The sequence below is a fragment of the Oryza glaberrima genome, chromosome 1 (genome assembly GCF_000147395.1).
Source record: "Oryza glaberrima chromosome 1, OglaRS2, whole genome shotgun sequence".
NCBI classification, from domain to species: Eukaryota; Viridiplantae; Streptophyta; class Magnoliopsida; order Poales; family Poaceae; genus Oryza; species Oryza glaberrima.
Genome location: NC_068326.1, coordinates 10054479 through 10123985, shown reverse-complemented (window position 1 = coordinate 10123985; position 69507 = coordinate 10054479). Strand labels below are relative to the sequence as shown.

Below are 69507 nucleotides of genomic sequence, written 5' to 3'. Positions count from 1 at the left end.
GGTACGAGAGGGATTCGTGTGTGCGTACCGCGGATAACCGTGGCCGTGGGTGGCCATATCGCCCCGGCCTCGCCTCCTTTGCTATTGATGAGCAATGCAGGAACAACTAATACTGCTTCATCTAGTGTATAATATATACTAGATTGTACCCCCGCGGCAATGCCGCAGACCCAATAAAAACGTAAATGACGAAGAAACATCAACAAATACAATACAACTTTTTTTTGGTAAAATAAGAATTGTGTAGATAACCTAAACATTACAAATGTATAGGAGTAAAATATAGCAAAATTAGATGTGCCTGGAGTCATGAACATTGGTAATAGCATCTTAGTTTACTGATGCATATGGCGTGTCAATAATATTGGCAGATGAATAGGATTTGCAACATCTCAATACACACATCACAAAATACATCATAGGCATAATAACATCACCATCATAGACCAAGCGTGTGCATACTGGTGGTAGCATTTACAATTTAATGATCTTGCATAGTGCGCTGCATAGAGAGGTACACGCAGCAACAAACATGGAAAAGTCTCTAGCATTGTAACTGAATGAAGGAAAGGAAACGATAATGATCAGCCTCCGGGTTTGGTTGTCATTTGCAACTTTGCATCGATAGTAGATTACCAAGATAACAACAAATAGATGGCACCGATAAATAACCTGATCAACCTGCATGACCATGTGAAAAAAGGGAATCAAGTAGAATTGTATGATATTACTGCGAAATAATCAAAGAAGAATGTGTTCGGTTGTGTTTGAAAAAAAAGGCAATATGATAAAATTAAAGTTGCAAGTCTTGGCAAAGTAAAACAACAAAAGTTGTTCTAAACTATACTGCGCTAGCTCAGCATACATACATAATTATCCATATTATGCTTCAGTGAACTGAAAGTGAAATGAGAGTAAATAGCACATACTATAGTGTGCTTTGAGAATCAAAACTGTTAATAGAACTACCCTTTTTTTCATGTGTGTGTATGTGGAGGTACAACCTTTTAACTGAATGTACTTTTTTTTTCATTTACATTTACAGTAGTAAGCAATTTAGAGGAAGGGGGAAAAATATATGCATCAATATTTCCTGCCATTCGATGCAGAGCTAGAGACCATATGACATAAGGGTACAGAAAGGATGAATCTATGTATATCCAAGGGGAGATCAACTAATATAAACTTGAAATGGAAATTACCTTTGCTTTTAGGTGAAGAAGTGCACAGCACAGTAGGAACATACAACCACACAGAAGAAGCATAACACAACATATATCTCTGAATTTGATGATTTTGGGCAGCATGCACTACAGTTTGGAATTAGTGAAATATGCATTTGTTTAAAAAATATAGTTGTTAGACCAATCAATGCAAGATAAACATAGGAAGATAGTGATGAGAATACCTGGTAAAATTAAGCACATTGATTCGCGATATCAGTGAATATTTCAGTATACACGACATTATGTGTCTTAGATTCATACCCAGGCATGTTATTCTCAATGAGGACTCGAAGACCTTGAGGTGATGTTACACGTGAGAAAGCAACATACGGTTGCCCATGTGAAAAAACAGGGCTTGGTAGATACACACCAACTTTACTTAGTGTTTGCCCTTGGCTTTTGTTGATCGTCATGGCATATGAAATACGGATTGGAAACTGCCTGTGCTTTATCATGAAAGGCCATTTTGAGTCAGTCGAAGTAGTGACTATTCTTGGAATATAAGCCTTTGATCCTTTACATTTTCCTGTAATTATTTGGGCCTCAATTATACGATGAGTCAGCTGTGTTACAATGAGGTGGGTTCCATTACATAAGCCCTTTGATGGATCTAGATTCCTAAGAAGCATGATGGGGACACCAATCTTTAGCTGTAAATGGTGATCCGGCAAACCACTCATGTGTACTGTATTGAGGAATTCTGCAGGATAAAGGGACTGCACATTGCAGTAGTTTGGTGTGGCATCATCAATGGTATCAAAGCTATAGTATGACATTTCTTCAGTGGTTGTGTGGCTAATAATTTGTGCATTTATAGCAGCAGCAATCTCATTCGTTGGTGCCAAAATTGCACGTTCACATAAGTAGGTTGGTAGCTGTGATAGATGCGGTATTGAATCATACACAAAAGAAATCAAACCTGCAAGGTTCCTTTCTTTAGCCGGTAGTAAGAGATATGATGGAATCTCCACCCAAGTGGCGTCTGGTCGATCAGTGGGTGCACTATCATGGACAACACCATCACCTAAAGATAGGAGCCATGTTGCAAACAGCTCAACCCTAAATTTGTCTTGCTGAGAAAAGGTTGGACAATTGAGCCTCATATTTTCAGTTAATTCAAGTACCACACAATTTTTCCATAAGCGGGAGCGAGTGATCGAGGCATTCAGGATCTGTTGCTTCCTTGCATTAGGAATAACTGGTAGAGTTTGCCTAAAGTCTCTACCCAAGACAACTGTTATACCACCAAATTGCATGTTCACTAAATCATGATTGATCGATGACATGATATCTCTAAGGGTGCGATCAAATGCTTCAAAGAAATGCCTATGGTTGACAGATGCCTCATCCCATATAATGAGAGATGTTTGTTGAATCAATTCAGCAAGATGGGTGTTCTTCTTAATAGCACACATAGAATCCTCCTGGATGTCTAGAGGTATCCTAAAGCGTGAATGTGGTGTACGACCTCCTGGAAGTAACAAAGCTACTATACCAGAAGATGCCACTGCCAAGACTATTTTCCCTTTGTTTCTAATGTTGGCCAACAGGGTATTCCATAGAAATGTCTTCCCTGTTCCACCATATCTATAAATAAAAAATGTTTGACCAGAATTATTCAAAACCGAGTATTCTATGGCACTGTAAACACGCATCTGATCAGGATTTAATTGATTGACTTGTTCATTCACCTCAGTTGTTCCATAAGCAAGTTTATCCATTATAAGCCTATTTCCCAATGGTGGAAAAGCAATACGGCTTAGTTGCGGTAACTGAAAATGATCCAAGGTGTATCCTACATCTCTTAGCAATCTATCCAATTCAGCCAGGGTGGATGATCTGATATGCTCTTGAAGGATAGTTTGATGTATACCAAGTGTATGTTGGGACACACGATACGCAAAGTCCTCACCCATCAGCTGAACATGATTGTCAAACAGTTTGGCTGGGTCTGATACTTGACAAAACAGAAGCATCATGACAAATAACTGCCGAAGTTGATATGGAAGCGCCCACTGTGCTGCATCAGTGATAGACCATTCACGATCATCACCAAGTAACCCCATTGCTTCGCATGCAGATTGAAAAGTTGGGTATTGGATGCCACCAACAGTGCGTACATCAGAAAAAAATTGAGCACCTTTGATAACATGCAATAATATACGCAAGTAGAATCGCTCACCCTGGTTAGGTCCAACATTGGCAATGCGACCAACCTTACCCTTATGGCTCTGAGAGCGTTGTTTCCAATATTTACCATCAGCATGCCATGTCCAAAACTCAGGAAATTCCACATACGTGTGCTGGCAAGCATGTGGGTATATCCTATTAACATCAAACCATGCAGTCAATTTGGTGATGGTTGTGACATCCCGGCTCAGGGATTAATAGGATTAATAGAATACTTGTACCAACAAGTTGCAACTTCTTTTCCGGAAGCCGATCTCGAAAGAACTCTGAGGTTAAGTGTGCTTGGCCTGGAGCAATTTTGGGATGGGTGACCGACCGATAAATTCTTCCTGGGTACGCACGAGTGAGGACAAAGTGTGCAGAAAAAAGTTGTGTTAGAAAAAAGTTGTGTTGGTCTGTGAGGGCAGTCTATGTCCTAGGAAAGAAAAGAGTAGGCTGCTCCACAGATGAAAGTGGGAGATGCACAGGTAAGCGCTCCACAAATGGATCAGTGTAGTAGATGTCAAATTGTAGTAGGCACCACGAAGCTTCACAGGGTGTTACACACCTACATTCAAGATGTTGTTGTATTTCATTGGCTCCATCCCAAATCGGCTCCATCCCAAATCCCAACCTTAGCATAGTCAGGACCTTTGGTTGAGTACTTGAATAGGTACTTGATACTTGACCATTCCATCACGATTAACAATCTCAACATTGATGTGTGCTTGATACTTAACCAAGAGATCAACATTATCCCGAATCTCAATCTTAGCATAGTCAGGACCTTTGGTTGAGTACTTGAATAGGTACTTCTCCATTCCATCACGATTAACAATCTCAACATTGATGTGTGCTTGATACTTAACCAAGAGATCAACATTATGGGCTACAACATAGCTGTTATTGACATCTACACCAACCTTTCTCTGTGGTAATGTTGTTATTTGGCCGAGCATATATAACACGCCCACTGGGCAGCACCATAGTTTTCTCTATAAATTCTTTAGGATAAAACTTACTGCATTTTCCATCGTTCATGCAAGGAGACGATCTGTTTGAACTGCCACAGGGACCATGTACCATAAACTTGGAGAAGCTTCATAACCAATACGATCAACAGATGGGTCCGGTAGCTGTGCAGATATGAAGGCATCAATCCAATCAACATCAAGAGGCCCATCCTTTTCAAGCCATACGATTATATGGACATGGGGTAATCCACGTTTTTGGAACTCAATTGTGTAGACAACTACAAAAATGAAAAAGGAGAAGCAAATAAGAATCATTGAAGGGCGAAATTGGCCAAATAAAAGAAATCTTAAAAAACGGCATGTTAGATGAGAAATTGTGGACAAAATTAAGGAGCGATGGAAATTACCTCCAGATATAGGACCGAAAAATTGGTATTTTGTTATATCATCCATAAATATTCTTAGCTTCATTTGGAAAACACGATCAACAATATCTAGTCGATCAGAGGAGTGCTGCCTTGGAATGAGGGCTAAAGCTTGTGTTATTTCTGGCCATGAAGCGTTGCATGTCAAAGTGATGAAAAGATGTGGGCATCCAAACCTACAACAGAGTGCAACACAATCTTGGTAGTTTTGATAATAATAACGTGGACTTCTAGTAAATGAAGCTGGCAAAATAATTTTCTGTCCTGCTGCAGATCCTTCTGTAATGCTAGCGCTAACAGCCTGAACCAAAGAGTTGTATGGGCTAGCTCTAAATTTCTTCTGAAATGACTCATCCCTGTAATGGCTCAAGCGGCCATCCTCGACGCAACAAAAACCATCAACAACATAGGCTTGAGTCAATTTCTTGCACCGTAAAGGAGTATTAAAGTCATCAACTTTGGTGACATTTTTCCTCTTAATACCCCTTGATCGTTGACATTGACGGTACCTGAGATCTTTGTGGAAGACATCTTCCCCATATGGGAACAATAGAGGGTATTGCATAGCCATAAACTTGCAATGAGATTCTTTTATCCTTTGTAGATGAGAAGCCTTGTCTTGTATTATTAAATCACGGCCTTCATTAGTGGTTCCTAAATCATTAACCAACACCAACCCAACAACCTCAGACGCAACAGGGGCACTATACACACCACCATGTTGATTGGGCACAACAAATAGCTTGACATAATACCTGTCTTCTGATTGGTCAGACAATCTATCCCGAGCAGTCCGGAACACTTGCACAATTGGGTTGTGATCATCAAACATCCTCATAAGAGACGAAATGACATTTTCATTTGGTTTAAAACCACCACTAATGCATGGAACTTCCATCCTATTCTGAACCTCATTTTCAGTATAAAAAATGTATAGCTGACAATATTATGGTCTAGCGCCATCTCTTGGAATTAGAGATCCAATCCGATGACATAGCTGCCCACTAATCTTGAAAACATAAGGTCCTCCTCCATCATTAATAGACCCTATGATGTTCACGCCCATAGATCTCATAGCAAACATAGAGTTGTAACGCCTAATATTATCAAAGAAGTGGGCAGATAATGCAGGGTTTTGTCCAGTCAACAAACTGAGCAATGGTTCTGGAGGTGGCTTGTATGGTGCTAAGTGAACACTTCCTCCCCTACAACATTTGTTGTACACAGGCGAAGCTACCCGTCCTTGACCACGCACACGCTCCTCATACCAAAAGAGAGCACCACAATACTGGCATGTCTGGTTAGGTCCTCCAAGATGTAAAGGTGAAAAAATAGTGCCTGAGAGAAAAAAAATGCATAAATAAAAAAGTAAGATGGATAAAAATATGTGACAGCTTAATGGACAATATGGTATGTTCTCATCACCATACATAAGCGCCATTGGCATGAATCAGCTGAGCCGTGGCAATTATCATTATGATGAAACCTCTTTGGCAAGCAGCAGAGTGATCATAGAGCAAACATCAAGACAGAACCGCGGAGTCGAAAAGCATGGTGTATGTAGGCGAATGCTGTTGAGTAAAGCCAACTGTGAGTTTGAGGCAAAATGAGGAGATATATCCCCTAGGCATATTGGAAACACACATATCATCTATGTTCCTGATGTGCTAAAAAAATTGATGGATATGACAATATAAAGATTGGCAAAATAATAAAACTTACATTGGTGGCGACCAGCAAATGGTTGCCTAGGATCTGGTAGCAAGAAAAAGATACCCACAAGAATTGAGGAAACAATTTGATGTCATTGGAGTGGATCACAGAAAACGGAAAAGAAATCAATTAGCCACTATCAGCACCTTGTTGAGAAGCCGAGGACAGATTTTGCTGCTGTAGCTGTGTATGGCATTGTTGGCGTACAACATTATCATTTGGGATTATGCGACACCGAACAGATCGAGATGAAGGGGAGTAAATAGCAGGACATAACTCTGTAACACCAACAAAAGTTGTACAAAATCAACAAAAAGAAGCTTCTATAAAAGCCTATCAATGTAGAATAATGTATCTTACTTTCGCCTCTCTTGTGAATCATGGCCGCCTTACGTTTTCTACGCGACTCGGCAGCAACACATGGTTGTGGCCGTGGCAAACCTGAGACCAATAGAATATAACATATGTATGCAAATCTAGGAGTAACTTAGAGTGTGTGAGCATAACGATAATGGTCACAGTCGCAGAGCAAGGGATGAGCATGTTAATTGAATTGAGGTCAATATGAACATATATATAGCCCATAAATACAGAGAGAAATTAGTGAAATAATCAAAGAAGGCACAATTTAATGCAAAGCTCACCACAAAAGGTCTCATCGGCAGCAAGAGTTGGGCCACCAGAAATGAGATTGATAATACCGGGAGAACTATCACTTGTCGTGTTGGGTGCATTATCAGAACCAAACATGAGCCTGCGCCTAACTGCTCGCCTTGATGGTAGGTGAAATGTTGAGACAAATTTATCTCTGCATACATTTGGAACAAAGGGTGTTGTCTGACTAAATTGTCCAGCACAAAAGGCACCTTTAATATAGACCAAAATTGCAAGATCAGGTTCTGGTAGAGGCAGAAAAATAACACCATAGAATCAAAAACAAAAGGTAATGAATTTATGATATGTTGATTGTTAGCAGACCTTTGGATTGCTGGTCTAACATAGGGACCTTTCGCTTGCGTCCTGGATCACAAAGAATAGATTGGACTGGACTCGGACATGATGCTGAGACTATGCACTCATCCAAAACCAACGGGTTCTTGCTACTATTCTCAGCCATTGATGTATGACCTGATTTGTAGATGGATGTGTCAAAGCATGAATAATTCATCAGTCTGCAAGGAAGGAATCAAGGAAAGACATGGAGAGCAGAAGCTAAAAGGCAGGATAGCAATTATAAAAGCGTATCGGTAGAACCGCTAAAATAAATCAGGATACATTACAATATTAGCATATGCAATCAGTAGATGACAATGATCCTCGTGAGACAACATTGGATGATCTGTATTTTATACCTTTATTGATAGTCTAATTTAAATAGCTCAACAAAGGTTATTCCAATTCCGCTTGCATCCTGGACTGTAGAGAATAGATTCGACTGGAAGCTTAGATGATGTTATGTCTATGCACTCCCCAGAAACCAACCGGTTGTTATCAATACTCTCAGCCATCATTGCCTGGACTGACCTATAAATGGGTGTAAACGAAATATGAATATCCGAAGAGATAGCAAGGAAGGGAAGTCATGAAGAGGAGCAGCCCACAAAACCTGAGTAATAGAAGCTAATAGGAACAATAATTACATGTGCAATCTATTGGTAGGACATTTCGGGTGGAAAAAAAGAGGACATAATCATTGGATGGAAATGATCCTCTGACACTACATTGGATGTTCTATATCCACACCATGTTCACTTATGTAAAACTCTCATTGTTAGTCTGATCTAAATAGTTTAAGAAAATAATCTATCAGGTCATTGACGTCTAAGTTCATTCCAATTGGTGAGTTTCTTGCATTGTCAATGTAGAATGGGAAATTATATCTTTAGTTTTCTTATTCACTAATTAGGAGGTGGGAATATTTGAATCCTCATTAAATAAAGCAACAAAAAAGCATTCCCAAATTCAAACCTCATTCCTAATGTTAGAGCAATGGTGAAAGCACATAAAAAAGGTTTGAGTTGCATTTCATATGAGATGCTGAAAAACAATAAGCACAAATAATTTTCTATCTCATAACTTTAGGTGCCGTCCAAATATCAATTTCTGATTTCTCATTAAATGAAGCAAAAAAAAAACATTCCCAAATTCAAACCTTATTCCTAGTGTCAAAGCAATGGTGAAAGCACGTAAAAAAGGTTTGAGCTACATTTTATATGAGATACAGAAAAACAACAGGCACAGATAATTTTCTATTTCATAAGCTTTGGTGCAGTCCAAATATCAATTTCTGACCTGTAATAATTCGATTCTCTTCCAAACTTTTACCTAATGTAGTCCTCGAGCTTAGTAGGCCTAAATTTCTGCTTGATGTCATGTAGAAAATGCAAGCACTAAACAAAATATGGTTTACTAAATGCAAACTTGGTGAACACCAGCATTAGCCCAAGCAAAAGAGAAGCAGGCAACCTAGACGATCTTGATGTCAGCCTATGAATGCTGGTAGCAGCAGGCCTTCACGGCAGCAGGCAGCAAGCAGCAAGAAAAGGGAATAGTAGAGTAAATAGTCTGCCAACAGTCAAAGAGGATCCAAGATTCAGACGATTACTTTCTATCGATTAGACGCTCCGGCCAGGGCTTGAGGTGCTTGGGGCCTGGTGGCTCATCGTATAATCGTCTAGCGAGCTGCAGGCGGCAACGCAACTGCCATATATATTAATCACTGATTAGTTGACCAAGGGATAACAGGAAGAAGACCTTCAAGTGGAAGCGAAAACCTTTGAGAGGCTTTGATGAGTGAGGGAGGAGTCTCGAGCGGTGATGGTGAACCAACCTCAGAACGACAGTGCCAGCGGTAGCGGTGGTGGTGGCGCCGGCGGCGAACTGAGCTTTAGAATCGGCGGCGACGGAGGAGACGGTGGCGAGCCGAGATTTACATCGACGGCGACCACGGCGGCGGCGACATGGATTTCCTATTGTCCTCTAGCGAGCAGATGATGGTGCGGGCGTATGGCAACCACCGGCGGCGTGGTTCTACAAGGACGGGAAAGAACGATGGGGAATTAGCAGGTAAAAGACCTAGCGCATCGGACGACCAGGAAGCGCATGAACAGTGCAACAGTAACATAATTGTGTGGCAAGAGAGCCAATGCAGCTGCCGTACTTCACCAAAAACTAAAATTTTTATAGATGCCCCCGTCCCTCTGGACAGGTCTAACTCCGTTGGTTGTGTAGGCACGTTGCTCAACCAGAGCATGAGGGCAGGCATGGCCTAGTGTGCCTGCTAGGATGGGCCAAATAAGTGGCCGAATAACTCACTTGTTACACTGAGAGTTGGCTTGGTTCCTACTCCCTCCATCCCATTGTCCCATAAAAAACAAATTTAGAACCGGATATAACACATCCTAATAGTATAAATATGAGCAGATCTATGTTTAGATTTGTAGTATTAGGATGTGTCACATTCGATAATAGGTTGATTTTTTATAGGACGGAGGGAGTACGAGCTAGTAGTACTTAGAGCCAGAGCAATTCAGAAACACATGGGGACATGTCTGTAACCTATATTGTCCCACGATAGGATACCGCGGGCTAGTTACTGTTTTTTACAATAATGTGGTTTACACGGTTACGTGACACCGTTATATACATGGTTTTGCTTTCAACAACTTCTTTTTCTAACTAAAAATTCGTAACATGTCACTATACTCATGCACTGTTTCTCACTAGTACAGAAACAATTTTTCTAGACGACCAAAAGAGATTTTTGTGTGCGGATCTTTGGCACATCTGCCCGAAGGTGTCTGAAAATCACTATTTTTGCGTGCGGGTGCTTATGTTGTCCTCACGCAAAAATAAAGTTTCGAAAAAAATAAAAGTTCAAAACTCACGAAACCATAACCCTAGAAGCCGTCGCTGCCGTCCTCGTCCTCGTCCTCGTCGTCATTGCTCAAAGCTGTTGCCGCCGTCCACATCGTCGCCGTTGTCCTCGTCGTGGTAGGGGCAGGGAGATTCGCACAAGAGAGGGAGGGGGCCCCGGGTTCGCCCCTCCCGTTGTTGCCACCGCTCATCCTCATTGCCGTCGCCGCCCGGGATGGGGAGTCGGATCCTCCACCGCCGCGCCTCCCCAGCACCGTTGTCACGTCTCCTGCCCACCACTGTCGGATCCGCCTCCCCTAGCACCGCCACCGTCTGATCCACCCCTCTCAAGGCTAGCCAACGGTGGATCCGCGAGGGAGGCGGAGAGGCCCACTCGGTCGTCGTCGCCGTCGTCGCGATCTCCTCCATTGCCGTCGCCACCGCTCCTCAACCATTGGAGCCATGAGAGAGAGAGAGGGCTGAGAAAGAGAGGAGAGCAGTGGGAGAGCCGGAGTTGAGGAGTGGGGGAGAGAAAGAATGGAGGAGAAAACATGATAAGGATAAGTGACCGGTTAGATTTTCTAAGGTGGAGGGAGGTCGTTGGACTTTTTTAGGTAGACTGTTAATGGCCTACATGCGAAAATATGTTTATTTTCATATGCGGGCATATCATGATGTCCGCATGCAAAAATCAGTTTTTGCATACAAGCCTCTTAAAAAGTCGTATCTGAAAAATACAAATTGATTTTTGCAGATGCGATCAATTACGGTCCATCTGCAAACTAAAGTGGGTCTCACCCAGAAAAATAGTTTCTATAGTAGTGTCTCTCCCAGTGACATATGATCCCACAGCCTAATTAAGTAACCTATGCCCCCATAACTAACCGATTACCATCACCACTCTTTCTTTGTCCTCTCATGAGACATTTCTTTCGACTTGCTTTGATTTGAAGGCTCTGCAAAACAAAAGTTCAAAGGAACAAAAAGGGAGAAAGGGACTGTAGTAGTACTGCTGGTAAAACAACCAAACGGGGTCCATATGCATATGCCAACCAACAGCCAACCCAACTTATAGCCAAACAGTAGTATTCCAACGAGAAATGGGCGATACTACTAATTATTACGTAGTAATTAGGTGAGAGCTAGCTGATGGAATGCAACGTGGAGCTGCAACGCATATGGAGTATGTACAAGTACAACTACTGATTTTGTTGGGAGTTAGCGTCGAATTAGAGTGTGTCAGCTAGCTAGGTATCCACCAAATTAACAACCAGATTGCGACTGATACGTCGCTGTTCAAGTGCTCATGGGCTTTGATCGATCGGGTCAGATTGCATTGTTCTTAACGAAAGACCGACCGGCCGGCTGATGATGAGGTATCTTACGTTTCAACACCAGGAATTCCAGCAGGACAAAAATAAAAGACTGGACGATGTAGGCCAGTTGCAGTTTAATATTGGTCAGTTTCAGCGGGTGTCGGGCACCAAGCAAACGAATTGATGTTATAGTCCGAATGCTCAATTGTTTATCCTTTATATATAAGCAACGGAAAATTGAATTGTAAAATTAAAACTGTTTAGAGTGTATATTTTTCACCATTGTTTTTAAATCACTAAGGAAGATACATATATATAAAATTTTTGGCCACAATTTTTTTTCTAATATGCGGTACGGCTTATAATCAGCATAATATATTAGTAATATATATATAGATAATTTACTTGCCTGGCATTGGCACCTAGCTAGTTTCGCCTCATTATATTATTCCTTCAAAACCAACGTGGAGGTCACCATTAATTTTGTTATCTCTACGTAATCATCCATAATCTTATGGACCCATACTGAAGTCATCAGGAGATCATGCTAATGCCTAATAGTATAATCGGCCATAGGAATAGTTAAGTAATGGTGATTTGAAATAGTTTACATCGATCCTTGCAACTTGACCATACAGCCACACCACCTCGACCCAGGCTAACCAAATCGTATAACAAAATACTACGGTGATGTTTGAAACTCACGTAAATAAAGATGAAAATGACGATTAAGGGTGTGTTTGAGAAGAAGGAGATTAAAGAGATTGGGAAGATACGTAAAACGAGATGAGCCATTAGCGCATGATTAATTGAGTATTAACTATTTTAAATTTTAAAATAGATTAATATGTTTTTTTAAAGCAACTTTCCTATAGAAAATTTTTGCAAAAAACGCACCGTTTAATAGTTTGGGAAACATGCGCACGGAAAACGATGTGCTTTCTCAACCTATATCACACAAACGAACGCAGCCTAAGTGTTTTACGCAAAACAAGATGGTATTAACGTACGATAATTGAGTTTTAATTATTATAAACTTAAAAAAAGATTTATCTAATATTTTAGAGTAACTTCCATATATAAAGTTTTCGCACGAAACACACGTTTAGCAGTTTGAAAAGCATGCCAAAAATATCAAAATTTTCATCAAACTTTTGTTGGAGATCTGAACGCAACCTACGTGTACCATTCATCGTTTGCCTGTTAATTTATAAACCGTATATAGCTAAATGGAGTATTATTTATATATTTATTTATTTTATTTGTCTTTGCTTTTAAACTGTTAAGAGTAATATTTTTTAGATAATATTAAGAGTAATAATATATAAATCACACCGTAAAAATCATCTTTTATATCTCATTTAGGACCTTTTTTATATTGGTGTTATTTTAAACCATATCATTGTTGGATGAAATTGACAAATATATAACCGCATTTAGTTTGTTATCAAACATTGATAATGCAAAAAAAAAGGTAACAATTACATTTATCCTATTATGCGAACAGTGCTATCAACTTACTAAAATTATGATATTACTCCCTCCATTCCAAAATAAGTGCAGAGACTAAGAGAGTACTAAATTTTGAAAGGGTTGATTTGGCACACCCATACAAGATAATCAATATTGGAATACTATGTAGGATCGTTTTTATTTGTAGCACTATAGGATCAGGATACTATCAGATTTTAGAAAATACATATTTGTATATAAAATATATAATATGTTGTATAAAGTAAAGCATATAATATTGATTTTGATAAATTTAAATAATTTTTATATAAACTTGAACATATTCATTTAGACTATTTTTATATAATAATTTTGTAGGATCCTAGAGATCATAGAATCACGATACGGATAATGACAACCTTGCAGCCATGCACCAAAACCGCGGAAATGCACACACCCATACAAACGGTTGGTGTCAATTGGACGCCTGTGAGTGACGACGATGCAGGTGCGTCGTTTGGCTGGACCCCACCCCGCCCCCTACCTACGAGCCACTGCCAGGTGGGGCCCGCTCAGAGACCGCAGCCAGACGAGCCTGCCCGGCCTCGGGATCTCCACCCGATTAAAAGCGCGCGACCTAACCGATCGCTCACGCTCCGCCCACTACGTGCTACTGACATGCGGGGCCCATATTTTCTTCCGTTCCGCTGGGCCCACGCTGCAGTGAGCTACGGGTCTGGACGCACTCGGGGTTTGTTGGTTTGGCTCCGCCTCCGCGGGCGCCTGACCTTAACCTGACACGCCCGCACGCACTCGGCACGTGCTGACGGCACGGCACCCTGTGGTAGCTCCGGTCCGACCAGGCCGATCTCCCCCCGTCAAAAGCTGTGTAGTGTGTGCGACCTATGTAAACCCAACGCATAGACCGTCCGGTATGGTACGCCTGACGATTTCATTTGATCATGTTGTTTTTTCCTCCCCTTCTCTCTTTGATCGATTGGTAATGTGGATGTCTGGTATGGGCGCACCTTATTGGTGAAATGTCCGTGATTTATTGATTTAATTATCAGAAAAAAATGAATGTATTAATATAGTTGTATAGTGATAGGTGTAATTTTGAAATTGACGCATCGCATTACTTTAAGCTAAAAAATTTATACTGATACGCCATCCCTTACGTCACCTTTTAACTTTTCACTTTTTAAAGTTTTTAAAAATACCACCAGATCTATCGTAGAAATACTTTAAGTGCCTTATACATTTATCTATTTACATATATATTTTTAGAAAAGACAAATAGCCAGCTTTTTTTTAAAAAAAAAACAACGCGCCGTACATTTAAAACCAGATGAAGTAGTAGTAAGGTGGATATGTTTCAACAATGTTAAGCTATGCCATTAGTTTTGTGTTGCATATACATAAATCTTTATGCAAAAAACTGCAAACTTTATATATTTTGTATAAATTGGATATATAGAAACAATACATGTAGATTAGTTAAAAAAGGTCTGTTCGGCACTCCTATACAACGGCTGTGCAACCGCAGCAGCTGCAGCTGCTACCATTAATCTTCTATATATTTCACTGTAGCAGTTGGCTGCCAATTAGAACTACCGAACATGCCCAAAGTAGTTACGTAATATTCCTTCCTTTTCAAAATACAATGCAAAATTTGTTTCGTTAGGATAAAGGGGCATGCAACTATTTTCCACTTTTAAGATGTGGTAATTAAGAATTTGTCACTCATAGTCTATGACATGTGGGTCCTCATGTGTCTATGACATGTTATTATCTAAAAAAAAATGTGTCTATGATATATGGGTCTAGTGGTAAATTCTTAATTGTCACTTGTAATAGTGACAAATTGGGACTTTTACTGACTAATAGTTAGTCAGCTACTCTACTAAAAATAAAAATTTTATGATATAAATTAAATTTATTGTACTTATATTCCAAAGTACTCAGGTATAATTATGCTTTCTTACCAATATAATAATAGTGAAATTGTTGCTTAAAGTCTAGTCATAACGAAACAAAATACGCATTATATTTTAAAAATGGAAAGAGTATGACTCAACTTTATAAACTACATTCTAACTAAAACAGTAATATTGGTGGCCAAAATTGTACTATTACTAAAGAATACATAGATATCTAAAACAGCGTATTTTTTGGCTGGATAGAGTAATGAAGGGGTGAAATAATGATCCCTACTCCATTGCTAATCTTGTCTCCCTCCTCCAAAAGAAAAAAAACAACCTAATATCAAATGTGACATTTTCTACTATAATAAATTTGAATATAAGGTTAACCAGATTTATTGTATTAGGAAATGTCACCTCCAATACTTTTTTTTGGGGAATCACCTCCAATAATAGAAATGTTTTTTTTGGATTTTTTCGACGGAGAGAGTACTCCCTCCATCCAAAAAAAACTCAACCTAGGAAGGAATGTGACTCCTTCTAGGACAATAAATCTGGATTACCCTTTGTCTAGGTTCATTGTCCTATGAAGAGTCACAATCTCTCTAGGTTGAGTTTTTTTAGACGGAGGGAGTAACTCTGTTTTACAGTTATCATTAGTCCATCACTACACCTACGGCTCATATGGACCCGGTCCACACAAATTGCTCACGGCGCCATTGTTGTTGTGCTGTGTGGGTAGTAGTAGTGGTAGATGGGAAGTGCGTCGCCTACTTCACATGCAACCCAACCCCCTACCCGCCACTATAAAGCCCTCCTCCGCTTTCCGCCTCCTTCCTCCTCCTCCCCCTCTCCCGTCTCCGCTACTCCAAACTTAATTTTGATTTCTCGCCGGAGAATTCCTCCTCCGCCTCCCGGCTCCTCCCCTCTGCCCTCGCTTCCGCAGGTGAGCAAGCTTCCGCCTCCATGCCCGCCCTGCCCACGCACTCCTCGTTCTCCTCCTCTGCTGCTCTCGCTGCTCTGTCAGGCATTTTCTGGCGCGCCGGATCCCCTGGTGGGCGCGGATCTGCCTGGGATCTGCTTCGCGCGGGCGGGATCGCTCGTCTCCCTCGCGGGGATCTCGGTCGTATCGTGGGGGAGGTGGTTAAGCTGGGGGGGTTTTTGGGATTCTGTGTGGGGGGAGGGAATGGCCCTGCTTTGTCGTGTCTGATCTGAATTCGTCCGGGAAATGGCGCGATCCTGGTTTTGACATCAAAGGGGGTCGAAGTCGATGTGTCGTGTTATGAGTGGTTTTACGAGAGTTTGTCGGCTACTGGGGGATTTGGGCTCCTTTTTTTGGTATGGATCTGAGGAGATCTCGTGGTTTGGCCCTGTTGGATTTGATAGGTTTGGGAGTTTGCAATGGCAGGGCTAAGATTCGTGGGGTTTATAGAGTTAAATTTCAGATTCGGTTTGGTTGGTTATGTTGTTAGTTGTAGTTTTTACTGGGAGTGTGACTCTCATCATGACTGCTAAGCCTTAGAGGTAAAAATATGATTGGATCAGTTTGCTCATTGTTGGGTATATTCGCTTGCTTTAGGTAGGTGAAGTGCGCCACGATGATAATTGAATTTCTGGTGCAAAATTTTGCAGATCCGGTGCTCTGTATAGATTTGTGCACCTTGATTTTATATACTTATATGCCGCAATCTGTTTTCCAGCTTTAGTAGGATGCGCGAGATACAGCTAATGCCTGATATTTGTAAACCAAACTGATAGATGGGCTAAGTATTTTTGCGTTTGATGCTGTCATTTTTTAGGAGGATTTTGTATTGACTAAGAATTTCAGTAGGTGTGTTATAGTTTTTAGCCAATTCTGTCATATGATTGTCTTTCTGAGGTTGTTGAGAACCAGTGGGTCTCATTTTTGTTCAGGGGGCCCGTACCACATTGTTTAATCTTTTCTGTGTTTTTTTTTTTTCGTTCTGTTGAAAGTTTTCCTGTTTGATGTTGTTCAAGTATCACTTGTGATCTGAGTTGAGTGGTTCAAAAACCAAACTTAATGTAACCACAAACATTGTCTATGAATGATAACACAGACTGTGAGGATTCTTGATTCACAAAAACGATGTGTTCTTTTTAATATTTTGTAATTCTCATAAAGATCATGCATGGATAAGTTATAAGTATGAGTATTTGACTTATTCCAATAGTTGCTGGGATGCTAAGAAGTGTTCTATAGGTCCCAGGATCACACTCGAATGTATTTTCCATACCTACTATAGTTATGTCTCTAGGCCCTGTTTTAACAGTAAATTATTTATATTTGCCAGTGGAATGTTGTGCATAGTGTAGGAGTTTATGTAAGCATGTGAATCTAACATTAGCATGCTATGTCATTTCATTAAGCCATGGCATCAATCCAAACCCTTAGTTACTATGATAACATGACTACATTTGTGTTGTGATAGTTTAAGATTTATGAGGAGATTTGTGGTTTCTGATCTAGTTAGTATATTCTATCATATGCTAATAGCATTTTGTTTGCAGGCGAACTAAACCATGGCGACAGGTCAAATTTTCTCCAAAACCACCCAAGCGTTATTCTATAATTATAAGCAACTTCCGATCCAACGGATGCTTGATTTTGACTTCCTATGTGGTACGCTGTCTGTCTTATCAATATTGGCTAAGAAATGTTGCACGTTGTTTCTTTTTTGCTTCTTGCTTGCTGACCTTACTCTGCTTTATAGGGAGAGAAACACCTTCTGTTGCTGGAATAATCAATCCTGGTTCTGATGGGTTTCAGAAACTTTTCTTTGGACAAGAAGAAATTGCCATTCCAGTTCATCCTACGTGAGTGCTCTGCTCCTCATATAAGTTCATGTGTACATTAACAGATTGTTCGTTTGTAAACAATTTATTTATACTCATTTATATTTTTGCAGAATTGAAGCTGCCTGCAATGCACACCCAACTGCTGATGTATTTATCAACTTTGCATCCTTTCGGAGGTTAGTTAGCATTCTGATATTCCTTTGAGCAAAAACCACATGATCCTAGAACAACTACAAGTGTTTTTTATTTGCTTAATCTGCAGCGCTGCCGCTTCTTCAATGTCAGCTTTGAAGCAGCCAACAATCAGAGTTGTAGCCATCATAGCAGAGGGTGTTCCTGAATCAGATACAAAACAACTTATTAGTTATGCACGTGCCAACAACAAGGTAGGGATTATGCCTTGCATGAATTTAACTGCTTTGCAAACATGATATTTGCACCAGATTCTCGCCGTAAAAGTCTTACAAATTAAATATGAATAAATTACTGTCTCCTTATAAAATAATATGTAAACACAATGGTGGTATTTTGTCCATTCCAGATATTGGTGTTGGCATGCTATTTTATTGCCTGCCAGGCACTAACGCTGACGGCGGCCTGCATGTTTCTCGTTTATTTTACCAAGTAACTGTTGTTGTTTCTAGGTAATCATTGGACCAGCAACAGTTGGAGGAATCCAAGCTGGTGCTTTCAAGATTGGTGATACTGCTGGAACCATTGACAACATTATTCAATGCAAGCTTTACAGGCCTGGATCTGTTGGCTTTGTTTCTAAATCGGTATGCATTTATTTGATTTTTGTTAAAGTTGTTTGTACAAAAGAAATATACCTTCCGTACTATTTCTGATCCATAAAAAGGCAATATTCTATTTTTAAAAAAGAACATTTGTAGCACTACCAACTTTTGATCTGTTAAATATCTGACCTTTTAATCTGTACACATGCAACTTCACATCTTAGCTCTTAACGTACATTGTAATGCTCATATGTAACCCCAATGACAAACTGAACTTGCATTACATTAACAGGGTGGCATGTCAAATGAGATGTACAACACCATTGCCAGAGTGACAGATGGTATTTATGAAGGTAACTGGTTTATAGATATATGTAAACATTTCTGCATTGGGTTATCTCATGAATATTGAACCTATGCTAACTTCTTTTTTAACATACTCAGGAATTGCAATTGGAGGGGATGTTTTCCCTGGCTCAACTCTGTCAGACCACATCCTGCGTTTCAACAACATACCTCAGGTTTGAATGTTAACATTTGAACATCTTCTACACAAATGTTAGTGCAATCGTTCTTTTAGGGCATTTATTTGGTATCTTTGTCATGCAACTCTGCATCAAGGGATCAACTTATATCTTGCGTTTGAATCAGATAAATGTTGGAATTAGTTCTTTTGGTCACACTCATTAGCTTCTTTTTTTTTTCCTGAGACAGTTCCTTTACCATAATCTTGTTCTATCTTTATTGCCTTTGCACCCACTCAGCCATATATAAATTTAGACATGTGGATTGCTCAGCATGCAAGTAATATTTCCTCAAAATGCCATCCATGCATTTTATGTAAACCACGTCTGGATTCTTGGAGCATTGCTGTATCAATAACATCTCATCGTGCACCATGTTTATTGGAATTAGGTCAAAATGATGGTTGTTCTTGGGGAGCTTGGAGGAAAAGATGAGTATTCTCTTGTTGAAGCCCTGAAACAAGGAAAGGTTCAGAAACCTGTTGTTGCATGGGTTAGTGGGACATGCGCTCGTCTATTCAAGTCTGAAGTGCAGTTTGGCCATGCTGTAAGTCTGAAACTGTTCCTTTTCAGTAATTTCTGTGTTGAACAGTATTTTAAGTGCTCATCTGAATTAATTTATTGGCCCAACAGGGTGCGAAAAGTGGTGGTGAGTTGGAATCAGCACAAGCTAAGAACCAGGCACTAAAAGATGCCGGGGCAGTTGTCCCTACTTCATATGAAGCTCTTGAAACTGCGATCAAGGAGACATTTGAGAAACTGGTAAGCAGTACTATTATTACATGCAGTAATTTCAAGTCGTCTAGTCGGGACTAGTTGTAAGGGCACCGACTAGTCGACTAATCGCAATTAGTCACGACTAATCGTAGATTAGTCGGTGACTATAGGCTAGGGGTATCCAGGATAATGTATAGATGTTTATAAGTATTAATTACCATAGTATACTAGTATAGTATAGTACAAACTAAGGATAATAAGATTTTCAATGGCTGGTTAGGGTTAGATGAGGGGTACAGGACTTCTTGGGCTGGGCAAATGGCCTGCCACTGAAGTGTAAAGTCCAACACATATTTTTAGCCCTAACAGACTAGTCGTCCACGACTAATTTGATCGACTAGTCATGATTAGTCGGACGATAAGTTTTTCTGGTGGAACTAATCGCTTCGAAGTTCCTGATCGAGGTCAGGGTAGCGATAAGGACGACTAATCGTGATTAGTCGCGACTAATCGGACGACTTGAAAACACTGATTACATGTCATGGCCAGTGTCTTTCAAGCTTTTTAACCTTTTTGAGAATTTTTATTGTGAGTATCAAGCCTCTGAAATTAAATGTATTTCCCAGGTTGAGGACGGAAAGATCTCTCCTGTTACTGAGATTACACCACCTCCTATTCCAGAGGATCTTAAAACCGCAATTAAGAGTGGGAAGGTCCGAGCTCCCACACACATTATCTCCACTATCTCGGATGACAGAGGTTAGATTGGTGGCAATGTGTTTTTCCACATATTCTCCATGTTCAATCTTTGTCATACTATCCCTACCAGGAAGTAATATAGGTGCATTTTTGTGATACAGGCGAGGAACCCTGCTATGCTGGTGTCCCTATGTCTACAATTATTGAACAGGGTTATGGAGTTGGTGACGTTATTTCGCTTTTGTGGTTCAAGCGCAGTCTTCCTCGTTACTGCACTCAGTTTATTGAGGTAAACAATTGGTAAAATATGATATGGATAATCTATTTTTTGAATGATAGTCATTTAGTCTTCATTTGATCCTAGAAGGATTTCATGTGTCTTGACAGATGTGCATCATGCTTTGCGCTGATCATGGTCCTTGTGTATCCGGTGCTCACAATTCTATAGTTACTGCTAGGGCTGGAAAGGACCTTGTTTCCAGCTTGGTATCTGGTGAGCTTCTTCTACATGTACATGTAAACATTGTCCGTTAAGTTGTTTGAATATATTACAGCATAGGTTATGAAGATTGCTATTGAAATATTGCAGGTTTATTGACAATTGGCCCCCGTTTTGGTGGTGCAATTGATGATGCTGCCCGGTACTTCAAAGATGCATATGATAGAGTGAGCCAACTTATTTCCTATCCCTTTGCTACATCATCGCCATGTTTCCTGCATTGCATAGTTGCTCTAATAGGTATGCATCAATTGCTTGTAGAATCTCACACCTTATGAGTTCGTTGAGGGTATGAAAAAGAAGGGAATCCGTGTCCCTGGGATTGGTCACAGGTATGTTCTATCTGTTTGCTTGACATGACATTTCCTAAGAATCCTTCATCCAGAATAGATTTCCTCAAATTTCACTCGCCTTTCTTGATTATTAGGATCAAGAGCAGAGACAACAGAGATAAGAGAGTGCAGCTTCTACAGAAATATGCCCACACACATTTCCCTTCTGTCAAATACATGGAGTATGCTGTCCAGGTTGAGACCTACACCCTGTCAAAAGCCAACAATTTGGTTCTGAACGTCGATGGTGCGATTGGGTCGCTTTTCTTGGATCTTCTTTCTGGCAGTGGAATGTTCAGCAAACAAGAAATCGATGAGATTGTTGAGATTGGTTACCTTAATGGACTCTTTGTGCTTGCGCGTTCAATTGGTCTCATCGGGTGAGTCTCATTCTTGTTGCATTCCAATTGAGTGGGTATATCTATATGAATGTTATCTTCTAGCTGCTTCCTTTAACATTAGAATAAATGGTATAGACTATAGAGATACGTCCGTTTTGTTAAGTCATAGTTTCTTTTGTAATTTCCACATAGCTGATCAAATTTGTCGCTTGGTTCGCAGGCACACCTTTGACCAGAAGAGGCTCAAGCAACCACTCTACCGCCACCCATGGGAGGATGTCCTCTACACCAAGTGAAGACTCGGTTGTTCTTAATATTACCTAGATATTCCAGCTTTGTACACACTTCTAAAGGTCAAGCGAAATTGCATAAAAGTGAACGCCGATGAAACTAGGGGGAGAAGAATGGGGTCACCGGTGACCGCTGTTGTTGCGTGTTTCAAGTTAGTTGCAAATTGAGATCTGTTCCTGATTTTTGTCAAAGCAAGAACCATTAGGACAACATGGGGGATATTGGAAATTTACTGTATCATCGTGTACTATCGATTATCTCAACGAAAAAAAAAAAATCTAGTCTGATGCTAATGTGTTCACCAGTCGTGGAGAGTGTTGTAATGTTTGTGATTGTCAATGTGCCACTTCGATAGGCATCATTTTTGCTATTAAAAATAAAATAAAATTTGCATGTCTTTCCTGCTTCTACAGTTGTACCTCCATCAGACTGATCCCAAAGCTCCCTATTCCTGTGCAATTAGCAATTGTTCTCTGGAAAAAAAACACTTTATTTGCAATCCCCATGTTGAGCGCTAGCTACCGTGGCTGAGCGGCGAGCCAGCCGTCGCGGGAGACGTACGAGATGTCGACGAGCTTGGCGAGCTCCTCCCCGCTCAGCGTCTTCTCCCATGGCACCCTCCCCGTCCTGTTCGACCCCGGCCCCGTGCACCCCGACTCCACCATCTCCAGCGTCTCCCTGCACGCATCCACGTAGCAATCAGCCACTTCCGATCATGCACCGACGACGGCGATGGAAAAAGCATTTTCACCGTTGTTGGGCTTTTTTTTTTTTCGCAGGCGGATATGGCCATCGGAGCGAAAACCCCGCCAACGAAAATGATTACCGAGGAGGAGTTGGCCGTTTGCCTGCGAAGACAGCTTATCGCAGGCATACAACATAAGGTGCCGCGCGAAAACGATCTTTGCAGGCGGAGCCGGCGTCCACCTCGAAGACCTATTTTTCCCGCGGAAATGCTTTTTCTAGTAGTGCAGTACTCAAACTCACTCTTTGCCCTTGTAGTCCCAGGCGTCCCAGCCGAGGCCGACGACGGCGGCGGACATGGCTGTCCGGTAGAACACGACGCGCGCGTAGGCACGCCACGCGCGGCCCAGGTACGCCGGGGCGGCGCCGCCGACGGTGCACGAGGTGAACACGAACCCGCTCGCGTCGGACGCGCTGCTCCGGCCCTGCGCCGTGATGAACCCAGGCGCCGCCGCCGCTGCGGTGGAGATGTCGCAGCGGTGGAAGATGGACTGGGCTTCCCCGAAGATGAAGTCGACGGCGCCCTCGACGTAGCAGCGCTCGTAGTAGTGCCTCCCCAGCAGGTCGCTCAGCGTGTCCTGCAGCCCCACGAAGCCGCACCGGTAGAACGCCGACCGGTCTCCGGCCACCAGCGCCGCCACCGCCGGCGCCATCCTCCCGTACGTGTTCTGCATGCAGCAATGGCGCGATCGACACGGTCGGTCACCACCTCGTCGTACGTCGTCGTGTGGTGGCACCGACGTACGTACCTTGAAGGTGATGTCGCGGGCCATGAAGTCGGCGGCGTACGAGGCGAACGTCGGCGAGTCGGCCGTGCCGGAGTCCCCGCCGCCGCCGCCGGCGTGGTCCGCCCACTCGATCGACGTCTGCTGCCTCCCCTCGCCTTCCAGCAAGATGAAGCTCTTGTTCGCCGGTATGCTCACCTTCTCCCTTCCAAACCCAATGACACAAAACCAAAATTAATTAATTAGCACAAACAATCAAATCATAATCACCAAAATCTTCTGCACTCCCAATTTCAAAACAAAATCCGTCTTGATTTAAGTCATCCATGCACCTCTGATCAATCAAAACGATTGCTCATTTAATATCAAAAGATCACTGTTAGACTCTGAATAGGTCCTAACAATCACTTACACAATTTCACGGACTCATCAGTAGTGTACATCAGAAGAGGAAAAATGCATGCTTTGAACAAGAATGAAATTGCATGTGTTACTTGTAGACGCCGGCGGCGATGTGAATCCGGATCCACCGCCGGTTGGCGAATGGGACGGAGTTGATGGCGTCTTGTATCCTTGTGAAATCAGCACCACTACCCTTCTTGCTGACGAAGATGCTTCTCGCCACAGTAGCACTTCCTCCTGCAGCAGCATGGCAAACCTGAGGACTAATGGCCATGAAAGCTAGTGTTCCAATTCCAATGACCAAGGCTATTATGGGGGCCAGAACTTGCTTCATCTCGCCTGACAAACTTGATAGATCATTCGCTAAGCTTGATCTACGAATCAAAGAATGTCAGAAAGAATGGTGCGTGGCTAGCAAGAACAAATAATGGTAACGGATAATTGCAAGGATTATGAGACCTGTTTTTTTGGGCCAGTAGTAATCAGGATTTGTTAGCAATCGACTCCAAATCTCACGTTTCTATATATAAGCTTATTGGGATATTTGCTTGTCTAGATAGCCAACGAGAGTAGACATCACTATTCATCTCTAAGCTGAATTCTGTTGGTTTGGACTTGGAGCATCAGAATTCAGAACAGAGAGAGGCACAAGGTGCAGAGTCATCCGGGTTTACGCGCCATTCACCTGATCATCATTTTGTAGTGACAGGGTTTCACTTGTAAATGCGCCACATGTATTAAAAGAAAATCAATTCATAAAATACTGCAGAATCAGTTGCAGAATTGCATTGGTTGCCGATCGGAGGTTATTGCGTGATTTACTACATAATTAGTGATTGGGTCGGGCAGCTAGCGTGCCTGAATTGCTAGTACTACATATATGTAGAATAGGATCAGAATATCATATAATTAATATTATTGTTTACCACTCCCCCGTTTTATATTATAAATCATTTGAGTTTTTTCTTAGTCAATATTGTTTAGGTTTGATCTAGTTTATAAAAAAATAGCAATATATATAACACCAAATTAGTTTCATTAAATTTAACATTGAATATATTGATAATATGTTTGTTTTGTATTGAAAATGTAGTATATTTTTCCTATAAATTTAATCAAATTTAAAAAAGTTTGACTAAGAGAAAATTTAAACGACTTATAATATGATACGGAGGAAGTATAACATTGTTTCTCGTAACGTACATCTTTGTTTAAATGAAACTGATGAAGTAACTCGTATTATTCTCTCTCTTAATCTTCAACAACGTTCTTTATTGAACGGTTGGTTCAGATCATGAACCACCAAAGCACTTACAAATTCTAGGAGAGGGTCAGCCTAGGAGCAGAGAGAAGCCTAACACAACTAGGCTTGAGTCATTGGCTTATCTTATAATTATCTTTATAGCCTCTTATTTCACCATTAAAAAATTAGGAAAAACCTATCATCATTAGTTGAGTCTTAGGTGAGAACTAGCTTTACCGCTTGGTCAACCCAAACAACAGTCTGGCCCAACTCGTTCCTAACCGAGCTAAATAATGAGCCCCAAAGGCCAAAGTTACATGATCTAATTTAGGATTGCCTTTATATACTAGTATCACACGATTATAATGGTTGGGATGATCTAATTTAGTTATTGTCGGCCTAGCGGCATGAAGCTCTCACATATGATCGACGGCTAGTGTAGTCTTTTTCCTCAAATATGAACTCGGCGAGATTGGAGATGTCTCTAGATCCCTCATGTTGGCCTTTGTGGTTCCACATTGGGTTTGTATCTATATTGACTTGTCTTCACCTTCGTAGGCATCTCTCCTCTCCTCTTAAGAGTCTTGTATTTATACCCTATGTCTTCTTGTCCAAGTAAAACTAGGAATGCAAGTATGCATATGATCTGAGTAGTCCTTATAATGCCTGAGTAGAACTCCACTTCTCATTCCTTGCACGTCCGGAACACCTTCTATATATGAGGCACGGTTTCGTATAAGACTTGTATATGGTGGCTCTCATTGAGCCTAATAAATAAGTATTAGGTATGTCTTATCTGTAACACCGACACTAGTTCATAGCTAGAAAGGTTATATTTTAAAATGGAAGAGTAGATTATATTTCAATATTTGGTATTGTGAGGATCAGGTTTGCTAGGTAGACAGTATTGTCAACAGGGTTCACAATTCCGATGAAAACCGGTCGAATTCCGCGAAATTTCGAGGTTTCGACGAGGCTCGAAAGTAGAAGCCGTCTGAGATTTCGATGAGTTTCATCCAAATTCAAATTTGAATTGATAAAAAAGGAAAAAATCAAATAAAATCTTATAAATAGTAGTATGATATTCATAGAATCCATTGGGATATAAATTTTTGAAAAAAAAATGATGTATTCTGTGTGTTTACTGAAATTTACAGTAGGAAAGAAAAGAATAACAAACTAAAAAAAACAATTTCAGTTTATCTTTTTTCTATTTATCGATTGAAATTTCGATGATTTTGCTTGGAATTTCGCCAAAGCCGACCGGTTTTCGCGAGCTTATCGGTAACTCAAGGAATTTGTATTCAAATTTTGGTTTATGAAATTTGTTCGGAATCTACTGGCTTTCCACCGGATTTCGTGAAAACCATCATTCCGCCAAAATCCGAAATGGAAGGCCATCTCGAAATCGTAAACCCTGATTGTCAATCAAGCTATTTGATTCCTTTCATGATAGGAATATATTACTGTTTCTTGTCAACAGAATTGGCTAGTTTAGAAAGATATATACGTCGTCTATAAATAGGGGTATTAATTAGTGTTTGTATATAATGTGGAAAAATAAAGTAGAAATGCCTTAGAAGTCGTGTGATGCTAGAATTCTCATTCTTGTTGAAACTCAGTCTTGACTCTTGAGTGATATGCTGCCAAAATTCTTTTGTTACAGTGAGAACGCCTATCAGAAAAGTACAAATATTTAAACAAAACTATCACTTTGTTATAACTTTAGCTTTATATTTCACAAAAGTGCAACTATACAAATAATTTTATCAGAAAAGGACAACTTTATCCTATATTTGGACGTATGACATGTGGGCCTAACTTGAAACAACGCGAGTATTGCAAATGTATATGACAGGTGGATAGATGTAGGATTATGGATAAAATTTTATGACAATTATCGAGGACACAAACGAAAAAAATAATTATGGAGAATTTAGTAAATTGTTTTAAAATATTATCTTAGAAACACCGATAAAGAAAGTATTTTGTAAAAAATTTTGGAGTTCTCATCCCCGTAATCTTCGCTCTCTAACATATGAGACTGAGGAAGGGATCCTCTTCCATTCCTAATCTTGCGCTCTCACGTCTTCTCGGTTCATTCTTACGCGAGGAGTGAGAAGCCATTCTCTTCAACCTTCACCTGCACCGAGCCATCTCCAACCAGCGTCTTTGCCTCGATCTGGTCAGATCGACCGCCCTCCATCCAGGTCTCCACAGCCGGCTGGGGGCCTCATCTCCTCCGTGCCAACCCACTCTCCCACGTCCACTAGGATCACGCATATCTAGGCATCATCTCCTTCCCCGACCTCACACCAACCTCCTCCACCTCGTCTCCTCCTAATGAAAGCCACCGCCTGGGCTACGACTGCCCTCGTTGCCAGGCCTCTGCTCCGCAGCTGAGGAGACAGGCTCCACCTCATCGCGAACTAGGAAACGCCACTGCTGACTTCCTCCTCGCTGCTACTCCAAACCCGTCGCCTGCTGTTGTCATCATCAGATTAGCCCCATTGCTAGCAACCAGGTCACCTCCGCCATGCCGCTTCCAACGGCTACCACCTCCGGGCCTGACACCTTGAGGTACCATGTCTCCTGTGGTCCTGCCTCCTCGGTCCCACTAGGCTTTAAGACCCTTTCTTTCTCCGTTTATTTGTTGAGAATGAGAGGAAGAGATGGTCTAGATGGGCCAGAAGGCATTGACTAATTTGTTATGCTAGCTTGGAGCATGCCATACGTTGGACGTGCATCGGAGGATAGGAGGATGGCTACTGCTTGCTACTGTATCATTTTTTTTTTGCTGTTCAGAGAGCAGGTTTGTGTCGCTCACCATCTTGTCGACCTCTACACGTGTCTCCAATATCGTCATCACATGGATGGATGAGGAATAAACTGGTTTTGGCTTGTAGTTTCGCATGGGGCCCATTTTTTTCATTTTAGGGAGTCAATTTTACCTCATTTCTTGCAGGGACAACTATTTTCGCACATAAAAAATCTGTTTAGAATTCCCAAAATCAGATTTTTGGGGATGCAATTTAGCCAATTTCTTGGCAATGTTGTAAGAGATAACCAAACAATTGATTCCCAATAACAAAATTGTGGGTCCAACACCAAACAACAAAATAAAAAAGCCCCCCTCTCTCATTCACAATCGAGCGTACATTGCCACCCCACGTGATCCCCCCCCTCCCCCCGCTCCTTCACGACGGACACTCTCTCTCGCGGCACATTGGGAGCACGCGCGGCCTCCCCTACTTGTGAAGAGTAATTTTCCCTATGTTGGGGAGTTCAATTTTTTGGAACAATATTAGGGGAACCTGTTGGAGCCTAATTTTTGCTTTGAGACCCAAAATTTTAGGATTGGGCTCCATATAGGATTCCAGTTGGGCTCCAACTACCAAGTTGTACCTTGAATATGTATGCCTCCTGATTCTAGAAATAGTAAGCACCTAAGTTTGTGACATATTATATGGATATTGTTACTGCTCAAACACCGATCTTGTTCGCAAGCTTGGACATGTCTCCGTCCAACACAACCACCATCTAGTAAACTTTCCATGTATAAATGATGTTTACCTTATTATCTGTTCCATCTCTAAAAGAGTATCTTTACTTTCCAAGTTTATAACTGAAAAGATACTCTTTTAGAAACATAGATAGTATATTTTTTTTAGAAACATAGATAGGGTATTTTTTTTCTATGTTTCTTCTTGATTGTCTCTCTGCCACCATTCACTCCATGGATGGATGAAGAGAGTTCATGTTCAATCTCCTCTCATCTTAGTAGCACCTAGACCCGCCCTTCTTTTTTGTCTCCCCTCCTCTCTAGTCACTCATGATCAAAGCCACTTGAATGTGTAGTACCACTTCATGATTAAGACCTATTATCACGAAGTCCACTACATCATCAAGACCCAATTGTGTTTATTAAGTGGGCTACAGGGGACTTTGGGGCGGTCTGTACATGTACGACAAGTAAATCCACACTACACTGGTCGAAGTTGCACCGAGAGAACGTCTCGGCCTATAAATAGAGGAAATGGGCTGTGTCAAATATTGTATGAATTGATTTTCCCCTTTAATTTCCTTTAAGACCTTATTCGGTTAATCCCTCTCCTAAGAGGATTGTGGGAGATTTGGAGGGGATTTATTCCGAACCTATTGAGGTGTGGAATAAATCCCCCTTAGTCCCCTCCATTCTCTCCATCTTGGAGATTAATCGAAAAAGGCCTAATTCAAAGCCATCTTGATCTCCTTCCTCGACATGCTTCTCTCCTTCCTATGCCTTTTCCGTTCTTCCTCCACCATCACCGCTCTCACCCAAACTTTCTCCGATTCGAGCAACACATATTTGGTCATGGATTTTATAGCCAAGTACCTTCTCTATAGATGAAGTTGTGGTTTGATGGAGAAGATAAGCTAATTCCTTGGTAAAAATTTGAAATGTAGCAACAGTTTCTTCTTCTAATTCTTGTGCTCGATCGACATTTTTTTTGGCACGCAAATCCGTATGCCATATACTATAAATTTACTCGATCCGTCTCAAAATATACATAATAATTTTTAGCCCTTGACTGCTTGACATGGCTATTAAGAAGAGGGCAAATTAAAAAGATCTGTATGCCTCATGAGGGTTGGTGTGTAATACTCCATGAGATACAGATCTTTATATGTCATATAGCAATGGAGTAGATTGTTATATCTGATACAAAATTTAAACTTTAGAAGTTGTTAGTGTATCTTAAGAGCAGGTACAATAGCAGGCTATAAGCCAGCTATAAACATATTTTAAAGAGATAAAGGAAGAGAGAGAAAAGCAACGAACTACAGATCTGCAGCTGGCTGCAGTACGGACTCCAAAACATAATGTGTATACGACATGTGGGACCAGATACTAATAGTATAGTAAGCAACTATTGTATAAATTGGCTATTACATTGGCTAGAGATGTTTTGGAGCTAGTAGTGGGCTATACTATTAAACTTGCTCGTAGTAGTAGTACACAACACAACGTATACACTTTTCATTGATGATTCTTCACTCGGGAACTTAATTGACGACTCTTCGGGATTAGGATCGTGGACTAGTCGTTCCAACTTCCAAAGTACAGCGCCATTTACTTGCCATCCAATGGATCAACTCATTCTGCACTACAAATACAAGAGTCATAACCACGATCAACTCCAGTGCCACTAGCTAGTTAGCTACTCCTAGAACGCAGGCATGGTGATGACGACGACGCGCCACACGGTCCGCTTCGGCTCCGCCACGATCGACACGACGGTCACCAGCGACGTCGCGGCCGCCGACGAGTGGGCGCGCGGCGTCCGCGCCGCGGCGAGGGGCGGCCGCGGCCTGATCGTCGGCCTCGACTGCGAGTGGAAGCCCAACCACGTCTCCTGGAAGACCTCCAAGGTGGCCGTCCTCCAGCTCTGCGCCGGCGAGCGCTTCTGCCTCGTCCTGCAGCTCTTCTACGACAACCGCGTCCCGCCCGCTGTCGCGGACCTCCTCGGCGACCCGTCCGTGCGGCTCGTCGGCATCGGCGTCGGCGAGGACGCGGCGAAGCTGGAGGCCGACTACGGCGTCTGGTGCGCCGCGCCGGTGGACCTGGAGGACGCCTGCAACCGCCGGCTCGGCCTCGTCGGGACCGGGAGGAGGCTGGGGCTGAAGGGCTACGCGAGGGAGGTGCTCGGGATGGCCATGGAGAAGCCGAGACGCGTCACAATGAACAACTGGGAGAAGCGGGAGCTGGACGCGGCGCAGGTCGAGTACGCCTGCATCGACGCCTACGTTTCCTACAAGCTGGGCGAGAGGGTCCTTGCCAACTGATCATGATGCAGTGCAACTATGGAACTATCCATGCACAACAGCACAAGTGGAGTAGTAGTTTTGTTTGTTGCTTTGGTCACCCCTGTATTCAGTGGTGCTATATATGTTAGCCAATCGTTCTAATCTGGAATGCTATTCTAGTTTGTTGTTTCATCAACTCTTGGGACTATCTTTTAGAAGGTACTCTCATTTCGGTTATGCTTATAGCGGGTACAATAACCGACGATAGTGGTTCCATGTAGGAATTTTGGATGACGTGGATGAGAGAGGAGAAGAGAGAGGGAACCAGCAGGCCACTACGGCTCCACATGATGCATGAGGTTGTGGCCCCCGTAGATGGAGGAGCAACCTTCGCCTCCATTATCCGCCATGGCAGCTCCTCTCGCATGCGTTCGCCGGGCCGGTGCCCTTGTCCACCCCAACCACCGCCATTAGAGCATCACCAAGAGTATCCCTAAATTTCATCTCCAAAATATTTTTTATGAGAATCCTAAACAAAATTTGAGATGTTAAAATAATAATCTCTCTAAGAGATCGGCTAAATTTAACTTCCTAAAAACAAAAGTGGGTCCCATACAAAACTGCCAACAAAAATCCGTTTCATTTTTCCTCTCGCAAAGATCGCACTCGCCCGCTCGACCTATAATCGCAGTGTCGTGCTCACCACTCGGCATCTCTCCTCTCTAGTCTCCACTTAACGTGATCAAGCTCGGCAGGTCTTACAGCTCCAGACATGGGATCTAGCAACAACAATCAGCTCCTGCCATCAGCAATCAACACCAACCAAGTAGCACATTAGTAGCTCCAGAAAACTCAAGATTTGAAACAGGTTCAAAACTTCCAAATTAAGATTTGAAAACTTCCGACTCAACACATGTGCTAACTATTAAAAAAAAGGAAAAACCAAAAAAAAGAAAAAAGGGAGAGGAAGCGAAAAAGATGAAAAAAAGGAAAATGCGGAAAAATAGTGAAAAGAAAAGAAAAAAACCGCATGGGAGGGCGCGCACGCGCGCCAATTAATAGCACCATGTGTATAAGAGTACTAGTGCTTCTCGATTCCTTGAGTGCCAGCTGGATTGTTTACTAAAGTCTCTAAAACCTATAGATTTGGAGGAATTTCACGAAAATTTTCAAGAAATCGAACTGTTCTCTATAAAAATCCTATAGAATTAATTTCTGCGTTCCGAATGACGACCCCCCGTAGAGATGGATTTTCAGAATTAATTTAAATACTCACGTGACTCTTAGGTAGCTGCACAAAAACTGTAATGTTTGAGTGCTGCTGGTCCTTTCGATCGTGTTACTATAAAAAAAAATGTCCGTGCATTATAACAGGTAAAGTCTATTTTAATCTTATTATTGTTATATGGTTTAGTTAAGATGAAATTCATTGTGTGAGTTCGTTTGGATATATATATTTTTAGAAAATCATGAGCTGCAGTTAGGAATCCGATCGTCTTAAGTTAGCATGCGAGTTTTTGATTATATGATTCAGTAAACAAATTTCTTATATGATTACTTATGTATTACCAAAAGTAAATGATCTTAAAAACCGACTCAAATACGGATATGTATTTTCAAAAGCAAACGAACTTAAAAACCGACTCATACACGAATGACGTATCAAAATACCGACAAAAGCATTTTCAATTTTTATAATACGATAAAGTCGTGTAAATATACTATGAACGTAAAACTTCATTTACAGATCCTACACTATCTTTTTTCCCTTTTCTTTAGTCATATACACTCCGTATTAGCACACAGATGGTCTCGAATACACACGCCGTTAGCAAAGTCAAAGGCATAGAATAAGATACTAGTAAAACTAGTTTCTTTAGTGCAATATAGCTGGTATAAGAATTTTTCTCATTTTCAAATTTTTTATTTAATATTTACAGAAATATTATACCGGCGAAAATATTTTAAAAACAAGACTTTGCCACCCAAGTGGATGGCGACAAGGTGACATGGCACACTGCGCCGTGTGCACATATTGCGCTGAGGTCCCTTGCAGGGTGAATGCAATTTTCGTTGCATACAAAATTAGCATGCCCGCTCAGCGGCATCCAACGCTTGCTCACGCACGTCACCTTGTAGGGTTTATTTCTGTAAATATTTTCGTCGGTATAATATTTCTGTAAATATTTTAAGAAAATAAAAATGAAAAAAATTCGCTAGTAGTATAAAACGTGCATCTGCTTTTTCACTTGTCACGTTAAAAAGGCCCTTTAGGCCGAGGACGCGCATATGGGCCGACCCATCCGAATCAAACAAGCCTGCGCCAGCGCTGCTAACTCAAATGGTAAAAAGGCGTTAATCAAATTAATTAGTGCTCCATTCTTTTAGTCAAACTTAAGCACGCAAAAGTTAACTTCCACATGCACAGCCATGCACAGTTAAAAGATGACTCTTCGGGATGAGCCTTCGTCGCCGTTCTAACTTCTTCGACATTAACTACAAGAATGCATGTCCCCATCATACTAAGAGTAAGTTTAGTAGTACAGCCCACTACTTATTATAAGTCAATGTTAAAACTAACATGTATAATATGTTAGCTATAAGGTTAGTTTTATTTTTTTCATCTTCTCTCTTTATCTCTCTATGAATTTAATACTTATTTCTTAGAGTTTGTATGGAGCTAGCTCTTACATAAGAGCCAACACTCCCCACTTTTCTTTATCTCTTTCTTCCATATAAGCATTTAGGTTGCTTATAGCTCACCATTATCCTTACTCTAATCGGCTCATTTTCACACTATAAATACGAGTCGTACCACCGATCATCTCCACAGCATCACACACCCCACTTCTTCGATCGATCTGCCGTCTGCGCCCCTTCTTCTCCAAGATGTCGACGGCGCGCTACACCGTCAGCTTCGGCTCCGCGGTGATCGACACGACGGTCACCAGCGACGCCGCGGCCGCCGACGAGTGGGTGCGCCGCGTCCGCGCCTCGGCCGCCACCACCCCGCGCGGCGGCGGGGGCCTCCTCGTCGGCCTCGACTGCGAGTGGAAGCCCTGCGACCACCTCTGGCCGGCGGTGACGACGCCCACGGTGGCCGTCCTCCAGCTCTGCGCCGGCGACAGCTGCCTCATCCTGCAGCTGCTCCACGTCGCCGGCGCCCGCCACGTCCCGCCCCTCGTCGGGGACCTCCTCGCCGACCCGTCCGTCCGCCTCGTCGGCATCGGCGTCGGCGAGGACGCCGCCAAGCTGGCCGACGGCTACGGCGTGCGGTGCGCGGCGCCGGTGGACCTGGAGGACGTCTGCGACCGCCGCCTCGGGCGCCTCCCCGGCGCGAGGAGGCTGGGGCTCAAGGGGTACGTGAGGGAGGTGCTGGGGCTGACCATGGAGAAGCCCATGGACGTGACCAGGAGCGACTGGGAGAGGCGCCACCTCGACGCCGCGCAGGTCCGCTACGCGTGCTCGGCGAGAGGGTCCTCACCAACTAGTCGCCAACGCGATCGCCATGCGTGCTTGCAGTGCCCTTGGGTCGTCATATGATATGATCATATCTATCCTAAATTATAGTATTGTTGCCGTGCTGTTGCAATGATCGATCTAGCTACTAGCAAAAAGCTACGCATATAGTGTGGCAACGTTGTGTGCAATCGGCAGCTATCTTAATTATCTATCGAAATATTATTCGATCTACTTATCTGATCTATATATGTCTGCATTATTGATTATTTCGATCCTGTTCCTTTTGAGTTGTGCATTTAATTTCTCTGGCTCTTTGTCAGCTAACATATGCATGGAGCTTTTATTTGTGCGAGATGCTGAATTTCAGTTTAGGAGGGTCGAAGCAACGGACATTAGTTTTGCATCTGTTAATCTGTAGACTGTATATTGCGTTCTTCAGATAGTTGTCTTGCCAGTTCGAACGCCGAACTCTCGTACGAATCAGAATGGAAAAAGTATACTTTGACTCCCTTAACTATCGCTCGAGTATGATTCATAACCTCTAACCACAAAACCGAGTATATTGACTCCTTTAACTATTAAAACCAGTGCAAACAATGTCCCTCGGTGGTTTTGGCTGACATGGCATCTACGTCGCAGTCTTCACCGAGTCTTTGTCCTACGTGGCGCTTATGTGGAATTAGAATAAAAACAAAAATAAAAAATATGTTGGACCCATATGTCATTCAAACAAAAAGTTAGACCCACTAACCATGTAGGACCCACATGTCATCCTTCTTCTCTCTCCCTTATCTCTCTCTTCCTCCCTTATCTCTCTCTCACTCAGGAGCGGTGGCGGTGGCCGATGGGGACGAGGCGTAGGGTAGCGGCGGCGGCGGCGGTGGCGGTGCCGGTGGCAGTGGGGACGGCGGCTGGCTAGCGCGGCGGCGAGGGCGGCACGAAGGAGCGGCGCCGTGGTCGGGACGAGGCGGTGCCGGTGGCGGTGGGGACGACAGCTGGCTAGTGCGGCGCGGGGGCGGCACGAACAGCGGCGGTGGGGAGCGGCGGCGATGGGGAGCGGCGGTGGTGGGGACGAGGCGAAGGGGAGTGGAGCGGCGGCGATGGCGCAAGCACGAGCACGAGCACGGCGGTGGACCGGTGGTGGCGCAAGCACGAGTTCCTCCCCGAAGGACGTCGTACTCCTCCTCCGCTCTCCTCCGCCGCGCATCCTCCCGCAAATCACCTCTTCCGTCTTCTCCTCCTCCAACCGCCGCCGCCGCCGCTCCCCACCGCCGCTCCCAGACCGCCGCCGCCACCGCCGCCGCTCCACACCGCCTCGTCCCCACCACCGCTCCCCACCGCCACAGCCACCGCCGCTCCCCGACCTCCGTTGCCGCCACTCCCCGACCTCCACCTCGACCCCGCAGCAATCACCGCCGCTCGCCACCGCCACCGCCGCCACCACTCCCCTCCGCCTCGTCCCCACCGTCACAGCCGCCGGCCCGCCGCCGCTCCCGAGAAGTATAAGGGAGAGAGAGAGGGGGGAGGAAGAAGGGAATGAGAGGGAGGATGACATGTAGGTCCCATAATACTTTTTTTGTGTGTGAATGACGGGTGGGTCTCACATATTTTTTATTTTTGTTTTTATTCTAATGCCACGTAAGTGCCACGTAGAACAAAGACTCGGTCATAACCGCCACATAGGCGCCACGTCAGCCAAAACCACCTTCAAAACCACCGAGGGACATTGTTTGTACCGGTTTTGATAGATGGAGGAGTCGATATACCCGGTGTTGTGGTTGGAGGATATGAATTATACTCAAACCATAGTTGAGGGAGTCAAAGTATACTTTTTCCAATCAGAATCCAGGTCCAAAGCTGAATGGGCTTTCGTTCGAACTGGGCCAGCTCGAGAAATGCTTGGGCTTTTTCTCCGTGTGGGGGCTGTTAGCATGTTACTACCTTTTCTATTTCGCAGACAAATTTCGTTTCATGTATAATATACTGATGTAACATTCTATAGGCTCTGTATTCACTAATTTTGTTGTACGTCAACTAAGATACTAATTTATACTATGAAAAATGGTTGTATACAGTATACTATTGAAGTTCTACCCATTCAGTACACACTTGTCAATCGACGTAGAGTTAGCGATGATATCATGTTAGGGCTTATTCGGTTCACAGGATTTCTAAATCATAGGAATAGGAAAAACGTAGGAATAATGTAGGAATGCACGTGCAAAACAAAGGATTGGAACACAGGAATTTTTCCTCCACCGAGCTAAACAAAAGAGGATAGAGTAGATGTTTTCATTCCTATGGAATTAGTACATTTTGGAGGATTTTTAGAGAATTGGAATAGTGTTTCTATGGAAAATTTTCCTTTGAATCCTACAAACCGAATGCATGAATAGTGCTTATTCCAAAGGAATTGAGATTTTCTTTAGGAATCCTTCAAAACGAATAAGGCCTCAATGTCTGTGTTGCATGCTATGTCAGATTTTTTTATCTGGGTTTATAGATATAGCAAGCACGTTTACGGGTGTAAAGATTTTTAAGTTAATGAACCTAAATAACACCCATGTATAAATTGAAATACCACTGATACATTTTACTCTGTTCTCATATATATCGAAACATGTGAAAATAATAATAATTTGATAACATGTTTTCTTCCAAGTGAGAGAGTGTAGGTTGCCGATGACGTTCCAAATATTGATCGCTAGTTCTATCCTGAGTTTTGTGATCTTGATCTCTTTGATCATGGTGGAGTACAATCGACGAGTAAAATATTTTAGGTCTAAATTTTACACTGGCTGTGTCTTTCTGCCTAGTTCTTTTAATGAAAGCCATCTTAAGTTTTGTATATCGGTTAATGAACACTAGGAACTGAGGAGCATAATTTATTAAACTTTTTTAAAAAATGATAAGAGTGAACTCTCATGGCAATTCAGAGAATGTTCTCTTTTGGTTTGCTGGATTAGATGGTGGGTAGAAGGTTAGCCATAACAGCAATACGCCCTGATAATTCTGGCTGGCTATATTTAATCATTAGCCTATGAATACATGCCATCAGAAATCTGCCCAACTACCATATACCGGCTAAATAAGATTATTAGATATAGTACAAATCTAGGTAGAAATTGCAAGAGGTTCTATTAGGTCAAAAGATAATCTTTACTCCAACAAACCCTAATCATAGAGCAGGAGACAAATTATTTCTCTCCTTCCCTCCCTTATCCATATGCAAACGACTATACTAATGCAATTGGATTAGGGGCAATTAACGTTAACCTCTGCCCTTTCAGGCTCCATCCCTTGTTGCCCTTGTCCCTTCCTCTGTCTTCTTCTTCCCCTAAACGACGGACGATCGGTTCCCCATTTCGCTCCCATCGATCCCTCCTTCTCCTTCCTCCGCCTCCGCGGGCACGACGCAAGGCCGCCTCGCGCCGCCCCTGGTCGAGGATCGATCTCCCCTTCCCCTCCTCGGCTCCCGTCTCCTTCGCCCGCTTGCCGGCAGCGCCGGTCTCCGTCCCGCGAGCTGCGGTGGTGCCGCCGTCTCTGTCCCTGCTGCTGCTGCTGCTTCCGCCGCCGGTGAGCGCCCGTACCTGCGCGCGTTCTATTCATTGTTGCTGTTTACATGTGCCTTTTCTCTTTGCCCTAACCCTATGTCCTCTTCTAGATCTGGAAGCTTGTAGCAGTTTATGTGTTCCCCAGAAAGTTTGGGGGTTCAACTGACCCCTTGCCTGAAGGGAGGGAGTATTTGATTCTTGAAGAAGAGAGAGAGAGAGAGTATTTGATTCTTGAATTCTACTAGTTTGGAAGGAGGGGAGCTGCGTTATTATTATTATTATTATTATTATTATTATTATTTTTGGTTTGTTTGTTTCATGGAGTCGAAGGAAGTGCATGGCCGGGATGTGCTGGTTGATCTGGAGAAAGGGAATTGCTTGCTAATGAGAGAGGGGGGCGATAATGGGACGGATGTGAATATGATATCTAGCCAGGTGAAAACTCCATGGAATGATCTTATAGCTATGAAGGATGATCACCACATTCCTTGCTGCTCGTCACGCTCTCAAGATTTCGCCGCGAAAAGCGGAGAAGATAGGACGTCCGATGGCGAGATGAAGGTTGGGCTTTTGGATAAGTCGATGGGGGAGAAGGAGAAGAAGAAGCGGTCGAAAAAGCCACCACGACCGCCGCGACCACCTTCTGCTTCACCATTAGATGCTGCTGACCAGAAGCTCATTAGTGAACTATCTGAGCTCGCAAGTTTAAAAAGGGCAAGGATTGAACGGATGAAGGCTTTGAAGAAGATGAAGAACACCAAACCAGCTTCCTCAATTGGCAACCTGGTAGCTTTGATTATTACCATTATCTTCTGCCTCGTCATACTTTGGCAAGGTACATTAACTAATTATTTAGGATAGAAATGTTTATGTTTGTCTTGTTGTATGTGTCAGCGGATTCTTCTCTACTATGAATAAAATTGAATCACACATTTTGCTTCCAATACCTACTTTGTGAACTGGATTTTTCTAATTGACTTTGACCTAAAATTTAGTAATTGCAGCAATTGTTCGTTTGTTCGCATTGCTGTTATGTTGAATATAATGGTAGTTGAGCGATTCCTTCAGTAGGTTAGTGCATCCTGTAGATGTTTCTTTAGGTCCAAGAGTCATGTCTATATGAGTATGGTACTATGTTTGGGTCACTGTAGGCAAACTTTTTAGTATTGGCCATTCTATAGCCAGATTGTAGCATATGCTTATGTTCTATTCATATGATTACCATGGTGATATGCCAGATGCTGCTGTAGACATTTTGGTCTCATAATTGAGCCTGCTGAGCTGTTCTGCTTCTTTTTTTGTAATCCACTTAATATGTAATTTTCTTTCTGCCTCCCGTCTATTTTGCAATGATTCTGCATTTCCTTTTATTTTGCTACACTCGTGCTTTTCAATTTCCTTTTATTTTTCAGTCTTGCTTTTCATTTAATAGTTGGCCAAGTATAGTAACAATGTGTGTTCAGATGGGATGTAGGATATGTCAGGTTCCACTCCTTTGCTTGTCTTGTAGACCATACCTTCACATGTATACAGATGTAGTGAGTAAATGCATGGTTGTTAGTCTTTCCTATTTGGTGGTCTAACTTCAACCATCTGTGATTTACTATTTCTCAATCAACAGGCTTGCCGATGAAATGAATTCACTGTAAGTCATTAGACTATTTCAAACCAAAGTGATGATCGTCAGACAGGACTACCTAAAACTCATTGCTTCGATTCTACAGGGGTTTTCTCAAAGTATGGGGCGGGCATTATCTTTCATGGATCACCTATATCATCAGGCCGATCACATGGCAGCCTGTTCTCCATCCAGTTCTACAAGAAGAATGAGACGGCTACCAGCCCTCGGAGTTCTTCAGCTCCAAAGTGCGACAGCCTTTGATCTCAGCATCCATGTTATATTTTCCTATTCCGCAACCCAGATTATGTTCTCATCTACTCATGATTGTTAAAGGGCAATGCAGGTTATCCTGACGTATGTGGCACCTATTCTTGTTTAACCTGTCGTTTTTATTCTTCTGCAGCAACACGGGAATAACAACGAGATTGGAGATCCATGGTGAAGCTAGGGGGGTTACAGAATGAGTGCCGTAGCTGCCATCACTGCCTTGGCCTTTTGGTGTCATCCTGCTGTAAATTATGTTGAGTTGTTGTGGTCGTGGTCTTTTAGCACTCCATAGATTCCAAACTACAAGTGTTTACTAATTGGCATTGCTGCTCTGTGCTCTGAGTCAGCTTCTGTTATGACAATACTAATTAATCTGACTGATATAATGATATTCATGATATTTATTCTTTCTTAACTGTGTCGACACTCTTGTGAGTTGTGATTGGAACTTCAGTCAACTGTTACTAAGTACAAAGTCAATATATTTACCAAAAAAAATGTACGATGGATCTATCAAGGCGTGCAGAACTGCAGACTGTGGTGGTCAATTTGAACGTTGCTAGTTCTTGTAGCTCAAATCTGTATGAATTTTCAGTAGTTTATATATTGGTTGATTGGAATCTGGTCCCCTGATTGCACCATACCCAAAGTTCAGATCTATCACACCTTCGTAATGCTGGTGTAACTAATCTGCCAATTCAGTGTGCGGTTAGGGGTTTTATGCACCACTCATGCTGTGGGCGCTATAAATCTCAACGGCTGCTATCATTTGATTGAAATAACCACCTTTTGGAAGTACTGGTTTGATGTAACTCTGCCAATAAACATAACGGAAAGAGTTAAGGTGCAAAATAGAAATTGGTTTGAGCACTCAAACTAAGATGTAATGGACACACACATCGATGGTAATATATGTTTCTCTCTCCATGCTTGCTTAATATGTTACTCCGTCTCATTTTAGGTACAGTTGTGGGTTTCTATATCCAACGTTTGATCATCTGTTTTATTTAAAAAAAATATGATTTTTTTTAAAAAAAGTCACATATAAAATATTATTCATGTCTTATCATCTAATAACAATAAAAATACTAATCATGAAAAATTTTTAAATAAGACGAACGGTTAAACGTTGGATAAAAAACCTACAACTGCGCTTAAAATAGGACGGAGGGAGTATACGAATTCGAATTAGCCAATAAATTAGCCTATTTTTGAAGTATTTTACAACCTCAGGAAGTTCAACCTAACAATGAGAAGGCCTATTATTGGTAGGATTTGTTGTTTCACACAAGTGAAAAACGAAGTACTCAAAGCACAAGGTACAAGTCTTCAGATTCCAAGAGTTGCTAGAAAGCATGGGCATAGTTCAGACTGTTGCATAGAAATTGCACTGCAACTGCTCAATGTCTGACAAGTTCTTAAGTCCAGCGATAGCAAATCATTTTGCAAGTAGAGCACTTCAGGAGAAATCAGAAAATAACTTCATTGCATTTTCCCAGTTAAGTATAATGACAGCTGATAGTTTTCATAGTGACCCACTTCAAGACAACTCAACTTCATTGCGCTTTCTTCGCTTCTGCTTGGGGCTTCCAAAGACCAAGACGATACTTGTGAGCAAAACTCAAAATTAACTTCCTCTGCATCATAGGGAGAAAATAATTTTAAATTAATATATTCCCTAGAAATTATTTTCCCATATCTCAACACAAAGATAACAGAAAAAAGTGAACATAGTTGATAAATAAAGATAAATTTTAGGAAGAGGTTCCACCAGCCAGATCCCACAATCAATTTTATGTATCGATTAACTCGAGTGGCCACCCTGCCTTTTAAGTGCTTGGGTGGGTGAGCAACCTTAGTATACAATTTAGTGGCTTGGTCACCTTGATACTTTAGCTGGTTTGTGGTTGCAAATGCAATGGTCCCAGTTTTACTGGAGATTTGGAGAATCTGAAATATGTTTGTGTTATAGGTTAGGAGGAGCTAAATGTCACCCACAAACCTACAATGGTGTCTATTTCTTAGAAAACATCATAATCTACTGACGAAGACTTCACATGTCTCAATATACTGGCAGCAAATCATTCAATGGGATTGCCTTTAAGGTATTAAAAAAGGGACGGATTATGGAAACATAATAAATTTCCTAACCATGTGATTAACAACAGACAGCCAAGATTATTCTTCACTAGACAAACACAAATTGGTGAAGCTAGGAAGAAAAGAAGAAAAAGAAACAGTAAGAACAGAAATCAGGAGGGAGATAAATACGGTAAGAACAAGTACGACACATCTCCAAACCTTTAGCCTATGCCATCATTTTCTCTGTGAAAATGGGATCAGTTCACCCTTACCTAACAAAAAGAAATGGATATTTCCTTTAGCATGCAGGTCATAAGCTGCATGTGTGTTCACTTTGCATCGACCAAAGATCCACCATAAGTAGAAATGCAAATCCATAGAACTTTATTTGCATCCAAATATTACAATTGTACCTCTGTATTTACCATCTGGTTTATAAAATCAGGGCTATTCTGGCCTTTGGTCTTAAAACAAAAGTACTACAATTGTCTTGAAGGAAAAAAATGTGTATTTTGCACTTCAAATTTCTAAAGTCACCGTATAATTGCCAAATTCACCAAGACATCTAAAAAGCATAAAAATGCCAATTTTATGGCTTAATCAAGTAAAAATGTGATCACCCAGTGAAGAACATGCTACAGAATACCACAACTCTCTATTGAGTATTGAGTAATTCACTACCAGTTGCTACCAATAATAAAAGATACATATCAACATCTCAGGTCAAAGAGGTAAGTTCCCTTCAAAGCACGACACGATGGCAGAACTACTTAGCTTTTGCTAATTGGATTCTGAAAACTGACAACATATACCTATCCTCAAAGCAATGGTATATTCTTTTGAAAAATCTTTGCACGGACATAGCTTTATTATTCACAAGAACAACTATTTAGAAAAAAATAAAAACAGAACTTCAGATTTTTCATGTCAAATGTCTATCCAGAAATGCACAGCCTAGAGACAAATAAGCAGGAAAAGCAAAACACTGAGTTAGATAGCACATTTACCAAATTACTCTCCAACAATGTTAACCTCCAAGCACACGCCAAAATACATTTTGTCCAATCTATTGACCAAGGAATACATTGCAATCCAATCCGATTCAATACCAAGAACTCTCCCCAAAAAGCAACACTTATAATTGTTAAGTGTGTAGGGCTAAAACCCCCAGGGTTTTGTGCAACTTGGAGCCAAAAGCATGTGGTATTGTGAAATTTACTCTAAAATCAACAGTACGTATGATTTTTCAAACAAATCTACGCATAATGCAACGAGCCATAGTTTTAAGCACACAGAAATCAGTTACTCGGTTCACTACTACCAAACAAACGCAACGACATCATCCAACAATGGCAACATTATACAGCAAAATCTAACCAAAAACATACCATCACATTACGAAATGCTGAATACCCCCACTCACTAACATAATCGGCAACAACATCAAGCCGCTGCTCAAATCTGCACATGAACCAGAGACTCTACTACCAAAGGCATACCAGGGACAGACAGGTATAGGACGTACATGCTTGCAGGGGATGCCGAGCTTCTTGAGCCGCAGCGTGCGGGTCTCGAGGAGCCTCTGGAGGTCGCCTCCCACCGCCTCCTCCACCTTCGCGGCGTGCGTTTCCACCCCCTTCCCGACCCCGTTGAGGAACTCCACCACGCCGACCTTGGCTGCGCCCGCAGCAATCGAGCTCCAATCACAATAACCAAGAGGGAGGAGGCGGAGGAGGAGGAGGAGACGAGAGGGGGTTACCTTGGTAGGGCTGGGAGTGGAAGGATCTCGCCGGAGTTCCGGCGCCGGCGAGGAGGCGGCGCGATGCGCACGCGAGAGCCATGGGGGAGAGAGAAGCTGGAGAGAGACGCGGAGGCGGAGGCGAGGGCTAATGGGCCGGCGAGTGATGTAGGTGCTCTTCTTTTTGGGCCGCAAAATTGCCACAACACTCGAATTTCATTTCTAGAATACGGCCCAAAACTGGCCCAACCAAACAGCATCCAAGATGTGATTTTGTGGGCCTCTGAATCCGATGCGATTTAATTATTTATTTCGTCTTTTTTTTTTCTGTAAAATAGGCACGCGACATTTGCATGATGTATGGCTATTTTTATCAGCAGAACAGTATTTTAATGTAAAAAAATTATAATGTATATATAAGGTTTGGATGTATTTTAGTTCAAGGAAATAAAATGAGCTGTCTCCTCTATATTTGTTTTTCATTTTGTAGAAATATCTGCTTAGTGCTCACGTACAGCCTCTTTTCGTTTGGATAGGTGAGAGTATCTCTTCGGAAATTAGAATATGAGTGAAGCTGTATCCATTAATTCAAATCAATTCTAAAGGATTTGTTTTCCTTTTTGTTTTTTCAGAAAAATAAAAAGATAGCCCATATCGTTTGGATAGGTGAGTGCGTTTGGTTAGAGGAAATTGTTTTGAGGGGACAGGAGTCTAGGGGATGGAGTTGTTGTGTTGTTTGGATGGTGGAAGAGGGTTCTACTAGAGATTGGAGAAGGGGCTATTGATAGCAACACATTTTCAATACCTATGGGGAAGATAATTGAAAAGAAATTTTTCTCTTTAGTAAGATGAGATTTTGAGTCATACATTATGACTTAAAATTCAATTCCTCTGAACTCTATATGATCCTCATCTTTACTAACAAACAAGGATGATGAGTAAAAATATAACTCCCAACGAGCAATTCCTGCATCAACTTCCTCCTCTAAAAGTCTAAACTCCATATTCCCTTCTCATAAATTGTCAAACACATTGTAATGGTCACACATAAATTGGGATAGTGATATCTCGATTAAGGGTACAGAAAAAACCCATGCGTGCTTTAAACATGGCTTATTTTGAGGGACCATATATATCATCACTTTGGATGGAGGGATAAGTGTAATACATTAATCATTGCATAATAAAATTGATCAATTTGGGTCAAGATCGAATAGGTGAAGCCATCACTCATGTTGGATATTATATTTTGGTTTGAGCATCCTGCATTAACAACAAAAATAAGTTGGTATAGGAATTTCTAATTGAGAGAGTCACACACTTCATAAAAATAATATGCATTTTTAACGAAAGCTTATATCCAGGAATTGAATATGTGATTCCCGTTCCCAACCAACTCATTAAATAGCAAGAACTGCCTTCTCTATTCATTCTTTAGGTGTACTAGCTAATTCTTAATTCTGCAATGCAAAATAAAATAAAATATCTTAATGCGAATAATTTCCCACATGATGTTTTCCCTCTAAAAAAAGGCCTAGGGAACTTGTTTTCAACTCATTCCCTACTAGAAAAAGCAGTAGGGGACATGGTGAGTTCTAGTAGTGCTTGGAAATACCCACAGTTTAATGGCAGAGATTTTTAGAAGTGAGAAATAAAACAATGTTTATACTAAAACATGACAAATTCAAATGGAAGTGGTAAAAGCACATCAAGTTCAAATTTGTTCCTTTCCTATACGGTTAGTACCCAGTAACCAGCCATAATATGATTTAGAAAAATATAAATTCTGTACATACAAATCGATGAAGTTAATTATTGCATTCAATTTGCATTAAAATAGTAGGCTTAGAATAACTATTTTTTAGAATATTTCAAGCACTTGAAATCGGGACAATTTTACACATAAGTAGCGCCACCGTTGTTACATAAGCCTACATGCATCTAAAGCCTTAATTTTGATAAAGATACCTAATGGATATTTGAAACTAGGCGTTGTCAGTTTTGAAATATTCTAAGTGTTGTTTTTGTGATTCAGATGAAACAATACAAGATCTATTTTTTGTTTGTCATTTTGCAAAGTTCATATGGCGCGCGATTCAAATAGCTTTTGGCCTACCACCACCTATTAGTTTTTCTAATATTGGAATATGGTTGCAAGATGTTTCAAAAAGGCTAAAGAATCTTATTTTGGTTGGAGCAAGTGCTATGTGTTGGGCAATATGGATAAGTCATAATGACGTAGTTTTTGAGAAAACAAATGATCTTTCACCTATGCAGGTAATCTTCACATCTATGCATGTAATCTTCAGGGGCACCCATTGAATTCGATTCTAGGCTTTGTTGCAAAAGGAGGAGGAACAACACCATATAAAAGCGGTGTGCCGTCTTTTGGAGACTTCTATTGGAGATATTCACCAAGCATGGATGGAAGTTTACTAATAGGATATATGCTTGATAATCCATATATTTACTTTATAGTTGTTTCCTTTATAGCATTTACTGCTTTATGGTGAAGTTAACAAGTACCACATCCACATTATTGTAATAATTAATGGATCTGTGCATCACATGATGCAGGGATTTTTATTCCATTATCTAAAAAATAAATTCTGTATATACAAATCGATGAAGTTAATTATTGCATTCAATTGCATTAAAATAGTAGGCTTACAATAACTTTTTAGAATATTTCAAACACTTGAAATTGGGACAATTTTACACATATAAGTAGCGCCACGTTGTTACATAAACCTATATGCATCAAAAGCCTTAATTTTGATAAGATACCTAATGGACAATTGAAACTTAGGCGTTATCAGTTTTGAAATATTCTAAAACCTAGCTAGGGGCACATAAATGAAACATTAATATTGAACTCATTCACTTGATCCATTACTCAACGCACTTCTCACCTGTTGAGTAATGATCTTAATTAAATGAGCCCCTCTAAAGTTTGAGGCAAATTAATTAACACATTTTGTTCATCATCTCCGAGCTATATGTATCCTCATGAAACTGATCTGCTGGTCATTGAATCAAATTAACTTTAATAGATAACTAATGATTTCTCTTCTTTTACCCATAGTTTTTAGCCAACCCCAAATACTTTATCATTGATGCTTCACATGACATGATCAATCCCGCAGGTTAGATCAATTGCATCAGAGTTTATATGTTTGTTAAAACCTTGCTCAATTAGTACGTATAAGATAGAGTAAAACAGTTGGACTCTATATATCACATTAACTCTACTTTAAAAGAAGAAAATAAATTACCCGTGAAACGACAAAGGGCTGGTTAATTAGTAGCACATGTTAACAACAGGTATGTACCTCGATTATTTTAGGAAAAAAAAGAATGCAAGGTTAATTTTGAATAATATTAGAGTAAATATATTAATAGGAAGGAGGTAGTGTGTACCTCAATCGCTCATGCTTTTAGGTGAGGGGTCATCATCAATTATGTTTCTTCTAGGAATGAACAAACAAAGAGAGATCAAGCCGGCCTGCACCAAATATATTACCTTTTCAATTCTGACACTCTCACAAAAAGTATTACCAGAATGGCGACATGCTCTGACCACTGCGCTAATGTATGACCAGCAACCCTGGTTAAATTACTGGCAATTTTGGATCATTTCACCAGCAGGCACACAGTGTGACTTTCTGAGCACAGTGACGATTATTAATTATCATATGGTCCTTGCAGTGATAAATAATGGTCAACTGCTTGTCACTTTCTCTGTGTCCACAAGTGGTGAATATGGTAAACTTGTATCATATATATCTGTCTTTACTGTCCTTAGCAATGTTTTGTCCTTGACTACTTCTGATTAAGGGCTTACGCGTAACGTACCCTAATTTGCATTTTACAGCCAACCAAGCTTAATAAGCAACAGAATCAAACTGTAGCTTGTTTGGTCAAATCAAAACCAGTGATCTCGATCAGCTAATCAATTTGACATCTGAACTTATCTTTTAGAAATAGCTCACAATCAAGTCACTATAGCTGCCTACAAGCTTTTTGTTGCTCTTATATATGCGTACGGCGGCTGCCCTCTTGCAGTTGCACCTTGCAACCTTCATCAAATAAACAAGAAGCTAGGTCGAACTACACCTCAAAAACAATTCTTTTGAGTGCACATACACATATGGCATCAGATCCCTCCTCCGGCCACACTAATTTCTACCGATTTGTTCGCCGGTGGCTGGCAAATCCGCTAGGTCACCACCAGCACCATCATCTCCGGCGAAGCACCAGTACTGGGATCTCATCATCAACCTACCCTAGGATCATCCCAAGATGCCCATCATCATCATCATCGGCGCAAGACCGGGATCGCCTTCGAGACAAGACGATGATCCTAGATGTAGAAGGAGGGATCCTAATGTCATCTTCTACCTTCCCTTACTTCATGCTTGTGGCCATGGAGGCAGGTGGTTTCCTCAGGGGCTTCATCATGCTATGCGTTCACCTTGTCCTGTGGTGCCTGGCGCCGCTGCTGCCGGAAGAGGTGAAATTGAAGGTCATGGTGATGGTGTGCTTCTTTGGGTTGAAGGAGAAGAAGGTGGCTAGGGTTGCGAGGGCGGCGCTGCCGAAGCACTTCCTAGAGGGTGTAGGAATGGAAGGGCTTGAGGCTGTGAGAGGGGTGAAAAGTGTGGTAGGGGTGAGCAGGGTGATCCCTAGGGTTATGGTGAAACCATTCCTGGAAGATTACCTAGGTGTGGATGTGGTTGTGGGGAGAGAGGTGAAGATGGTAAGAGGTTTTTATGTTGGTTTATTGGAGAACATGAGTGATGGAAGGTTAGAGCTGGCAGATCTGGAAGGAGAAGAAATGATAGGGTTTGGAAGCAGCTCAGGATATTCTGGCCATGATCACCACCATCTTTTCTCTTGGTGCAAGGTTAGATGGCACATATGCATGCATGAATTATATGATTAATCCTTGTTTTGCCTACTGCATAAATTGCAAGACTCTTGTTAGAAATATATACTGAATAGGTCTTCTTCATTTTTTTTTATTTTTGGTTTTCTTGCATCAATTTGATGTGTTTTAATTGCAATAGATCTGTTAACTTTATTTTCAACATGATATGCATGTTCTTTGATATCTTCTTGAAATACCGTAGAAACTTTATAATTATCCATCACATCATAAGTTGGGACTTCACATATTCATATACTTCATCCGTTTCATATTGTAAGACTTTTTGGACTTATCTAGATTCATCGATCAATGTATATATGTTTTCTACATGTGTCTAGATTTATTAACATCTATATGAATTTGGGTAATCCTAGAAAGTTTTACATTGTGAAACGGAGGAATAAGTACTTGTTTGCATACCACTTGGGATGGGAATTTGGAAATGGGTCAACATGTTGGAAATCATTGACCCACCGTTGTCAACTAAATCAAGTAAAATGTACCTTTACAAGTTCATGTCATGAAATTTAGTTAAATATATATGAACCAGTACTTTTAGTTGATTTGCAAAACTAGGGTGAGTCAATATAATTAATTCTCTCCATCCCTGTACTTACCACCAAGATACCAATTGCATTATCCATGCATGAATCATTAATTTGTGCACATGTTGTCATGTTCCCTACAACAAAGATATCATACATCAGGGAGAGAGATAGGTTTGACATCATGATGTCAGACATATGCATGATAAACTTAGAATATAGGAACCCATATATATCATATATGGTATGGAATTGGTATTCTGAAACTGGAGAGCTTAACTTACCACCATGACAATCACTTGTGCACTAGGAAAATTATATAATAATAATTGAAACTAGAGGCTTCCTCATTGGGATATACTATAATACAGGGTCGAACACTCGATCTTGAAAAAAATAAGCTGGCTCGAACCACGTAGCATGCAATTAAGCAGCATCACTTTCACATGCATTAAATCCAATGACCACGAAACATACCTACGTGATTTAATTAATTCCTGAATCTAACTCACTGTAGCTTACACTTCCTACATCGTTAAGGGGCATCTTATATATATTTGCATAAGTTAGGTAGGATTTTTGTAGCAGCTAGTGGTAGTTGAAAATGGTCAAAGGCTCCCATAAATTCCAAATATAAGAATCTTATTCACTATAAATGCACGAATATAATGCATCAGCCGCCATATAGGAATTAATATATATAATCATCCAAAAAGAAGAAAGTACGGTACCTTGATGGTAGAAAGGTGGCATGAACTTGCTTGAACATCTGAACACTGAACGGCAATGAGCTAGCTATATATAGTACTATAGAGTGTGTGTGTGTGTGTGTGTGTGTGTGTGTGTGTGTCGCCAACTTTAGCTTCGTAATATTGCATTTTAATTGCAGTTTTGCCCGTAAGCTTGAAACCAGGGAAAAGGGCAAAAACACACAAGGAGTAGTTTGATGAAATGGTTTAGGCTAACTTGATTATAAGTTTATATGATCTCATGGTGCAAGTAACCGATCACAGTTAGCTTGAGAATCTTATTAATATTGTTAGTTGTTACTTGGAGGGAGTGAACAAATCATTAGCTGTCAACACGCTATAGGTTCTCTTCATTTTCAGTATCATTAATTCTAACCAGCAGACATTGACAAAAAAATATCTGTTCTGTTTGGGTGAGAGAATTTTATCCAAATGTAGGGATATGAATTGCAAATTTGAGAATTCAAGGATCAAGGATTAATCTGTGAGCATGAATAGTCCCTTTTAGAAAAAGGATTGATAGATAACATGAGTTTGAGAGCTGTTTTCATTTAACTGAACCATCAGGTACATATCCTGAATTATCTGTGATAAGTTTGAACAGTTCTGAATTCTAGAGACAAGCCAATATTTGGTAGCAGTAGTTTCTCCTAATTCTGGAAATTCATTAATTCTACCAATTTTCCATCAGCGTGTGCGGTAGGAATTTCCAACTTTTGAGAGCTATTCATTTTCACTTTTCACTTTAATCTGCAAGTTATTTCAATGCTGAATAAACCCAGCATATAATTTAAGCCAGTGGGGGATTGGGTGTGAAACATAATCCAGTTTCCTTTCTTCACCTGCAGGAGGTTTACCTGGTGACTCCAGAAGAAAAACGAAAATGGTCACCCTTGCCAAGAGACCAGTACCCCAAGCCCTTGGTCTTCCATGATGGAAGGCTGGCCTTCAGGCCAACCTTTCAAGCCACCCTAGCCATGTTAACATGGCTCCCATTTTCCCTCCCCCTCACCATCTTCAGAACACTCATCTTTGTCACCCTCCCCTACCCTGTTTCTGTGGCGATCGGATCCGTATTCGGAGTCAGAACCCGTGTCATCAACTCCCCTGTTGGTCAGGCCAAAGCTGATCACCCAAGAAACCCAAAGGGGCACCTCTACGTGTGCAACCACCGGACGCTGCTCGACCCGGTCTACATTGCAGCGATGCTCAACAAGAAGGTCTCGGCCGTCACCTACAGCGTCAGCCGCCTCAGCGAGTGGATATCGCCGATCCCGACCATCCGGCTGACCCGGGATCGCGACGAGGACCGGAGGAGGATGGAGGAGGCGCTGCGGCGGGGCGACCTGGTGGTCTGCCCCGAGGGGACGACCTGCCGCGAGCCCTACCTCCTCCGGTTCAGCCCGCTGTCGCTGGAGCTCGTCGACGAGGTCTACCTGGTGGCTCTGGTGAACTGGTCCGACATGTTCTACGGCAACTCCACCGGAAGAAGCAAGTGCCTGGACAGCTTCTACTACTTCATGAATCCGCGCCCGGCTTACGATGTCGAGTTCATGGAGAAGGTGCCAACCAGGATGGTCGTGGATGGCAAGACCTGTGAGAGCAAACATGTGGCCAACATGGTGCAGGGTGAGATTGGTAGAGTGCTTGGGTTTGAATGCACCAAGTTCACCCGTGAGAATAAGTACCTGGCGCTGGCAGGAAATAGAGGGGTTGTTGATGCAAACCAGTGATGTGCTTCAGAAATTCTTGGTAGAGGTCCTGTCACAAAATAGTCACAATAACAACATGGCTAGGTTGCTAGCTAGCTCTTGGTCATGGTATAACTATATCTAGAACTTGATAGAATTCTGAGAAAAGTTAAGCATATATGTGCCCATTACAAAGGTAGATTTATCTGTTTGATATGTATGGCAATTCAAATTACAGGTGTTGCTTTTAAGTTTCCTTCAGGTACATAAGTTCAATTTAACCCATTGTATGATCTTAGAGTGGTATAGTTACATTCTATTAAACTATTATTTTTACAGAAGTTACATCTCTATATGTACCAAGTCCAAAAATTAATGAGGATCATATGTTAGTCCTTAAATCTCTGTACAATGTTGTGTTGTGCGTGCGTAAGGTTTGACTCATGCAGATCCTTTTATGTGTGTATAAAACATTGCAGCCAGAAGTGCTCAACATAGACAGCATTTGTATGATTCATAAAATGGATTAATAACTCAATATCATTACCTGATCGCTATATACTTACTAAATAACTCACTGCTATAGTATACATGATGTCTCCAGCAACGGTGTTAGTGCCTCTGCCTTTCAGATTGCAGCTGTTTCTTCCTATTACCGAAGCAATCACTGGAAGCATTCTCCAAAGTGCATATCTCATTCTTCCGAGTAAAAAAGAAGTCCCTAGCTAAAACGCACATGTCGAACGTAAATATCTTCTCTTTTTCTTTTTCGCGAACATAACCATCTGAAATGGTTAGCAAGTGCATATTTTCAGTCACATGAATTTATCAGCATCAAACTGAGACCATATACGAGAAGCTAATATAAACATATACCAAAATCGAAACCCTCGTTTTGTTGATCAACATGAATATTATGTGAAGGATAGGCCAGCCATTCAAACTTTAAGAGGATGCAAACAACATATTTTGTGACAACAATGACGTTCCACCAAAAATAAGACATGTCACATGAGAAAAAGACTGACCTGAAACCTACTGAAGTCATCCAGTTGGGGTGGTATGATTATGAACACTAAACTTTTTTGCCACTGTCACAAGACATGCTATCTTCTATGTATCCCAGTCAACAGTCACGAATAGAAGCTGGTCTTCTAAACATTACCCCAACTGCCCAAGTTCAGCTACTCAACTTTAGTTGCACTTCTAATCTTCAAAATTTTATCAACCAAATTCCCAAGGCTTTTTTTAACCGATATAGGTGGGCATGTAAACAACAGGTTTATGCTGACTTTTACTAATAAAATGCACCATACTCAGCCTTCTTAGCTTGTGAAAGCTGCATAGATGATACATAAAGCCATCCAAAATCTGTGTACCAGGATAGTACTCAGAAGTAGAAGCGAAGGAGCAGCTCAATCCTCAAAATTCAGAGCTCATGTTAAGAAACACAAGTCATAAAAATTGATTATGCTTAGTTTAATGGTTCTCCTATTTCACTCAGACATATATACAGGGGCACAAACAAAGCAAGAAGTACTACTAGAGATGCTTGTACCAACCATGACCACCCAATATCAGTAAATATTCTCAGAGGTTCTCCTGTTGCATCAGACATAATACAGGGGAACAACAAAGAAAAATTTCCTACTAGCGAAGCTTGTAGAAACCATCCTCACCTAATATCCATTCAGTTGTTTTGCTGAAAATGTTTTAACTCTTTCTTCAGGTATAAGACACCACTCACCTCTTGTTACTATATTTGCTATCATATTTACCAATCACTCTAAAAGATATGTTTTCAATATAACGTAGAGGGTGTTGCTAGGAGGTAAACAGGGCCACAGAAGCCTTGAGGGATTGCAAGATCCTCCCAATCAATTGATTTCACTGTCCCAGCTGCTATCAAATTAATTCCAACACCAATTTAGAGCTAACTGAATAATTCCAATAAATATTTCCAATCAATGTTCAGGTCCACAGCTCTTTCATTCCTAGGATTATTAATTGTTGTCATAACTCGTAAATGAATTTCGTACGTTGCATGAAAGCTCAAATTTGGATCATTAGTATATAGCAAGAACTAACAGCGAAAAAAAAATCATGATTACTTGTTTTCCATATGCAAGTGGGAAACCATAAACCATAAAATTGAGAGAATAAATAGATTGGTATTTCTCTAGGTATATTTGCTTTAATAACTAGTTAAAGTTTTTCTGAAGATCCAGAGGTACCTCTTGTATCTTCATTAGATTTCGTCTACAATTGTTTGGTTCTGAACAGGTACTTCACAACTCACAACACCAAACTCCAGCACCAATCTAAGCAAATGTTTGATTTCAACTGATCGAGTGTTCAAACACCAATGAGTTATGTAGCTTTAAAGATAATGTGGCAAAATTCACTTCCAACATCATCCATGTGTTGAGACAAGATATGCAATACTTCATCTGCCAAACAAACTTGAGGGCTGCTACTGTCAGCTGCGGTAAAGCTATACATCTTATCCATTACCTCTATCCAACTGATTCCAGCCTCCTTCCTGCTCCCTATGCCTCTCAAAGACCTCCTTGTAAAAGCATACTCGCCCCATTTACTACCTGCAGCATATATACTTGCAAGCATGATATAATTCTTCACATCATCAGGATTGATCTCAGTGATCTTTCTTGCAGCTAGTCTGCCCATCTCCACATTATTATGCATCTTGGAGGCACCAAGCAATGCTCCCCAAACATATTCATCAGGAGCAAATGGCATCGTATCAATTAGGTCCAAGGCTTCTCTCAGCCTACCAGCACGAGCAAGGAGATTGACGACACTACCATAAACCTCCTTGTTAGGCTGCAAATTATACTCATTTATCATTGACCTGAAGAAATTCCATCCTTCATCTTCTAAACCAGCATGGCTGCAAGAACTTATTAGGCTCAGGAACACAACATGGTCAGGATGCACCCCAGCATGGATCATGGAACTGAAAAGTTGGACAGCCTCATTTCCATAACCATTCATTCCATACCCAGCAATCATCGATGTCCATGAAAACTTGTCCTTGCAACCCATCCTGTCGAACACATTTTTTGCATTTGTTATGCTCCCACACTTTGAGTACATGTCCACGAGGGCATTGCCCATTTGTAGGTCATCACTGTAACTTCTCCGAAGAACGGCCCCATGAACCTGCTTCCCGCATCTCAGCGCCGCAAGATCAGCACAGGCTGATGTAATGCTAGTTAAAGTGAAGCAATTTGGCTCATCATTCATCTCAAGAAGGAGCTGCAAGGCCATTAGAGGATCACATTGGCTATACCCAGCAATCATGGTATTCCAAGTGATCAAGTTCCTCTCAGGAGTTCCATCAAAAAGGCTTCTTGCATCCAAAATTCTTGCACAAGTGCAGTACATGTCGATCAGAGAATTTACAACAGCAAGGTTCACATCAAGAGCTTTCTTTATGCACTGCAAATGAAGTTGCTGCCCAAGACATAAGTCGATTACCAATGTACATGCATGGAGTGCAATAGAGCATGCAAATGTGCTCAATTCGAAACCATCCTGCACTGCACAAATAGTATAAAATGAAAAAGGACATATAATCATAATGAATCTGGCAATATCAATTTCCTGTTGGCAGCATAAACCGTAAAATTTGTGTTTGATTTGTATGAAAACTTATATTTGAACTTGAGGACCAATACCCATTATTTCTGATTTGTACTACAACAATGAAGGTCATAGGGTTCGCTTGGTCACATAGCCACAGTAACAAAATAATTTATCTATCCAGTTTTTACTAAACACATGACAATAACAGGAAATTGCACAAAGCAGCGCAGCATAGATGATTTGCGAAGAGTAGGAGATATCCACACCTTAAGCATCGTCTTGAACAACCGCAGCCCCGTGCGCTCCTGTCCCCACCTGGCATACCCAGCGATCATCGACGTCCACGACGCGGCCGTGCGCCCGCTCCCCAACGCATCGAACAGCCTCCTCGCGTCCACGACGCCCTCCGCGAGCGACGCGTAGGAGTCGATGAGCGCGTTCACGACGTACGGCATGCGGTCCACGCCCCGCCGCACCGCGACGGCGTGCAGGGGCATCGCCGTCGCGGGGGCGCAGGGGCCGCGGCACGCGGTCAGGACGCCGGACAGCGTGTACTCGTTGGGGGCGGCGCCCGCGGCGACCATGCGCCGGAACACATCCAGCGCCTCGCGGCGGAGCCCGTTGGAGGCGTACCCGGAGAGCATGGCCGTCCACGCCACGACGTCGCGTTCGGGCATTTCGTCGAACAGTGCGCGGGCGTGGCAGACCGCGCCGCGCGAGCACAGGGAGCTGATGAGGGTGGTCGCGTGCTTCTGAGACATTTGCGGGTTATTGGGCTTGAGAGGGCCAATACCTTGTTGAAGTAGTACTCCCTATTGGGCATTTATCGGGCCGGGCCGGGCCGGGCTTATGTTGGGAAATTAGGCCCAAGACAAATCGGCTGGTTGTGAGCCAGAAATTGATGGCAGCTTGAAAATGCTTGATACGGATCATTGTCTAGTGGAGTATAGGCCGATTTATCCATGATAATCTCAGTATAAAATGTGAAGAAAAAAACAAACAGCGTCAGGATGAATCTAAACTCTTCAGGCCTTGTTTTTTTTTAAGGAATTCAAGCCTTGATTTTCGTGTTTTATCAGGTCGCTCAGGCTTGTGCTACGAGGAGACATTGCGTGATGATGATAGGACCAACTTTTGGTAATTTAATGGAGGGCACGGTATCTCCAAAAAATTTTTTGTTCTTGTGAAACAGGGAGTATCTCCAAAATGTTGGCAGATGGGAAAACCAAATATTTTGATGCACGTATTCTAATTTATGTACTGTGCTTCCCACATGGTTATTTCACCTTTGAAATTAGGGAGATACAACCAAGTCAGACTAAATGGGTCTCCCTCTCCAAAATGGGCAAATAACTTGTACATGATGAAAACAGACATGAATCAGCTCTATCATTTCCGTTTTCATAGTTTTTACGGAATCAAAGATGAAATCGGAATCCCTAATGCAAAAACGGAATCTAACTTTATTGACTACAAATACCTAGCGAATACGACAATATATATTTATGAAGATATGAAAACAACTCTAACGGGGCTTCTCAAATTAACGAAGAGATGTAACTCATTGTATTTTCTAAAACAATAAATCAATATTTCTATTTTTTATCAATTAATAATAATATAACTAGTTGTACATTTTACTTTTCAAGATAACTACAGTATGCAATAAATGCATTCATCTATATTTGTAAGTAATATGACATGGCCTAATATAGTCATTAGGCAAAAGAAAAACATATCTAAATTAAAGCACCGGATTAAAAAAATGTCCCCATTCAACAATCAACCTCAAATACTCATTACAAATCTGAATATCTAGAGTAGAAGAAGGCTGAAGCTAATCAACTTTATATGAAAAGTAATGCGTTTTCGATTCCAAGGAAAAAATGGGTATTCATTTCCGCAAAGTTTTTGAATTCGTTTCCGGAAAGTTTCCGCTCGATTTGGTTTCTGACGGATAATAGCTTTACCATATTCATTTCTGTTTGAAGAGAAAATTTCGAATTAATTTGTTTCTGCTTCCAAACTTTTCTGAAAAAATTCCGACCAACATTTTCCATTTCCAAAAACACTTCCGAAAACTTTTCAAACCTTTAACCTACTTCAAATACCATGGATGGATGGCATGAACCCCATATCCAAATGAACATTCTAGCTCCACGTAGCATCCTCATCTGTTTATGCAGTCCACCTGTCAATGTAGAGCGGCGCGGCACAAGTAGCTTGACACAGCTTCAGCAATGAGAACTGAAAGCTACTCCGTCTGTAAAAATAAATAAATAAAATCTAGCGATTTGGACATATAGCTAGAGACTATCTTTTTCTATGACCTATACAGTATATTTCTCAGAATAAACCCAACCCTTCATCCCAAGACGAATTTAGTGGTGAGAAAAAAAGACTGTGGTGCTTATTAGTAGATAAATTATAGTATTGGTGTGTGGATAGGTAAATGGTATTGTAAGGTTAAAAACTATCAATTCGTCGATAAAACTAGAAAAAAGTTTGGACAAGTTTAGGCTGCGTTCTAATTTGAGCTAGTTAATCCCTCATTTAATATGAACACGTTTTCTAAACTACTAAATAGTGTATTTCATACATTATTCACATGCTAATGACTTATCTCGTTTTTTGTACAGATAACTAGATACTCCCTTCGTTTCACAATGTAAGTCATTCTAGCATTTCCCACATTCATATTGATGTTAAATCTATCTAGATTCGTTAACATCAATATGAATGTGGGAAATGCCAGAATGACTTACATTGTGAAATGGAGGAAGTAATGTTAACCGCTACATAGAACACACTTAAAATCTAGGGAATGATTTATTTTTGGAACCAGGGAGTATATATACGCGCCAGCTGATCTGAAACGGTGACAATCCAAGTGCACAAAAAACCTTCACCTACCGAGCTGCTTTCCACCAACCCTCCTCACAACACCCTTCCCCTTCCTCGATCTTGAATTTACCCAATGCAGTCCTAGTGCTGCTGGTTGCTTTTGCATCCTCTTCTACTGCAGGTAATAACCTCTATGTATAGCTAGCTAGTTGTTGTTGGATATCTTCTGTATGCATCTTCTCTTCAGTCTCTGGTGCTTTCCATGCCATTTCTTTTGCTTTCCCTTTCCCCCATATTCTCTCCTCTCCTTTCGGATTCTAAAGGTAATAGACGATGATCATCTTAGATGTCCTTCAGTTGGTCTTGTTTCAGCTTCGTGGAAGCTAATGGAGGACAAAGATGATAGATTTTGCTACAACGGCAACAAATATGTAAGTTGTACTATTCAAAGGCGATGAAATTTGTATTCTACAGCTTTCTTTTGTGTTGCCTAATTAATCTTTTGGTTCGCTCGTGCACTTTGCAGCGAAAAGGCAAAGACGCAGTTGCCGTCATGTTTGAGGCGATCTGGTTTGATGATGAAGTAGCATTCGACTTTCCCATGGGCATCTGTGCAACCAAAGCGTCACATCATGCTAGCATTTGGAAGCCTTCCTAGTTCATGAATGGTGCTATCCCGATTGAGCTTTTTTTTATCTGTCATACTATCCCTATCTTCAGGTAATCAAATGCTAGACGTTCTTGAGTGCTAGAACATTTTGTTCCGAGTACTTTGGAACGTTCTTGACCTTGCAAGGCTTCTCCCTGACCTTGCAAGAGTTGTCAATTTCTACCATCTCCTTGCCACACTTCTTGGCCCTTGTATTCTCGCCATCCCAAACCTTCCTTTCCCATTTCCAATGTTCAGCTGCATCCTCCACGCTCACATCCATTTCTTCCTTCTATCCCTCCTGAGCTAGCTTTTCTCCCATGTTCTGCCAAAAAAAAATGTTGTTGACAAGGTTAGAGTCATGGAGAGCAGTACTACATGTGTGATTCTCAAGGGTCTTGTATATCAGAAGACTTTGCTAATAGAAGAAGCTGAAATATTTAATGTATGTATTTTATAAGTTGTAAGATTGCTAGTCACTTGATTGAGCTAAATATTCCATTGCTATATATGGTTCACTCACCCTATATATATAGCTGACCTCTTCTGGACACTTTGAGCGACTTCTTATAATAATTATGTTGGGGGTCCTTTTGCTTAAGTAGGTCAAAATGTAAGTGAGGGGACAAAACTAATTCAAAATGACTTTTTGTAGTTTAAAAAACTTATTTGTACCATATGCTCCTTCCACGATTTAAAAATACATGCAAAACTTCTATGTATATAAACAAGCTAGGTCGAGCTAGACTAGCTAACTTTTATCTTATATAAACATATTTTCAGAAGTTTGATATAAAATTATGCCAAAGACGTACACCAAAGCCAATGGTCCTTTGGTAGCGTGTTTTTTAAAAAAAAATTAACTAGCCATATGCCCATATTTTGCAATGGGATCTAGGAAACTTTTTCTCTTTCCGTTTATTTTTTCTTTCAGTTTTGTGACCGGCTTTTATCTGATGTGGAATAGGTGGGAACTTAACGGTTTCTTCTGGAATGTGAGATGGCATAGAAACGGACGGAGAACGACTCCTCTTTTATAGTAGTAGAGATAAAGGAGTAAAACATATATATACCTTCTCTGCGTCATAAATATACACAACCAATAAATATTGTACAGACAAAGGAAAAACCAGTGATGGAACAAAACCTCCCATATGTAACCACGGTAATATAGGAAGCTCTAATGGGAATATTATTAAAAAGGATTGTCTATTTATTCAAGGCACTTCTACAAACTTCAGTAACTTTTAGACGATCCAGATCACCCCTCATGAGTTTCTCTTCACCTAGCCAGCGCCCGATGTGCTTCTGTTGCTCGTCGTGGTGCTCCTCCACTGCCTCATGCACCACTCATCTCCTCGTCGATAGTCTTCGGTGCCAGTGAGACCCCCCAGAACCAGTGTCCCCCTTCCCTCTCAAAGGCTCCCCTGCCACCCCCTCCTAATAATCACTTTGTATCTCAAGCCCTAGTTTGCAACCCTGCCCTCCGCCCTCCACTAACCCTGTGGCTCCGGTGGCACCGACACCACCGTCTCGCCACCCACCCATTCCATAGCCCTCGTAGATCGACTGCCACCCCTGCCCCTCTATAGCCGCCCTTGTCGTTCCCTACCTACCATCCTCATCTACCCGTAACCCGAAAATCTTATTTGGTCTTGATTCCATAAATCTAAGATCGTTTTGTCACCAAAGAAGATGGAGAACTTGTCGGTAACGAAGAAATATGGTGCTTATATAGTCGTCATTGCTAGTGTGTCACCTGCCACCTCCCTTCCTATCTTCTCCTTCCATCCCCTCATCATATAAAGGTTGAAGAAGATGCTCCGGCCGTTAGATTCTCGCTAACCGAAATTTCTTGGTATTTCAGTCACCTAATACCTACCATCCCAAATTTAGCTACCTTTAGAACTGAAAATCATTGATGAGTACATCCTCCACTATTACCCGCTGGCAAAGACGCAAAAGTCGAGCGGCGACCGTGTGAGCCTGTGAATAATCCCACCTTACTTAGCTTGGGAGGAGAAAGCCACCTTAAAAGGGAGAGCCACCCTTCCTCTATTGGACTAGTCTTTTAGGGTGATTGGGCCTTCTCTCCGAGTGGGTGTGCCTATGAACTGTTGGGGTCCGGACAACCTTAATTTGTTGAGCCTCGGCCAACCCCACCTAGGCCAGATTGATAAATCATCCTAAAATATATCTATATTTTATCATATCAGCCAGTCATAACTATGCACCACTTTACTTTATCTATTTTTTAACGGTCTTACATAGTATATTTATATAGACATAATTATTTTTTTCAAAAGCAGTTAATTTTATAGTTAAACGCTTTAAACTTGGTACAAATAGAGACATGGTTTTATTGGATTGTTTCTCCGTACACCAGCTCCGCATTGGCCGAGTTGCCGAGCAATAATGAAAGGCTCACGCTATCTTCTCTTGGGAAATCATTGCATTGCTACCTGGGCAGGCTTTCTGCCACTCCTCACTCATTCATAGGCCATCACTTCTGTCGGGTCATGAAAGTGCGCAATTCATTCTCAGCCGTATGCACTGACTAGCTACCCAACTCATCTGAAACTGAAAAGTGTGTGCAATTCATTTTCATCTGAAAATTTATTTAACGGCTGATAAACTAAAGGGATGGCCGATATTTGATAGAGTTGACAAAAAGACGTGTTCATTTGATGTTATATTTAAGTAACCTATTAGCGCATGGTTACTTAAGTATTAGCTATTTGTTTTTTCTAAAAAATGAATAAATATGATTTTTTTAAAAGCAACTTTCATACAGAAACCTTTTAAAAAAGCACACCATTTAGAAGTTTAAAAAGCGTGCGCGTGAAAAACGAGATAGATGAGAGTTGGGAAAGTGAACGAACGAACTCAGCCTATACTGTACTCATTAAACCTTATTTTCCACTTTACCCTCCACCTACCCGCCCGTTATCATCACCTCAGGCTCTTGACTAGGGCTGTTGATTCCGAGTTTAGTAAGGATGCAGGTCCTCTGTAGTTATGTATGTGCAGTATTACTCGCTGAGACGTGATGGGCTTCACAATCCTCGAGTCCACATGTTAGTGAACAGTTGTGTAATATTGTAGATGATCTTAATTTGTTTAGTAAACCTTCTCAAAACAAGACATCAACGAGCTCAATTGGCTGAAATTTTAGTAAGATTTAAAGCTCCAAATCTGTCGAAAAAGCAATAGGTAGTCCCAAAACAAACATATAGAAATTTTGTCCATAAATTATGTTGAAGTTATAAGCACATAATGATTTAATTTATTCCATAAATAAATTATGACATTGCAGATGTAAACTAGATTGAACGCATCATTAGATCTATACATATAAACTAAGCAGTAAAACATGAACAGATCAAATATGCGCAACATGTCGAACACGTACCGAGGTGGCGGAAAGACCGGTTGCTCGGCAGGAACTATTCGCGGTTGCGGGCATTGATGAAGGCGCGCAGCACGCGAGCGGAGAGGAAGGCGAGCCGTCGCGGACGAATAGGGAGCAGTCGCGCGAAGTGCTTCCCAAAAACCTTATTGCCGCCTTCTCCCAGTGCAGGGCGTCGAAGGCAGAGGTTCCGGAGACCTGCTCTCCCGATCGCAGGTGCACGCCTGCGAGCGGGATGGAGTAGTCTACGAGCGACGGCGCATCACAAAGGAGGAGGCAAACCCTAGATTGATTTCGTGTCGTGTTGCATGAAGGCGGCGGCTCGGTTTATATAGAGATAGGTCGCTTGATCAGGGCGCCCGCACGATCTCCGCTCCGCGTAACCGAACCGGATAAGTCGTGCGTAACTTATCCGGACTCCACGCCGTTTTCACACACCGGATTTTTCGGAATGTTTCCAAAACAAAACAAATCCGAATTTTCCTGCAGCAAAACAAAACTGCAAAAGGAGGCTGCATCTGCGCAAGGATGAGGAGCCAATTTTGCGGACCATTCAACGCGTAACGTCGTGCACGCGCGCCGCCTGCCTTGCCAGGCGAGGCCAAGCGAGCGAGCGCGCGTGTTCCCCCTCTTCTCTCCACCACACATGCTTCAAGAGGCTAGGAGGGCATCCTCCCTTTTAAGGAGGTCCCCCTCTCCTAGAATAAGTAAGGTGGTAGTAAACTCCACATGCATGCCATCCCATGTGGTGGGCTTTTGTGATTTTCCAAAGAATTAATCTTCGAATGGGCCTTAGCCCATCTATTAATTCCAACAATCCCCCACCAAATCTCAAAATCCCACTGAGATTTGCCTTTTCCAATGTACTGTTTATATACCAGCGGTTCGATGGAGACCGATTAAGGTTGAACATCCACCTAGAACTCCAAGCTACACTTACTCACAACTTGAACAATGGACTACGCCTTGAATTGCAAGTCTTGTGCAAGCAAGTTTCACTCAGAGTCTTATCTGGTACTAGACCGTCTGTAGACTACCCCTCGGTTGGAGCGTATAAGTCATACTCCTAGGTCTTTAGTAAGCTTCCTAGAAGATTCACCCAAAATCTCCATAGACTGCGACCAACAGTCAAGCTCACAAAGGTGAGTTCTTTCAAGAATGCTCTGCAGGACAGCATCTTCGCTAATTAAAGCCAACAAAACTCATTAAAGCATAGCCAACCTGCCTTACAGCTCACGAGAGTACATGCATCTTCACTTAGAGAGGGTATATATTGGTACTCTCCTCTAGTTTACTAATAGTTTGTTCTTCCCAGGTTCTAATTCACGGGATCTCCGATCACATAGACTGGGTTACAACCATAGTATAACTCACATGGGTCTCAAACCCATCTCCTTCGATGCATTGTCTATCACATTTCGTGATAGTCCCTTCGTGAAGGGATCTGCCAGGTTTCTAGCTGTTTGGATGTAATCCAATGTTATAACTCCGGAGTTTCTCAATTTCCTGACAGACTTCAATCGTCTTTTCACATGTCTAGACGATTTCATATTATCCTTAGAACTATTCACTTTGACAATTACCGTTTGATTGTCACAGTTCATAAGGATAGCCGGCACCGGTTTTTCAACAATAGGGAGATCCATTAATAGATCACGCAGCCATTCTGCCTCAACAGTAGCAGTATCCAGTGCCGTCAACTCTGCTTCCATGGTTGACCTCGTCAAAATGGTCTATTTGCAAGACCTCCACGAAACAGCACCACCACCTAGTGTGAAGACATATCCACTAGTGGCTTTGATCTCATCCACATCAAGGATCCTGTTAGAATCACTATATCCTTCCAGTACCGTAGGATACCCAGAATAGTGAAGCCCCAATTCCATAGTACCTTTCAGATAGCACATTACTCGCTCAAGCGTACGCCAGTGATCATCTCCCGGATTAGAGGTAAACCGGCTCAACTTGCTCACAGCAAAGGAGATATCAGGCCTAGTTGCACTAGCCAGGTACATCAGCGAGCCAATGATTTGGGAGTATTCCAGTTGATTCCTAGCAATTCTCTTGTTCTTGCGAAGCAATAAGCTAGGATCATAAGGTGTTGGAGAAGGCTTACTATCAATGTAACCAAAGCGATTCAAGATCTTCTCCACATAATGGGACTGCAAGAGTATAATCCCATTCTCACCTCTAACTAGCTTAATGTTTAAGATAACATCAGCTACTCCCAAATCCTTCATATCAAATTTTTGAGACAAGAATGATTTAACCTCATTTATCACCTCAAGGTTTGTCCCAAATATCAGTATGTCATCAACATACAAGCACAGAATAACTCCCTCACCCCCACCATGGCGATAGTATACACATTTATCTGCATCATTGACTATGAAGCCTGCAGATGTCAATGTTCTATCAAATTTCTCGTGCCATTGCTTAGGAGCTTGTTTCAGACCATACAAAGACTTCAACAATTTGCACACCTTGCCTTCTTGACCTTCAACTACAAACCCATCAGGCTGATCCATATAGATCTCCTCATCCAGCTCTTCATTAAGAAAAGCTGTCTTAACGTCCATTTGATGAATGAGAAGACCATGTGAGGCTGCTAGGGAAAGTAGCACACGAATTGTGGTCAATCTGGCAACCGGTGAGTAAGTGTCAAAGAAATCTTCGCCTTCTTTCTGAGTATAGTCCATAGCAATAAGCCGAACCTTGTACTTTTCAATGGTACCATCAGGCCTCAGCTTCTTTTTGAACACCCACTTGCACCCCACAGGTTTACACCCATAGGGTCGTTCTGTCACCTACCAAGTTCCGTTAGCGATAATGGAATCCATTTCACTACGGACAGCCTCCTTCCAGTAGTCTGCATCAGGAGATGCATATCCTTCTGAAATTGACTTAGGAGTGTCGTCCACGAGGTACACGGTGAAATCATCACCAAAAGACTTAGCTGTCCTTTGTCTTTTACTCCTTCGAGGAGCTTCACTGTCATCCTCCTCAGTGACATGTTCATGTGTATGTTCAGTTTGTTCTGGTGGTGTGATTGAATTGGGAATTATTTCAGAGGTTTGGTTAGAACTACTATGTGTATCCTTCATTGGGAAAAAGCTCTCAAAGAAGGTAGCATCACGAGATTCTATGATTGTACCAACATGCATGTCAGGTACCTCAGATTTAACTATTAAAAATCTATAGGCAATGCTGTGATGAGCATATCCCAGAAAGACACAGTCCACAGTCTTAGGTCCAAGTTTGCGCTTCTTCTTTATTGGTACATTGACTTTCGCCAAGCACCCCCATGTGCGCAAGTAAGAAAATGATGGTTTTCTCCCAATCCATATCTCATATGGTGTTTTGTCCTTATTTCTGTTAGGAACTCTGTTTAGCACATGATTCGAGGTCAACAATGCCTCCCCCACCATGCCTTAGGTAGTCCCGCGGTGTCCAACATGGCATTCACCAAGTCAGTCAGTGTGCGGTTCTTCCTTTCAGCAATCCCATTAGACTCGGGAGAATAGGGAGGCGTCCTCTCATGTATGATGCCATGTTCCTCACAGAATAAGTCAAACTCTTTTGAGAAAAACTCTCCACCACGATCAGACCTAAGCCTTTTTATCTTTCTGTCAAGTTGATTTTCAACTTCTGCCTTATAAATTTTAAAATAGTCTAGAGCCTCGTCTTTCGTTTTCAACAAGTACACATAGCAAAATCTAGTAGCATCATCAATCAACGTCATGAAATATCGTTTTCCACCCTTCGTCAACACCTCATTCATTTCACAAAGATCTGAATGCAGGAGTTCTAGTGGTGCCAAGTTTCTCTCCTCGGTAGCCTTGTGAGGCTTGCGAGATTGCTTCGATTGCACACAACTATGGCACTTAGAACCTTTGACAATGGAAACCTTAGGAATTAAACACATGCTGGAAAGCCGAGACATCAAGCCAAAATTAATATGACATAAATGTGAGTGCCAAACATTAGCCTCATCATCCACACTGCCACAAATATGGTTCACAGACTTATTGCAGAAATCAGAAAGGGAAAAGCGGAACAGGCCTCCGCACTCATAACCTTTACCAATAAAATATCCTTGTTTAGACACGACTACTTTATTAGACTCAAAAACCAACTTAAATCCGTCTCTAGTCAGACGGGAGCCACTAACAAGATTCCTGTCGATAGAAGGTACATGCTGCACGTTCTTCAGCTGCACGATCTTTCCTGAAGTAAACTTCAGATCTACCGTGCCAACACCATGAACAGAAGCATGTGACCCATTCCCCATTAGGACGGTGGAACCCCATGCGACCTGATAAGAAGAAAACAATGAGATGTCAGCACAAACATGTACATTGGCCCCAGTATCAACCCACCAATTAGTAGACTGATTAACTGAAAAAATAGTAGGTAAATTACCATACCCGCTTCCATCTCCAGTGTTGTCAATGGTCACATTAGCAAACATAGAGGTTTGTCCTACAGGTGCCTTCATCCCTTTGCGTTGTGGACACTTCCTGGCCAGATGGCCAGGTTGACCACACACAAAGCAAGTCCTCTCATCCTGATTAGGATTGTTGTTGTTCTTCTTCTTCTTGAAGTTGGTGGTCTGTTGAGCTTTGTATTTCCCTTTGCTCTTGTTCTGTGCCTTGTGCACAACATTGGCAGTGGATTGGCCACCATCGCCCTTAGACGCGACATCTTTTTCCCGAGCTTTCTCCTCAACATCAAGAGATGTTATCAACCCCTCAACGGAGTATTCCTGTCTCTTGTGTTTGAGTGCAGTACCGAAACCTCTCCAAGATGGAGGTAATTTCACAATAATGCACCCGGCCATAAATTTGTCGGGTAAGACACACTTAAGGAGTTAGAGTTCCTTAGCCATGGTTTGTATCTCATGAGCCTGTTCGACTACAGAACGGTTGTCAGCCATCTTGTAGTCATGAAACTGCTCCATGATATACAGATCATTGCTAGCATCAGTAGCACCGAATTTAGTATTCAGTGCATCCCACAACTCCTTAGCGTCGGTCATATGCATATACACCTCGACCAGACGATCGCCAAGCACGCTAAGAATGCATCCCACAAAGAGAGTAGTGGCCTCATCGAATTCTTTCTGCTGATCAGCATTAAGAACGCCCATAGGCTTGCCAGTACTCACCCAGAAGCATTTCATAGCTGTTAGCCACAGACTGACTCTGATCTGCTATCTCTTGAAGTGCACACCGGTGAATTTATCCGGCCTCAGTGCATCGGCAAAACCAGCCATAGTACCATCACAGTGCCTATTATAAGGTTTTTGGATTGTTGAAGTTATAAGCACATAATGATTTAATTTATTCTATAAATAAATCATGACATTGCAGATGTAAACTAGATTGAACGCATCATTAGATCTACACATGTAAACTAAGCAGTAAAACATGAATAGATCAAATATGCGCAACATGTCGAACACGTACCGAGGTGGCGGAAAGACCGGTTGCTCGGCAGGAACTACTCGCGGTTGCGGGCGTCGACGAAGGCGCGCAGCACGCGAGCGGAGAGGAAGGCGAGCCGTCGCGGACGAATAGGGAGCAGTCGAGCGAAGCGCTTCCCAAAAATCTTATTGCCGCCTTCTCCCAGTGCAGGGCGTCGAAGGCAGAGGTTCCGGAGACCTGCTCTCCCGATCGCAGGTGCACGCCTGCGAGTGGGATGGAGTAGTTTACGAGCGACGGCGCAGCACAGAGGAGGAGGCAAAACCTAGATTGATTTCGTGTCGTGTTGCGTGAAGGCGGCGGCTCGGTTTATATAGAGATAGGTCGCTTGATCAGGGCGCCCGCACGATCTCCACTCCGTGTAACCGAATCGGATAAGTCGCGCGTAACTTATTCGGACTCCACGCCGTTTTCACGCACCGGATTTTTCGGAATGTTTCCAAAACAAAACAAATCCGAATTTTCCTGCAGCAAAACAAAACTGCAAAAGGAGGCTGCATCTGCGCAAGGGTGAGGAGCCAATTTTGTGGACCATTCGACGCGTACATCGTGCACGCGCGCCGCCTGCCTTGCCAGGCGAGGCCAAGCGAGCGAGCGCGCGTGTTCCCCCTCTTCTCTCCACCACACATGCTTCAAGTGGGTAGGAGGGCATCCTCCCTTTTAAGGAGGTCCCCCTCTCCTAGAATAAGCAAGGTGGTACTAAACTCCACATGTATGCCATCCCATGTGGTGGGCTTTTGTGATTTTCCAAAGAATTAATCTTCGAATGGGCCTTAGCCCATCTATTAATTCCAACAAATTTTTATTTTTGTATGCTTGGTTTATTTTTCTAGACTTGGTTATCGGTAGTATATAAAAGGAAAAAAAGTACGAATTACTCTCCGAACTATACGGTCGACCGAATTACCTCCTTGAATCTAAAAACAAGACATTGATCACCCTAAACTTTTAATACCGGACGAATTACCCCCTGACCTAATCTAGAGCGGTTTTGTCCTACGTGGCATACGTGTGACAATCCAGCCAACATTTTATTTAAATAAAATAGTAGGACCCACATATCATTACTCCTCCTCCCCTCTTCCCCCCATCTCTCTCTCTATCTCTCAAGCGCACGTGGACTGGCAGTGGGTGGCGGTGGCGGCGTGCGGGGAGCGGACATGTGGTCGGCATGCGGGGGGCGGTGGCAGAGCGCGTGGATGGCGCGGCGGGCGGCGGGCAGCGCCGAGGACGAGCTCCGCGTCAACAGCGACGAGGCGACATAAGCTGCGGCGCTGCTGCTGCTTCCTTCGTTGGAGACGACAGTGAGGTACCCCTCTCGAGCTCCACATCAATGGTGGTGGGCGACGAGTCCTCCTCTAGGAGGGCGCGGTGGGTGCCGCGTGTGGCACGCGCGGTGGGGAGAGTGAGGCGGGCGGCGGGCGGTGGGCGGCACCGAGGACATTGGACCGGCACTGAGGCGGCCGTCGTGCTTGTCCCCCATCTCCGCCTCATGCTTCCGGGGAGGTTTGCCGCCACCGTCGACATCGCCGAGCGGCAGGAGTTGTATTGGACGAGTCTAGTCGTTGTGGAAGAACTCGGCGTCTCGTCGCCACTGATCGGCGTGGCGATTTGGGCACCCTCTGATTCGTCTTTTGGCGACGTCTTGTCAAGGAATCTATTTTCTGTCATGCTCTCTGCAGACTCTACTTCCGCCGCCGGCCACTATCTATTTTGTGCTGTGCTCTCTGTTTTCTGAGCCGCTCCCACGATGCTGGAGGGGATGCCGACGAGGCTGAGGAGGACTACGAGGAGGAGCTCCATGCATGCGTCGATTCGCCTCTGCCGCCGGCTAGCGTCTCCTCCTTCTCTAGCCATAGACGCAAAACAAGAGAGAGAGAGGGGGGAGCATGGGGGAATGGGATTGGGGAGGGATTGGTGTGAGGAAAGAGATGACATGTGGGCCTAGATATTTTTTTACGTTTTAT

The 69507-nt window shown here is 42.1% G+C and overlaps 9 protein-coding genes and 1 long non-coding RNA gene across 11 annotated transcripts; 6 read left to right on the top strand and 4 right to left on the bottom strand.

Annotated features, from left to right (window-relative positions):
* Positions 1 to 1417: 1417 nt before the first annotated feature.
* LOC127768565 (uncharacterized) lies at positions 1418 to 7624 on the bottom strand. Its single transcript, XM_052294208.1, has 9 exons — positions 7486 to 7624; positions 7152 to 7406; positions 6868 to 6948; positions 6715 to 6785; positions 6517 to 6549; positions 4777 to 5698; positions 4472 to 4647; positions 4073 to 4324; positions 1418 to 3529 (listed from the first exon to the last, which is right to left on the bottom strand). Exons 1-9 carry the CDS (start codon positions 7622 to 7624, stop codon positions 1418 to 1420), a joined length of 4041 nt encoding a protein of 1346 aa, XP_052150168.1.
* Positions 7625 to 15832: 8208 nt separating this feature from the next.
* LOC127782060 (ATP-citrate synthase beta chain protein 1) lies at positions 15833 to 22417 on the top strand. Its single transcript, XM_052309129.1, has 17 exons — positions 15833 to 15998; positions 17582 to 17693; positions 17785 to 17887; positions 17980 to 18045; positions 18132 to 18255; positions 18514 to 18648; positions 18899 to 18959; positions 19051 to 19127; positions 19522 to 19677; positions 19764 to 19892; positions 20474 to 20606; positions 20708 to 20835; positions 20934 to 21039; positions 21136 to 21212; positions 21307 to 21377; positions 21473 to 21757; positions 21939 to 22417. The coding sequence occupies exons 2-17, from the start codon at positions 17594 to 17596 to the stop codon at positions 22012 to 22014; spliced, it is 1827 nt and encodes a 608-aa protein (XP_052165089.1). The 5' UTR covers positions 15833 to 15998; positions 17582 to 17593; the 3' UTR covers positions 22015 to 22417.
* A 59-nt stretch (positions 22418 to 22476) lies between these two features.
* LOC127782069 (probable pectinesterase 55) lies at positions 22477 to 24412 on the bottom strand. Its single transcript, XM_052309138.1, has 3 exons — positions 23973 to 24412; positions 22997 to 23683; positions 22477 to 22687 (listed from the first exon to the last, which is right to left on the bottom strand). The coding sequence occupies exons 1-3, from the start codon at positions 24212 to 24214 to the stop codon at positions 22528 to 22530; spliced, it is 1089 nt and encodes a 362-aa protein (XP_052165098.1). The 5' UTR covers positions 24215 to 24412; the 3' UTR covers positions 22477 to 22527.
* A 5931-nt stretch (positions 24413 to 30343) lies between these two features.
* On the top strand, positions 30344 to 30949 carry LOC127766565 (3'-5' exonuclease-like). The gene has a single exon (XM_052291647.1). It carries the CDS (start codon positions 30344 to 30346, stop codon positions 30947 to 30949), a length of 606 nt encoding a protein of 201 aa, XP_052147607.1.
* A 2850-nt stretch (positions 30950 to 33799) lies between these two features.
* On the top strand, positions 33800 to 34608 carry LOC127760463 (uncharacterized). Its single transcript, XM_052284729.1, has one exon. It carries the CDS (start codon positions 33800 to 33802, stop codon positions 34451 to 34453), a length of 654 nt encoding a protein of 217 aa, XP_052140689.1. The 3' UTR covers positions 34454 to 34608.
* Positions 34609 to 37650: 3042 nt separating this feature from the next.
* On the top strand, positions 37651 to 40229 carry LOC127781781 (uncharacterized). The gene is made up of 4 exons (XM_052308823.1): positions 37651 to 37948; positions 38037 to 38761; positions 39651 to 39792; positions 39951 to 40229. Exons 2-4 carry the CDS (start codon positions 38245 to 38247, stop codon positions 40009 to 40011), a joined length of 720 nt encoding a protein of 239 aa, XP_052164783.1. The 5' UTR covers positions 37651 to 37948; positions 38037 to 38244; the 3' UTR covers positions 40012 to 40229.
* A 765-nt stretch (positions 40230 to 40994) lies between these two features.
* Positions 40995 to 43781, bottom strand: LOC127781789 (uncharacterized). Its single transcript, XM_052308834.1, has 3 exons — positions 43656 to 43781; positions 43422 to 43573; positions 40995 to 41451 (listed from the first exon to the last, which is right to left on the bottom strand). Exons 1-3 carry the CDS (start codon positions 43735 to 43737, stop codon positions 41371 to 41373), a joined length of 315 nt encoding a protein of 104 aa, XP_052164794.1. The 5' UTR covers positions 43738 to 43781; the 3' UTR covers positions 40995 to 41370.
* Positions 43782 to 47784: 4003 nt separating this feature from the next.
* On the top strand, positions 47785 to 52152 carry LOC127760752 (probable glycerol-3-phosphate acyltransferase 3). Its single transcript, XM_052285051.1, has 2 exons — positions 47785 to 48537; positions 50704 to 52152. The coding sequence occupies exons 1-2, from the start codon at positions 47785 to 47787 to the stop codon at positions 51586 to 51588; spliced, it is 1638 nt and encodes a 545-aa protein (XP_052141011.1). The 3' UTR covers positions 51589 to 52152.
* Positions 51305 to 55916, bottom strand: LOC127760750 (putative pentatricopeptide repeat-containing protein At1g56570). 2 transcript variants are annotated; one of them, XM_052285049.1, is made up of 5 exons: positions 55422 to 55916; positions 53781 to 55104; positions 52094 to 52331; positions 51544 to 51616; positions 51305 to 51449 (listed from the first exon to the last, which is right to left on the bottom strand). In XM_052285049.1, the coding sequence occupies exons 1-2, from the start codon at positions 55914 to 55916 to the stop codon at positions 53917 to 53919; spliced, it is 1683 nt and encodes a 560-aa protein (XP_052141009.1). In that variant the 3' UTR covers positions 51305 to 51449; positions 51544 to 51616; positions 52094 to 52331; positions 53781 to 53916. The 2 variants fall into 2 exon arrangements, with proteins under 2 accessions (XP_052141009.1, XP_052141010.1); XM_052285050.1 differs by having other exon boundaries at positions 54061 to 55104.
* A 2129-nt stretch (positions 55917 to 58045) lies between these two features.
* Positions 58046 to 59201, top strand: LOC127755847 (uncharacterized). Its single transcript, XR_008013056.1, has 3 exons — positions 58046 to 58180; positions 58357 to 58430; positions 58526 to 59201. It is a non-coding gene; the product is annotated as an uncharacterized LOC127755847 (long non-coding RNA).
* The last annotated feature ends 10306 nt before the right edge of the window (positions 59202 to 69507 follow it).

Coding starts and splice junctions, on each gene's coding strand:
- LOC127766565 (XM_052291647.1), top strand. CDS start 30,344: ATGGTGATGACGACGACGCGCCACACGGTCCGCTTCGGCTCCGCCACG.
- LOC127760463 (XM_052284729.1), top strand. CDS start 33,800: ATGTCGACGGCGCGCTACACCGTCAGCTTCGGCTCCGCGGTGATCGAC.
- LOC127781789 (XM_052308834.1), bottom strand. CDS start 43,737: ATGGCTCTCGCGTGCGCATCGCGCCGCCTCCTCGCCGGCGCCGGAACT. Junction 43,574..43,655: donor CCACTCCCAGCCCTACCAAG/GTAACCCCCTCT, acceptor CTGCGGGCGCAG/CCAAGGTCGGCGTGGTGGAG. Junction 41,452..43,421: donor TCGGCATCCCCTGCAAGCAT/GTACGTCCTATA, acceptor CCTATGATGCAG/AGGAAGTTAATTTTGAGTTT.
- LOC127768565 (XM_052294208.1), bottom strand. CDS start 7,624: ATGGCTGAGAATAGTAGCAAGAACCCGTTGGTTTTGGATGAGTGCATA. Junction 6,949..7,151: donor TGCCGATGAGACCTTTTGTG/GTGAGCTTTGCA, acceptor TATTGGTCTCAG/GTTTGCCACGGCCACAACCA. Junction 6,550..6,714: donor TAATCCCAAATGATAATGTT/GTACGCCAACAA, acceptor TCTTGCTACCAG/ATCCTAGGCAACCATTTGCT.
- LOC127760752 (XM_052285051.1), top strand. CDS start 47,785: ATGGCATCAGATCCCTCCTCCGGCCACACTAATTTCTACCGATTTGTT. Junction 48,538..50,703: donor ATCTTTTCTCTTGGTGCAAG/GTTAGATGGCAC, acceptor CTTCACCTGCAG/GAGGTTTACCTGGTGACTCC.
- LOC127781781 (XM_052308823.1), top strand. CDS start 38,245: ATGGAGTCGAAGGAAGTGCATGGCCGGGATGTGCTGGTTGATCTGGAG. Junction 38,762..39,650: donor CCTCGTCATACTTTGGCAAG/GTACATTAACTA, acceptor TCGATTCTACAG/GGGTTTTCTCAAAGTATGGG. Junction 39,793..39,950: donor CGGAGTTCTTCAGCTCCAAA/GTGCGACAGCCT, acceptor ATTCTTCTGCAG/CAACACGGGAATAACAACGA.
- LOC127782069 (XM_052309138.1), bottom strand. CDS start 24,214: ATGAAGCAAGTTCTGGCCCCCATAATAGCCTTGGTCATTGGAATTGGA. Junction 23,684..23,972: donor ATCGCCGCCGGCGTCTACAA/GTAACACATGCA, acceptor TGGGTTTGGAAG/GGAGAAGGTGAGCATACCGG. Junction 22,688..22,996: donor TGGGACTACAAGGGCAAAGA/GTGAGTTTGAGT, acceptor GGATGCGTGCAG/GGAGACGCTGGAGATGGTGG.
- LOC127782060 (XM_052309129.1), top strand. CDS start 17,594: ATGGCGACAGGTCAAATTTTCTCCAAAACCACCCAAGCGTTATTCTAT. Junction 18,046..18,131: donor AACTTTGCATCCTTTCGGAG/GTTAGTTAGCAT, acceptor CTTAATCTGCAG/CGCTGCCGCTTCTTCAATGT. Junction 19,893..20,473: donor AGGAGACATTTGAGAAACTG/GTAAGCAGTACT, acceptor TGTATTTCCCAG/GTTGAGGACGGAAAGATCTC.
- LOC127760750 (XM_052285049.1), bottom strand. CDS start 55,916: ATGTCTCAGAAGCACGCGACCACCCTCATCAGCTCCCTGTGCTCGCGC. Junction 55,105..55,421: donor TGTTCAAGACGATGCTTAAG/GTGTGGATATCT, acceptor TGTGCAGTGCAG/GATGGTTTCGAATTGAGCAC.